We start from the raw sequence: 72,089 nt of genomic DNA, 5'->3' as shown, positions 1-72,089 counted from the left end.
GATTAAAGGAATACTTTTCACCCTTAAAATGACCATTTGTATATCAATTACTCAACCAGTGTTACCTTGAATTCTTGAAAATACCTTTGTTTTTCTCGTATGCCTCCACGGTGAACGGAGAATCAAAAAAACGGAGTGAATCCTTGAGGAATTGAAGAAAATAAAGGCTGCATTTAACATCATTTATTCAGTCATATACCTCGTTACTTCCCAAACACATGCATTTTCGCTAAAATCTTACTATTTAAAACCCTTGCGCCACCCCTATAGTCATAGAATTCAATCGAGAATTAAAGGTAACACGCGGGTAATGCGAGTAATTGATATACAAAAGGTCATTTTAAGGGTGAAGTATTCCTTTAAATGAATAGCTTGACATTTTGGCAAATGAGCTTATTCGCCGAGTGTTAGATTAGAACATCAACACCACTCTCATGTGGCGTTTATGAAGCGAGAGCCAGGTGGTCGTCTCTAGAAGGTAACCCACAAATTGCAAAAACGATCGCGAGACTCGCTACTCGACGACCTATCCTAAACTTAACCATTCGAGGTCTATGCCAACATGTTCTCATCCCAACTTGTCGTATACTGGCGCTTTGCCGGCCCCCTCGGCATCACTTTTTGGTCGCAGTAAACACGTACTTAATGTTGTGAATTAAACAAAAACACTTGGTTAGGTTCAGGCAACAAAACCGCTATAGTTAGGTTTAGGAAAAAAACAACATGGTTGGGCGGTATCTAACGCCAACTGCCGTGACAAAGCGTTGATATTTGACGCCTCTGGGAATGAGAACGGGCTGTCTATGCCTAATGTTAACCATCTTGCGAGAGTTTCGCAACTTTTGGGTTACTTTCTGGACCGAGCATATCTCATTGGTTTAATTGTTACTAAAACTGTGTCATCCCGGTGAGGTTGCCAGGCAACGACGGAGATGCAGCAGTACCAGACAGATGGGTAAACTCTTTTTCACAGAAGACATTTCGACATGTCGCAGTAGGAAAAGCTCAGGTTTGAATAATAATGTCGGCTGAATTCCATTTAGCTTCAGTTTCCTGATATTTTTTAAAACAAAGTTGTCCTGCAACGAATCGCTAATGTCTTAAAATGTTTTAAATTGTATTATTTACACCTATGTTTTCACTCAGTTATTCTGTCATTTATTCAGTTATTCTGTGAAGAAACATTAAGGATTAAAGACAGTAAATGAAAGTGAAATAAACCTCAACCCAGAAAACTGTGTTAAAGTTTAGGTCACTGTATTTCATCAGAGTCCACGGAGAAGTTGTGGTACATAAGCCACCTGACGTAACAGGTTTAAAAGTTAAGCCGCATGAGCAATATCATATCATATACGGCATGTGGTATATGAGCTTGATCCAAAAAGTGCATAGTTAAAAAAAAAACTGTTATAAATGAAAATAATATGGGACAAGCCTGCCCTGAAGTGGCCCAATCAGACCCACAAATAGGATGGTGTGAACTACAGTATATGTAACCAAACACCACAAGGTCAGACTCATTTAGTGTTACAGGTGACCTATTTCAACACAATTCAGCCACAATCCTATGGAAGCCCTAAACGGACATGATTCAAACATTATTTTGATAGCGTTATCTCAAGATCACAAGTAAATTATATTGTTAATTCGAGAAAACAAGCTTTGTTATCTTGAGAAAACAAGTTATTTATCTTGTTATAATTTAAATTGCAAAATTCATATAGTTGGGGATTTATATTATATTTATTTAAAAAAAAAAATATTTGTGTGTGCATCAGAAATATATTTGTGATTGTGTTATTTTTTTATATGTGGAATTAATTTGTTTTATTTTCTTTTACATTTATATACAACCATAACTATTTTTTAAGGCTGTCAATCAATTAAAATATTTAATCGGGATTAATTGCATGATTGTCCATAGTTATCAACGATTATTCGCAAATTAACCGCACATTTTTTATCTGTTCAAAATGTACCTTAAACAAAGTTTTGTCAAGTATTTATTACTTTTATAGACATGGGAGTATGAAAATATGCTTGCTTTATACAAATGTATGTATATATTTATTATTGGAAATCAATTACCAACACAAAACAATGACAAGTATTGTCCAGAAACCCTCACAGGTACTGCATTTAGCATAAAGAAATATGCTCAAATCATAACATGGCAAACTCAAGCCCAACAGTCAACAACAGCTGTGATTATCATAAAGTGGGCATGTCTGTAAAGGGGAGACTCGTGGGTACCCATAGAACCCATTTTCATTCACATATCTTGAGGTCAGAGGTCAAGGGACCCCTTTGAAAATGGCCCTGCCAGTTTTTCCTCGCCAAAATTTAGCGTAAGTTTGGAGCGTTATTTAGCCTCCTTCTTGACAAGCTAGTTGGTACCAATGGATTCTTTAGGTTTTTTAGTTTCATATGATACCAGTATCTTCACTATTTAAAACTGAGCAAGTTGCGTTAATGCGTTATTATCGCGTTAACAACCCTACTATTTTTGTGTGCATTGAAAAATATTTTTGTGGAGAGTCATTTATTCATAAATCACAAAATACATTTGTGAATCCTTCTGTGTGCATTCATTAATATTGAGACTGATCTGACTCCGTTGACAACAACATGATTAACTCGTGATCTCGAGATAACGGCATTAAAAAAAAAAAGTTTGAATCATGTCCGTTTTGGGCTTCCGTACCATTCGGTAGCTGCTCATTCAAACAAACAACCCCTATAATAAAGCATACAGTAGTCTTTTAATTTCTGATATGCAAAGATCATGTATGTTGTGTGTGTGTTGTTCAGCTGGAGTCCATCCAGAGTTCAGAATAGATGTTTTCAGTTGTCCATTTGCAGATAAAGGTAAAGGTACCAGGACCCCTGCCCGAAACATCCAAGTTCGTCTGCAGCCACGTGAGGACCACAACACACGGACCGCACGACCCCCACATGCACCCGCTGACTCACAATCACAAAATGCACACGCATGCATATATGCACACACATAACCAGAACACACAGATTGAGCAGATAGATGTGTGGACATGTGGAAAGCGAGACTGAGGGTGGAGAGATAGGAGGGTACGAGAGGTGAACACACGGAGAGAGAGACTGTTGGAGCTGCTGCTGAGGTGATTAGACTCGTCTGTAACAACAGTTGCTGTCTTCCCAGATTTGGCCGCCATTCGTTTGGCCGTTTGTTTGTTGTTTTTTCAGGACCAGAAAATGTATAGAGCAATGTGCCCGCTGCAGATAGCTCATAACAATAACTGTAAACATTTCAAAAAGTGGGTCAGCACAGCCAAAGTATAGTGCCAGCAGTGTCAAAGAGCAGAAAACAGACGTTTGGCCAATTTGATAGAAGACAGACAAACAAAACAACAAAATAAGGGAGGAGATGAGCAGAGAAGGAAGCATGAAAGATAGTCAGGTTCTTTGTTTACTTCATCATAAAGAACAATTCAGACATTAATTACATCGTGGGTTCCTTAACAGATTTACAAAAGAATTTCATTCGGGTTTTGGATGAATAAAGGAAATAAGACCCGTTGCAAAAGTCTTCCAATATTCAGAAATTTTGTGAATATCAAGACAATAACCTAAAAAAGTCACCATCCTTTTGATGATTTTTGAACCACGCAAATTAAAATAATGACATAGCTACATACAGCCTCAAAATAGGGGCTGCAATCAAAAATATTATACTTTATAATCATAACAATCTTGATTGATTGCTTGCTTGCTTGGTTGATTGATTGATTGATTGATGGATTGATTGATAAAATGGTGCTTGTCTTGTCCAACCCGACAAAACCCAAAGATATTCAATTTAAAATCACATAAGACAAATACAACTACAAATAAAAACTAATTCTACTTCAAAAATGCACATTTGATTGGGTGTACTTATTACTGTGAAACAAAATGTATAAACAAAATGTGAAACTCAGCATAAATAATAAGATTAAGCTTATTATTGTTCCAAAAATATTTGCTCAGCTCCGGGCTTTCAAATTACACACTGTAATACTATAATATTATGAGCTCTCATTCATATTTGGGATCAATATGGCAATATTTATTCCATATAATGTGGCCGAATTACACAAGAACGTCTTGTTACTGTAAAATGCATCTCTGACATGCAGAGCAAAACTGTACTCTATTTCCAAAGATATTAATTTCTTTGCAATTTTTATGTCCCAGAAATGAATCATCCTTCTGTGATTATGACATTTGTTTAATCCTAATTTGATTGCAAAACTTGAATATCTTATTCTTATAATTGTTAATATATGTACTGGAGAAGATCACCCAGGATAAAGCGCTCACAATAGCCAATATACGACTGTTTTCATATCGCATATAGAACCATATGTACGACAGAAAGACGAGAGACGACCCCCGACATCAGCGTGGCGTTTGACAACTTTTTCTTGAAGTGTAAATAGAAAACATGAAGGAATTAAATTGAAGCAGGTGTCGTGAGTTAAACAGGGTTTTTATAAGTAACCACACACACACACACCAACACACAGGGACATCCTCGCAGCCTTCTGGTGCTGAGTGTGTGGTCAGGTTTGTCACCAAGTTTCCTGACTTGCTGAGGCCAAGGCCTTTTCCCAGCAACACACACACACACATGTACACACTATCCAGACACATCCACTTAGACCTCACTTTGTCTACTTTCACATCAGCACTGTCTAGGTTTTTTTTCATCACACGCACAAAAAGAGAAACACAGAGAAAGATTGTTTTTCTAATACACTGTCAAAAGTCTGGGAATTTCTGTGTTTCTAGTGTGTGTGTGTTCGTATTTGTGTGTCTATTTGGGTTCAGGATCGAGGGGTGGGGGGTCATGTGGCTAACTTTTTGTCTTGAGAATTTGTGCTTACATACAGTCACTCACCCACACACACATTTACGCAGCAGAGAATGACATGTTTTCCCGCTCAGGCTTGGTCCAGCTTCCCTATTCACCTGGGTAAATAGAGCAGAAGGAAGGGCCTTTCAATGGAGCCCACCACACACACACACACACACACACACACACGCACACACACACACACATACTCAACATAACCCCACCCCTGCATTGCCATCACTGCAACTGCACACAAACACTTTTCAATTCTTCCTCAATCTAACATCCACTAACACACACACACATACTGTATATATCTGCCTCCTAAAACACTGTCCTTGTTTCCTCTCCTCCTGTCCTCTCCTCTCCTCCGTCCGTCCACTCCATTGTTGTCCCTAAGTGATCCTGACAAGTCGATTCACATGGCATGATCACGCCTGACCGCCTCGATTTAGGACACTTGTCACCGGGGTCCCCCGGCAGTCGATAAATCTGCCCTCGATCCGCCCTCCGCCCCTCCAAAAGCACACTCCCCCCCCCCTTCATATACACCCCCTCCCCTCCCCTACTGCCCTTGAACTCGTTTGGAGGGTGGGTGTGGTTGGAGGTAATGGGGTGAAAGTTGTGTGTGCATGTGAGCAAGCAGGGGTGGGCATAATTGCACCAATGAGATAACAATACCCAGACCTCAGGCTTGTTTGTGGTCTGCAGTCCAAAACACAGCCCGGCTGAAAAGGCAAACACACACACACACACACAAACACACACTCATGGATAGGCGCACACACGTTCTCTTTGTATGCGCGACACCTGTTATGAAATGAACTGGCGAACAGAGCGATGACTGTCACGTCCTGACATCATTAGTTCCAAGTTACACAGCTAAAGCTGGCAAATGTTCCTCTGTATAGTTTCTCTTTTCGTCTCTGTGTTTGTGTGTGTGTGTGTGTGTGTGTGTGTGTGTGATACAACTGTTGGAGAGGACATATGGGAGGAAAGACAAAACAAAAAAACAACAGTACAGCTGGCAGTGAATGCATCACAGCTTTATAGGACAGTATGGAAGTGTTCTGGGAAATGGACCAAATTGTCATTATGAATGACAAGCTGATATGGACGTACACTTTGTAACATGCATAGAAACACATACGTAAACACATTTTTTTAATTATACTTATATAGTATAATACTTAATACAAACTCTTAGGAGACTGTATTATCTCATGTATCCTGATACAAACGGTGACAGACAATAATTGCGGAGATCCAGACTACTAAATAATATAAACAAAAGCAAGCAGAAAATGTTGAAACATGCTAATCACTGTTCCCCAAATGTCGTGTTTTATCCAACTAGGCAGTCCAAATTGTATATTCAGGTCATATAATGTAAAACAAACAAAAAGAAAAGTATCAAAACTTCACATTTGACATGCTGGAGCCAGGAAATATTTGATGTTTTTGTTTCAGTCAAATCAAATAGTTGCCAATTAATATTCTGTCGATCCACTAAACTGATTAACTAGTTGTTTAAATTCTACTACAATCATGATAAAGCCTGAGGTCATGGTGTGAGTGATGAGTGGGAAAATTGCTAAGACGACAGAAAGAGAAAAGTGGGAAAAACCCGCTACCGATGTTAAATTTATCAATTTGTGCATGACAGTTAATTCTTGAGGTTAGAGACAATAGTTTGAGCTAAGTCATGTGATAACAAGTGGTTTTATAAAGCCTCTTTCACACATATAGTTCCCCTGAAATTACTCACTGATTTTCACTATTCACACTCATCTCCGCCTTACGCCTTTTCACACATGCCATGGCAATGCCGGAATAGAAGGGGCAAGGGACAGTCCAGCAGATGGAGGTATGCAACACCTATGGATGCCAACCGCCATAAAACTCAACAGAAGAAGAAGAAGAAGACTGGATGTCCGTGTACGCGGCGGAAGATGTCTCTTATTATTTTCAGGAACATGGCGGGTGAGGAGCTGTTTTTCCGGTGCCTATGGTCTTGAAACGTATTTTTATTTTATTTTTATTCAAAATACGTCATTAGCGTCCATCACGTGACGGACATAACCCTTTACGCGCTTGTCTCTGCAATGTTACTGCTTTCATTCTCAACACAGCCGTACATCATTGAGTTTCATACTTAGGTCACATTATGACAACTGAGCTATCTCCATGACAACTGAGCACACTCTATCTGAGGAAAGGTCTGAGGAAGACCATAAAATGCTGTTGAAAGCACTAGAAAAAGCTAGTAAGGGGACCTTGAGTTAGGATTTTTTTGTCAAGATGATTCATTGCTGTTTTCCTTTGCTTTTTCTACCGCTATAGGGATCCTAACATTTTTTGTATATTGACAACTTTGTTGCAGGGCACTTGTGGTATAGACGAATCCAGGGAAATACCGGAAGTTAACGAGTCGCCATTGCTGCGGTGGCATCTCCCTACAACACGCACACGTTTGAATGCAAGCTGTCCTAAGAAAAGTACAATTTTGTACTTCTACCTTTACTTTCTATGTAACGTTACTTTTGGTTTTACTAAACATCATTAATCGGTCGGCGTCACAAACAGAACACGTACAAAGTGTCTGCTAACCGTGTTAACTGCTGACTTTCAGCCGGAAGCGTCGTGGTTGCTCGTATTGACGGCAGCTGCGTCCTCGTAAAAGCCTTCAATTCGACATTAATCCATTTTAAATACATACTCATCTGAGTTTATTATCTACTCCAACCATTTATGTAAGTTCCCACAAGCAACCAGGACGCTTTTCGGCTGAAAGTCACCAGTTAACATAGGCAGTGAGTCATTACAACTCACCACCGCAGTAATGGCGGTGCCGCTAGATCATGGGTGACATAAAGCGGTCGCCAGATTCGTCTATAGAGCCCACACACAATACACATATAGCGGCAACCCCTGACTCACTTCACATCAATTCTCGTCATGAATACTCATGTAGTTTACTTCCTTTCTTTCATTTCTTCTGTGGAAGTTGACAGGAAGAGGAGAAAGTGCTGACAAAGACACCAACACGAAGGTCTCAGAGTATGCATGAGTATATGTGATGTGTTGTGTGCGTGGGTGTGTGAGTATGCAAGGCTTAGTGTGCACAAATGGTACGTAGCATTAATGCTCTTCTTTAGCAAATTAGTGTTAGCAAAAGTAAAAGGCCCGTGGGCTCAACAGTCACAGAAGAGGCACAAATGCAAACAAAAGAAGAAGAACAAGAAGAAGAGGGGGAGTTCTCAGAAAAGCAGAAAAGTCTTAAGAGGATGGTAAAAGAAAAAAAATAATAGTCACATGACTTATTGCAATATACTTTTTGTTTTTCAAATTAAAACCTTGCCTGAAATAGACATTATGATATCAAAATAACTACATCTTAAGCCTTGTTTGCTGAGGGGGTTCATGCATAGAAGTCTCCAGTGGCTGCAAAGAAATTATGTTATCAATGGCGGGAAATTCTGAGCAAACAGTTCAGTTCAGTGTGTGTGTGTTAGTGTGTGTTAGTGTGTGCGTGGGTGGGCGTGTGAGTGACAGATGTATACTAAGCGATGCGGACGGCAGGTTTTGAGACACCTGTCCCCCTAAAGATAAGAGCAGGAGATACCAGAGAGCTGATGAGGTGTGTTTCAGAGACCTTATCTGAGCTGATGTATCTTGAAAGTCAGATGGCATGGCAATATAGTGCTGACACACACGTATGTACACACACACGGCAAAAATATCATGCAAAAGGGGACTATCTATCTATTTATCTATGCAGCAGTGTTTTTATTTGTGCATTTATTTTATGCTATTATCATTATTTTAAAGGTCCCATGTTGTAAAAAGTGAGATTTTCATGTCTTCTTTATTATAAAGCAGGTTTAAGTGCTATATAAATACTGTGAAAGCATTGAAACTCTCAATCCATGGAGAAATAAACACCATATTCAGAAACTGTGCATTTGAAACAAGCTGTCAGGATTTCTGTAATTTTGTGATGTCACAAATATACAATATTTAGACCATTTCACAGTTTTAAACGTAATCATTCTAAATGTGTGTCCCAGTATATTTCCGGTTGCAGTGTACGTATGTGAATGACATCAGCTGACAGGAAGTAAATATGGATCCAAGCTGTTGCCTAGCAATGCAATTCCATTGAAATTTCTTTGAAATACGCAGAAACGGTTTCAGACACATAATAAATACAGGCATAATTCAGGCAGGCAGTAGGAAATAAAGTTGTTTTTTTATAACAGCATGTAAATATGTTCTAGCGGAAAAATAAAATACAAGTAGGAACCTGTAAATGAGCATAATATGGGACCTTTAAAAGATAGTTTCCAGTTCCCAAGATGCATTAGATGAGAAACACTCATCCATTATAGCAATGACTAAAACAATATGTGTTCAATTACTGTACCAGCACTATTCCTGTTAAAAGAGAAGTTGATGTCTAGCAGGTTCTGCTTTACAAAATAATAAAAATGTTGCGTCAAAGTGCTTTTAAACAAATGCGCAATGTCAGCATTAAGACTGATGAATCAGCAGTGTAAAATGTTTTTTTTTTTTTCTTTTATCACTCTCAAAAGCTTTCACATGTCAGCCGTGATGAAGAGAAGCAGGAAAAAACATACAGTTCATTGTTTTTCCACCTACTTTTTGGTCATTTCCTATTAATTATTAATTCATTGATAAACATACAGCAAGTGATTGTTGTGTCATCAGTCTGTTACTCGATTTATCTCCTGAAAAACAATGTAACTGTAAACAGAATGATTTACCTAACATTGGCAAATTAACTCCAATACACACTGTATGCCACTACAATATATATATTACCTTCATAATAAACTAATAGATCAAATATCCTGATATATGTTTTCCTGTTGCGTGGCATTGATGAAACCTACTTTCAGGGCTGTCAGAGTTAACGCAATAATAACGCGTTAACGCAAATTTGTTTTAACACCACTAATTTCTTTAACGCAACTTGTGTTTTGAAACTAGAAACTAGAAAAACCTAAGGAATCCATTGGTGTCAATCATGACATACTAGGTTGTCATGAAGGAGGCTAAATAATGCTCCAAACTTTCGCTAAATTTTGGCGAGGAAAAACTGGCATGGCCATTTTCAAAGGGGTCCCTTGACCTCTGACCTCAAGATATGTGAATGAAAATGGGTTCTATGGGTACCCACGAGTCTCCCCTTTACCTTGCCGTGAAGAATAATTCAGCTGAAGTAGATAAAGTGTATCTACATGTCAGCATGCTTATGTGATGTGTATTCTGCAGAGATTTATGACGTAAGCAGTAAAAAAACAAAAAAACAACAACAACAAAGTTTTGAAATTCAAATCTGTTTATTCATGTCTCACACTAACAGCATCGTGAGTGGAATTAGGAATATTATACACACCTTGAAAATGGGTTCACACACACACACACACACAAACACACAGAGAAAACCACAGGCTTCACAATGTAGTTATCTGGATGCAACATTGGGGTAATGTAACCAAGCAGAGGCGCCTTAGCTCATCAACAAAATGAAGAGGGTTGAGGTGTGTGTGTGTGTGTGTGTGTGTGTGTGTGTGTGTGTGTGTGTGTGTGTGTGTGTGTGTGTGTGCGTGTGCGTGAGGATGTGGAGAGTGTGAGAAAGAGGAGGGGGGTGGAGGGGATTGAGGGTGGTAGGAGCACAGCCGTGCAGAGAGATAAGAAGTTGTGGGATTGTCGAGTCGAGAGGGAGAAAAAAACAGCAGAGAAAACAAATGGATATAGAGACTCTTTATGTGAGTGGGAGTGTGTGTGTCTATACCACAACTTCACAGCAGTCGTGCCAATATTAGAGGTCACATTTTAAGCACTTCTGACTAATAACCAACATATTCCTTCCCATTAAAAACATTTATTACAGTTTGATATTTTATACAAGACTACAAGTGAACCGATTCTCGTGATACTATACATAATGTTCAAAGAGTTTTTACCAAGAATTTGTGCCACTTAATAAATGTTTTAAGCCTCTTTTATTCTGCACAACATGAGTTAGTAATGTACATCTGCCAGGTTCAGCCCTTATCCACTCACCACGTACCATCTGCTGGGTGCAGCTCTCTACCTTTCTTTTATCAAAGAAGCCGTTAAAGCAGGGGATTCCCGATTCCTCCCAGAGTCCAATTCCTGCCATTTGGGGATGAGAAGAAGTCCGGTAAAATAGAAAAAGAGAAAAGGTTGAAGGTGAAAGGTCAGCATTTGGATAATATTCCTCAAAGAAGAGACAGTGTTAGAGAGCGGGGGCACAGAGCCAGAATGCGGCTTCACATGACGCTGATATCCAAATAAGCGGCGAGGATGATTGTCCGGGTAGCGCATGCGTGTTCGCACTACAAATACATGGACACACGCATCACACGTGAGCGCCGTGTGGCCGTCCATCCGGTGTACGCACACGCAAGCGGGCAGAGCAGTCTCACACCTTCTTTTCATGTACATGTACAGTGGTGCTGTAAAATGAGAAACAATGCAGCAAAAAAACTGTTGCAGCGCTTTCACACACATTCTCTCGGAGCGGGCGTTCGCATGTTCTCACCACACACACACAGCTGAGGTAAGCAAATTATCTCTGTGTTGTTAAAGCCAGCTTTCTATCCATCCTCTCACAGTTGCTCACACCTCTAAACACACACACACACACACACACATAGTACCTTTCATTTCCTGTCTTGATTTTACCCCCTGATAGACGTCCACGCGCTTGTACAGTGGACATTACGGCAGTGGAAGCCGAGGGAAGCGCGATGAGAGGAAAAGAGAAACAGGAGTTATGCAAAAACAATCACGCGGTCAGCGCGTCACATGAGTGAAAAAATGAGAAACAATGCTGCCTGATGAATAGTTTGGGTTGTGATTTTTCTGGTATCTGTCGGTGGAGAAGCTCAACGTGAATGTGCATTTGTGCAATAAGAAGTAATAGTGCACATGTCTTTGTGCCTGTCTGTGTGTGTGTCTGTGTGTGTGTGTGTGCACACATCACAAGCAGTGAAAGTACATTCGGTTTAAATCATGTTCTGAGAATCCGCGGGCCCACATCAGATACATGTGCCGCATGTATTAGACACACACACACACACACACACACACACACTCTGTCATAAACAAAGGGTCCTGTGGGAGGAAGTGTGAGGGAGGGAAAGCACCTCATCAAGACAACAACAACAGCAGAGGTGCAGGGAGCGACAGCTGCTCACTGAGAGAGACATGAGGGATCACCTCTGTACCGTAACAACAAACACAAGCATGGCTGCCTCCACTCTCACATACACACACAGAACACACCAATGGACACACCTCGAGGTTCAAAAGAGGGCAAACCTGAAGTTGGTAAAAAGGAAAAACCTATGAGTTATGAATATTTGCTCTGTCTCCCATTCACTTCAAGTACATTATTTGTGTATTTGTGCAATTTCCAACAAGCTCCAGAGTTCTTCAACTGTGTTCGGCCGGCAGAAACACTCACACGCACTGTGTTTGGAAATGGAGAAGTTATTGAACACTGTTTAGTACAATATTCCTCTACCGGATGACAAACTGCACCATCTGTCTCAGCAACAATGTGTCCCACACAATTATGTTCCCATACAACTAAACTGCATGTTTTGAGGGAAACATATTTTCTCCCGGATTGCGGTCTCAGTTTTAAACAGTTTTAAACACGTGGTTAACGTTGTAAATTGAAACAAAACAAAAACCGCACCAACATTACTTACTATGGTTTAGGCAAAAAAAAATACTGGGTTAAGTTTAGGAAGAAAACATCATGCTTTGGCTAAAAATTGCTACATTTCAAACGGGACACAAACAGCTGTCTCCTGGGGGAAAGTCTGATGTTTGTTTGACCCATCCACCACGTCTTCCACCCATCCGTAGTGGACTTTCTCACTTGTTATACTCTTTATTATACCACGTAACTTAACATGGCTGGTCTCACAGACCGTTTACAGTTTGTGATTGCTATGCTTAATATTTTTTATTACCCAAATCCCAATTGTGACATCACATCCTTTTTTGGGGGCCGAATGAGGGCCAATTTAGTTGAACAGACGACTAATATTAGCGTACCTTTTGTCAGCAAAATCCAAAAATATCTATTTTGGCTGGAAGTACTGTTTGCCTGGTTACAAGGTAGTATTTATGAGCCACGATCAAATCACTATTTGATGTTCTTTCAGTTGTTTGGCAGCAGAAACAGAAAAAAAGGAGTGCAAGAGAACAACCAAAATAGTGAGTTTTGACAGAGGATTTACTGTAGCCATTGCGCCGAAAACACACCAGGTAGCGGCGAAGTGGGGCCACAATAATTACATTCTTCTGCTGGAGGAAGGCGGGTTCATGTGCTTCAGGTGGGAAGAAAATCTTTGTAACATAGGTCAACATGTCACGGGAGTCACAGGACACTGTTAACTGGCTGCGGGTATATACTCTGGCTGCAATTCGCCATCAAAAGTCAAACTATTCCATACTTTTAGCTTGGTCGCACTTCACCGCAGCATTCCACGGACATTGCCTTGCAGCTTGCTGCAGGCCGCACTTCGCCGCTGCTCTGGTGTGTTTTTGGCGTTAGTCTATTGATAGGTGAGATCTTTATGACGCCCCTCAATCAACACATAAAGGTTGTGTCTAGAAGATAAACCATGAGTTGGGAAAATCTCGCTAGATTGTTATGGTTAGGCATTGATCTTGAATAGTTGAGGTTAGGATAGGTTGTCCGGCAGCGAGTCTCACAAGAGTTTTTGCAAGTTTTTGCCAGATTTCGCAATTTTCGGGTTACCTTCCTGACACAACCACACATACACTGCATTTTCAAAAGTAGCCAGCTAGTATGACATCTATGAGGGCTACAGTGTAAACGCCTATGGCTTGTTTAAAGCTTCTTCCCTCTGTATTATGTAAATTATGTCAACATGTGTGTGTATGCAGAAAGTCAATCAGCACCAAATAATGAAAGGGTGCTCTCTATTAACAAAGGCTGTGCTGCTGAAATATTGTATTTGCTGAAACTAATGTTTTCTTGGTACTTCTTTACTTTCTTGTTAGTATCACTGACACAAACACCTGAGGCCTTCACACACAGAAATTATCCCCGGCTGCAACATATCCATCGCTCTATCTATCTATCCTGAGTCCCCTCTGTGTCATTCTGCTTTCACTCTACAGACAATGCATATGGCTAAGCATGTTGCTGCTTTGACCTTTATCACTTGAACTTCACAGTAAAAGAGGCCCCCATTCTTTTGTGGGTATGATAGGAGCAAAAAGCCCAGCCCAACTCCACCCATCCTGAGTACAACCACACACACACACACACACACACACACACACACACACACACACACACACACACACACACACACACACATATACAGTATCTGACCACAGTAGGTGTCTCTCTTGACCCCAATTGACTCCAATCAAGCCTATCCCCAGCACATAGCCATGGCCACGCCGAGAGGCCCGGTGCTGGTCCAGCCCCGCCATTACGTCATGCTAACTTATGCTAACACTCATTTCACACTGAGGGTATAGTGTTTGTTGTTAAACTGGGAATCCCTGACTTGCTGTACGACTGCATGAAGAATATGAATCTTACATTTAGTCATTTAGTCATCCATCAATGTGTCGTATTGATAAGTGAGAGTTGTCCCTCAGGGGGAACTCCCGGCTGCAGAGTCACTCTCACACACTCACACATAACGCAAACAGATGCACACCTGCCTCCAGGGGAAACCACCCCATTGGGCACGGCCTTAGATAAATTGATTATTCATCAGAATACATAAAATGGCAGTAATAAATACGGACAGGAAACCCCCACCGCTGCATGTAACAGTAGCAGTCCGTAGAGGTATTTGGCCTGACTCAGTTGTCGTAAGTGTTTTTGTTGGCACGTTTCTTCGTCGGGTGAGTTGTAAAGTGCAGGTGCACAGCCCTCTGGACAGATTGTTGCAGGGCGAGGAGTTTTTCCTATGCAAACACACACACACACACACACACACACACACACACACACACACACACACACACACACACATGCACAGGTGCATCCAGGTAGATAACCTGGTTTCGTGCAATTTTATCACCCATAGATGATGTTACAACTTCTTTGAAGGGGCATCTCTCACCTGCAGTATAAAGATAACCACTCACACCCACGCTGCGTCCAACTCTTGAAATGTTATTTGCATTTCTGACGATTTACAGCGTACGATAGGGAGACTGTCCACAACGTCAGCAGCTCCCGTCCTGCTCTTTGTTGGATTTGGGGAAGTTTACACTCCAGCAATGTTAACCGAGATAGCGTTGAATAGTGATAGTGAAAACATAGGTTTGAAAATGTGAAAAAAGTATGTAAGCTAAAGAGCCAACAAATGGTTATATTAGAACGAAAAAACAGTCTGATCTTGCATTTTACAATACCAGCCTAACACAAGAACTATGCTGTTTCCGTCGTTTATGACTGGGACATGTAGTTTTAGCCTCAAGCGTGATTTATGCTTGCACATCCGCGAGGGTTGCGAGTGTATGCACGGCCAAAGTATCATCAGGCAGGTTTTCACCCGTCCGTGCACATCCAAATTTTTCTGGCAACGCGCTCACGCATGGGCGGCGAAAATGGAGAACTTCGATGAGCTTTTAGAATGAGGAGAAACCCTCATCAAGATCCAAACGTTTCCTCGTCATGATTCCACGTCAGCTCATGTTCGTGTGGCCGTCCTTGCAGAAAGCATAATCATCATAATCATGTAGTCTATATAGCCATCATGTGCATATTTAAGACCCATTTTTAAGGGTTCTCGTTAAACACCAATCAGCTGGAAACATTAAAAAGCCGACTGGACTCATGGAGCTCACGTTGGCTCGATTAGTTGGCTAGCTACAGCTGATAAACTTGGCCAGAATCTTCGCCAAGCCCCTCCCTAGAACGACCACTGTCCAATCCTACATTAGCAACCGTAACTAGGTGCAGGAGGCCTGTCAAGATTTCAGCCTGCAAGTCTGACAGCGGATATCCTCAAAGTTTAGAGGGGAGTGTCGTATTTTTCCACTTTTCCGAAGTCTAGAACGCAAGAGGAGCGATATCGGATATGGTGCGTGGAAGACCTCACTCACAGCTGAATCCATCGAAGATCAACAAAAACTCCTTCGTTGGCTCCATGGTAACTCCGCCGACAAATTAGCCTATACTGTGAATGTAGCTCTCAAATGCATAATTGTAATCCTTCCTGTCTACTTCTCTCTGATATTTCAGAACGATCAATCCAGAAATCTGCAATTACTACCTTTGGAATATCTCTCAGTGACATCGTTGAAAGCGCCACATACAGTATGCCACATGCAAAAGCTTGAGAGGCCTGGCAACAGCAAATTCAGCCAGCAAAAATCAAAGGTTGCCGGTTAGAAATGAGAAGCCTGTTTTTGTTTACCTCTGTCTGAAATCAAGGACCCATTCCTTCAAAAATTAATACCAATTTCAAGTGGTAAACCAGCCGCCGTTGTGCCGTATGAGAACAGGATGGTGCTCTGTGGACGGTGAATTTGCGCCGCATCTAAAATTTGCTTCTCTTTCTGTCTTAAAATGGCTTTTTGAGCTCAACTTTGGTATTTATTGCAACCCTAAATTCAATTTCTACTTGATAATTTGAACGGATTTGGATCTCAATAACCCTGTTTGTTGCCAGAAGAAAGGCACAGTCACCTAAAACCATTTCATGATTCCTTTATAATATTTAAAATGTTTAAATGGACAATATTTATGCCAAGCTTCTCTTAAGAGGCTGCTGAATGCCCTCTCTTGGAGGGGGGGGGTAAAGAGAAAACCGGCTGTTCCTGAATCAGCCAGAGGCAGACGTTTTCTGGGAGGGCATGGTGAGGATTGCAAAACAGGAAACACAGGGCCTTGATAAGTCATGCACACACACACACACACACACACACACACACACACACACATACAGGGCAATTGCACATACAAAAAGTGTGTGGGCATGTTGCGCAGGGCACTTGAAAATGGGTACGAGTGAAAAAGAGAGTGTGAGCATGTGTCACAGCAACAGGGGCCCCTTCTGATGCTCTTCTCTGTAAGTACAGGATGTGTGTGTGTGCAAGTTGTGAAGTTGAAGAGATGGGTGTAGGGCTTACGGTACGTGCCAAGATGATCACAAGGTGTGATTGATGGCACTGTTAGCGAGTTGGCCCTCAGTCGCTCTGCAGGACTAACAGGTACCAAAAGGAGGGAGGCCTGGGTGACAAAAAAAAGAAACATAAAGGCAAAACATGATAAACGAAAGGAACAGTAACATGAGTTAAGTGCTCATAAAGATGGATGAGTACCTCCTTCTCTTCATCTCTCTCTGTATCTGTTTCCCTGTATTACACACACAAACACATTCAACACGGTGTTGTCTTTCCTGTGAATGCTGGACAAGTTTGAACATGCACGCCGCCCCGTGATGACTTTAAACACACATACGGCGCATACATGTCGAACCAGCACTTAGCGTGGTGTAACACTTGTAACACAGAAATATGATAGGTGTAGTTTCACAAGGGACTTATTGGTGAATGGTACAGTTATGTGGCTATCACTCTGTTAACATTAAAATATCTGTCTTTAACATACTTTAAAAGTTTCTTACCTCGATCATCCTCAAACTGCATGAAACACCTGCACCTTTTTCTTTGCCCTTTACAGTCACGTTTTCTTCTTTTGCTGCTATTCAGAAATGGACGTAGTTTTCGTGACGTCACCCATAGGTTTCTGAAAAGCCGTTGTGTCGCCATCTTGGCAGTGACGACGCAGCCTAAATCCTGGCTAATCCAAAAACGGGCAAAGAGGTGGATAATCGGTGGAGCTGAGGCCCGGGTGGCAATATTACGAATCGTACTATAGCAAAGGCATGACTCGCCCAATATGCTTCTGATTGGCTTACCATATTCTTAGCCTAACCCTAAGTACTTCCGGTTTCCTCGTCTGGAAGTCAGTGGGTTTTTAGTTAGATGCTTACAATAAGGTCTGTGGTTAACACAAGCTGAAGAGATTTTAACGTTTTGTTCTGCGACATAAAATACATCATTAAATAACTCGGGAATTTTTAAGCTTTTACGTGTCTTTAAAAAGGCGGTTGGTAACAAGTGGCTAAATGAGACTACAATACGTCATCACGCCGACTTGTCTGCCTTTACAGCCTTGTTGTGTATGGGGATTGACTTGCTTTTAGAGCCAGCCTCAAGTGGCCATTCAAAAAACTGCAGTTTAGGGCTTTATTTTTAGCTATTCATCTTACATACAGGAGTCCCAATGTTTTCCAATCTTCTCTTTGCTGTGCTTCACAGGAGCTTAAAACTTAAAAACAGCTCCGTTTAGAGGTGTCCTGATGGTTTAAAAAAGCTCAACAAAATGCTAAAAAAAATGCCTACAACTTTGATTGGACACTCTTTGCCTCTGTAGATAGAGAAGTCAATACTTGCTGCAGTCAAAAGTTCTTTTCAGACATGGAATATATAACTTTGCTGGCTTCATCTATCTGTTAAAGCACTTGGCTTTATACATATGTGTCTATCATATAAATGTTTGTCACAGCTTTATTCAGACATAACACTACCATTGCAGCCACAACCTGGTATATAAAGGGGAATTGTGGCATTGCTGGACAACAGTGGGGAGTTCAAAAGTAATGATATCAAAGAGGAAGAGTGTTTTTCTGTTCTCTCAAAAGTCAATTTTCCATCCAAATTTAGTGCAAATTTCAACCAAATTTCCATATTGGCAAAAAAAGGTGTGAATTACTGTAATGCGTGTCTTTATCCATCACTGTTGTGCAAATATTAGGAGTTGGGCACATTGAGAAAAACAGCTGGTGGTGCTAATTCTCCGAACCACTGCAGAAGAAGAGGGCGCAACAAGATTATGTAATCAAAAGAGCGCCAGTCGAACCTCAAACAAACAAAAACAAAGTGGAGAACCTGATGGAAACATGGCTCTTAGGTTTGTTTCATGTATTAATTTGAGGAAGGTTTCAGTCTCCTCAGCGCTCAACAGATCTGATGTTTTCGCCTGCCGCCATTTTTCGTCTCTTCAGTGGAGCAGAAGCCGCATTTCACAATTTCACGTAAAAACAGGTGGATGAATTGTTTTATGGCTGAAGCCTTAATTAATAATGATCATCATAAGCACGAGAGGTGCTCGCCAACACAAACTTTTCTCGTCAGTTTCACCATTTATAAGAGAATTTGGCTGCCATCCATGCAAATGTTTCATTGCTATATATGCAGATGAGTGCATGGTATACATTTTATACAGTTATAAAGCAAGCCATCCCTGCTGGATGAGTGTTACTGTGAAGCAGCATTTGTATTAACTACTTTTGTAATATGATGATAGTACAGCAGTTTGACCAGAGTAGAATCTAACGGAGATATGTTACATTTATTTGCTGTGGCGGGTCAGAGGTCAAAATTGTACATTGAACAAATAGACTCCTAGTGTTCATACCGAGCACAGACTGCATTTACTAAATGCAGTTATTCAAATTATATTGGTTTCTTCATCCCTAAGTAAAACATACAAACCGCTACAGTACAAATCTTTTTTGTTTGTTTTTCCAGTAACTCAAAAGGTAAAGTTAAGAAGCCCCCTGCAGGAGCTGGACCCCGAGGCAACATCTATCTGGCCCCTGATGCTAAACAGAAACACTATGCAAATGTCTGGGTTGTCCTTATGGGGAGTTTACTGTACATGCTGTGGTAGTGGTGTATGTGTGTGTGTGTGGGGGGGGATTCTCTGGAACAGGATGTAGCTGTGCAAACGCCTAAAAGCTTCTTTTGCTTGTGTTTGCACAAGAGATGAAGCAGCAAAAAAAAAAAGAAAAAGATCCTTTACTCTAAGCCTCAGGTCCGCATTGTACCCATGCTGGGGACTTTACCACAACCTGTCAGTCCGAGGGAGGAGAAGGTGATAAACCACCTGATAAAAATCTCAGTTTGAGATTTACTTTATATCATAATGTAATGTAGACCTTCAGGTACATGAAAAGCACTATGTTTTATATTTAAACAGCTGAATGGATAACTTGGCAAGTAACACAGTAGAATGCAAAGTTATGCAAATAAGATGCAAAGAGAGCGTCAGCACTGTGATGGAAAATTTCTACTTGGCTCAGAGACACATTTTCACTAGTGAGTACGCAAATAAAAATGTGACTTCAATCATGATTATATAACAATACGGTGGTGACAGTAACTAAGTACATTTACCTGAGTACTGTACTTAAGTACAGTTATGAGGTACTTGTATTTTACCTGAGTATTTCCATTTTGTGCTCACTTTATAATTCTACTCCAGTTTTAGGAGGAAAATGTTGTACTTTTTACTCCATTACAAATATTTGACAGCTTTAGTTACAAGTTAAATTTAAGCTAGTCAAGTTATTAAGTTTGTCAAATTTAAAGTTTCATCCAAAATATAAGAGCAGCTTCTAAAATATGATGCATTGTTACAGATAAAAGTACCCAGAATTAAATAAAGTAGATAAAAGACTCTGTGCTTTTACCTTAATGGATCAGTAATATTTCAATAATGATAAATATAATACAAATATATAGTGTTTGAGTACTAACTAGTGTACTTTTGTACTTTTACTTAAGCAAATCCTTAATTGCGAGACCTTTACTTGTAACGAAATATTTTTATATTGTACTATTTTGTAAAAGATCTCAATACTCCTTCCACCAGTTACTTTTATTACCTCAAGTAGAGTTTGCTGATAAATACTTATGTACTTATACTTAAAGGGACAGTGTGTAGGATTTGGCAACATCTAGTGGTGCGGTTGCAGTTTGCAACCGAGTACCTCTCTGTTCACTCCTCCCTTACCTAGACTGCGGTAACGTGAGCCGCCGAGTGCAAAACCATGGTAACGCAGTTTCACAAGCGTGTCAGAGAACTACGGTGGCCTTCAGGTAACGGAAAAAACGCGAAAGACTCTCTCTAGAGCCAGTGTTTGGTTTGTCCATTCTGGGCTACTGTAGAAACATGACGAAGCAACTTGGCGGACTCCGTGAAGAGGACCCGCTCCCTATGTAGATATGAAGGGCTCATTCTAAGCGAATGAAAACACAATGATTCTTAGTTTCAGGTGATTATACACTAATGAAAACATAATTATGAATATTATGTTCCATTTCTGCTAATAGATCCCCCAAAATGCTACACACTGGCCCTTTAAGTAGGATTTTGAATGCAGAACTTTAAGAAAAATTAAGAGTAGTTCTTGTTTCAGTTTCTTCTTCCACAGGGAGGTCAAAGGTCGGGGTCAGGCACAGTTAGTAACCTGGTTTGAGGGTATCTCAGCTGAGCAGGTGCTTGTCAACCCCAGCTTGAACTCCCCCTTAGTAGTACGTACACAAATGATGTGGGATGCGCAATATAAACAGGGATTAAAGGTATAATAAATGACTTACAGGTCCTCACTCGTAATAATTCCCCTGTATGTTCCTTAAAGGAGCAGGAAGAAGAGGTGAAGGAAAGAGATCCCTCCAGATCCAGCTGGTAAATGAAGCCAAAGAACAGGTTTGGCAGCTATGACTTCATCCTCCCAACAAAGACGGCGCTGGATGGATGGAGGCGTTAGGAGGAAGAAGGGAAGAAGTGAGCAGACATTAAAAGAAAAAGTCACATCACCGGCAATTCCAGGTACATTAGTGGGTCACATGAGATGCCATTGGCAGGAGAATGAACCACACCCTGGCATTTGGTACAAAAGTACAAATGAGTCTAAGTTTATCCACATGGTAAACAGCTATTGTATTTAACCACTCTTCGTTGACACTCTTGGCTTCTAGCCCTGACGTCTTGATAAAACTGCTGGGCATTAAGTGTCTCCAAGCTGAACACAACTTACTAGACAGTTATGGAAACCTTATGGACCAATGATGGCCAGCAGATGCCTATCTGGTGGTTTTTCTCATGAAGCTTAATCCCTGAGTGTCTGTCTACTGTCAGACCCTCACCCCACCCGCTCCTGTAATACCCCTAGTCTTCCCATGCTGCTCCATTTAGTTTCTATCTATATATCTGTCCTTTTTGTCTTGCCTCTACCTGGACCGAAAAACGCCGGAGGTTTTTCTCGTGGGAAACTCTTGGGAGAGGTATGTTGCCCCGTGAGCAGGGAGTGAGAGTGGAATCCCGTTTTTCTGGGTCTGGCTTCACTCCCTGTTCCGCGATCCCATCCCAGACTCGGTGTCACGATCAGGCATCGTGTCAGGACTCGCAGCGATGTTCTCGCCTGTTCTCGCTCAGCCGGATTTTGGGGTTTTGGTTGTACACACAGCACCTGTGCTCTACTTCACCCTTACCCTAACTTTCTTCTCTGCTCCTGTGTTACATCACAGTGTTTCTAATTGTGCTTCCTTTACAGCAGAATTTCACTCCCACATTTTCCATGCAAGGAACACATTCACACTGAAACTCAAAATACCTGATTTCCTTAAAGAACATTTTGCCTGAGAGTGCAGTGTGTTTACCATATTATATTTTTTGATTAAAATAGAGGCACCTTGCAATGACCTTTATCATAATTAAAGCAGTATTGCCAAAATGTGTGTCTCTAGAGTACATCTGCTGCCAGAGCTTCCTTGTCAAACTCCCCAGTCAAGTCAAGTGAAGGACTTTTACTGAAGTCACATGATTTTCAGTAAGTGGTATCTTTTTCTAAACAGTGCATCAATGATTGCAGATGTCTGTGTCACAATAGTTTAACAGAATTTTTTTTTTATAAATAAAAAGTTACTAATTATTACACAATATGTGGGAGTAATGGCTGAAATGGAAAAAAAAAACCTGTATAACATAGTGATTCACATCATAGTGACTATTACTATGACCAGGTCCAGAGGATAATTTCTCAACAACTCCTGATAGTCATTAATTCAGATATGAGTGTTAAAGGAAGGTTAATATTAAGGGTTTTGGTCATCCTGACCCTTAGTCTAGTGCTATCTGACGAGTGATTGCTGGGTTTCCTTCATACAAGCTGTGGATGTTAAAGGCCGGAGTATGCCCTGAAATGAACTCATTTAAACTAGCTTGTACTATGTGTCATCCAAACACGTTTGAAAGTATAAGTGGGTTTTTAAAGTGGCATTAGACAACTTTTCAACTCCCTCCCCAAGCATTCCTAAGTGGTATTATTGTTGGTGCCTACTACCTACAAATTTATCGACTATATTCAGACCACCTCTCTCCCTGCTATGTCTCTGACCTCTTAGTACCATACACACCGGTACGTACTTTGAGATCCTCTGAAGTCTTCTGTCTGTTCCACAGAACTGGCTGAAAACTATTTGCAGTCAGGAGCTTAAGGCTCTGGAACGATCTGCCCGAGGAAATCAAGTCAGCTGAGTCGGGAAACTCCTTTAAATCCTTTCGTAAAACATACTGTTATCGGACAGCCATTCCTGATTTGGGGTTTTAATTTCCTTAAACTGTCTTTTATTTCTTTTATTTTATGACATGTCTTTATTTTGCTGCCCCTTGTGAAGCACCTTATAGCATGGGTTTTGAAAGTGCTCTATAAATGAAGATTATTGTTATTATTGTTATCAGGGAAAAGGCAAGACATACAGTATATTCAAATATATTATATTGTAAATCATTCCCAATGCTGCTCAGAGTAATCGCAGTCCAAGGCTTTTCTCTCTTGTCCAGTGCGCAGGCAGTCTCTCCCTCGCTGCAACGGACACAACCACTAAGCTTTATGCAAATTAGTGTGTGATGATGTCATCAATATGCAGATGAGCGTATGGCGTCATCTGGCGACTTTGAAGCTAGTGCCAGCTACTTTAATTGGAAAAGAGTTGGCAACACTACACTGCATTTTGTTTTCCACAGTTACTTCGGGTGTTCCACCGACCGCCATTTCACTACTGGGGATAGTGACTGCAAAGAACTTATATTACTTTTTCGTAACTGGGGATAGCTACCAATAGCTACATAAAATAAAAGCGCTATCCTCTTCTTGTTTTAGTTGCGCAAAGGTTGACGCACTTCCTTTGTGATGTATATTGAGCCTTCGCTTTCCCGGTAGAGATCGTACCCGGTGGCAAACAGAATTGCATAGTGAAAGCGACACTTCTGTACTGTTCTGTACATACTGTCTCTCTGTCCTATTATCAGTTTCGTATTATCTGATTATTTTTGCAAATTGAAAGTTGCTGACTTCTGTTAAAAAAGAGATGGAAATGTACTCTTGATTAAAGCAGACATTTGTGTGTCTGAAAGGTTCTTAAACATGACTTTGGCACATCTTGATATATCAACAGAAATATGCAAAACGAAAAAAAAGGAGATAGCGTCTCTCCTGTTAACTTCCTCATTCCTCTTCTCCTCTCCCCATTTCCCAGAAAGAGAAACACGATGAGCTTGAAAACAAGGAAGAAGCCCGCTGTGAACTTCTTTTTGAAATACAGATCTCTGAGTCAGCCTTACAAACTATGAGCAAAACCGTGGGTGACATTATCCCCAGACTTTTATGTCCATGTTTCTCTGTAGTCATTGTTAAATTGAACACATAAACCACAAGCATTAGCCGTCAACAGATTGCTATTTTGAGATGTTTTCAAATCGAAATGTCAATGCACAGTATATCTCTGAGAAGCAGAACAGCCTCACATCCCCATCCTACTTTCAGAGTCACATCACAAAAACAAAGAAAAGAAATAGTTCTTGTTCAGCATCAAACTGTATCAGCCGTGATAACACGGGGACACACAGCCGATCGGAGAAAACCACAAAGACGGGTAGACAGGCAAGCAAGCTGTGTCCAAGCTCCTGGACCTGTGCGAGGTGGGACAAGGAGGTCAAGAATGAATGAAGCGAACAAAAGACAGTCACAGACTTACGCTGCGATGACAAAACAGCTGATGTCCTCACGCCTCGTCCCGTGGAGATGAAAAACACACTGGACTTGAGTCTGAGCGAAACGGACGCCGAGAGAGTGGACGGCAGGAAGTGAGTGATATCAGCTGGGGGAAGAGTTTGAGAGAGACGCTTCCTGGGTCACACACACACACGTGTGCACACAGTACATGTGCGTTTGAAGACTAACACGCATGGTGATGCAAGTGACAAAATGTGTGACATAACCGCGGTTAGATATCTAACACATATGTTAGGAAGTGTTTTCTGTTTCCACTATGATTTCACACATTTTACTACATTTTCACTTACTTTTTTGTAAACTGCAGCACATATTTTTCTCTTCACTACTTGGGGGAGGTCAGAAAAGGTCAGATTAAGAGTTTGGGAGTGTGTGTGTGGTTGGGAAGTAAAAAGTAAAACTATATGTTTTACTGGGAGGCAGTTTGGTAAAAGAAAAAAAGGGGAAACCATCTTTATTTCATGGTATAAACACCTCATGGAGAACTTAATTGGAGGAAGTTTGATGCAGGAGGAACAACAACAAAAGCAATATCCAGTTATATCACATCAGTAGTGGAGCATTGGGTGTATCCCTCTTTCTGCAATACACACACAGCAAATGCACGGAAGAGAAAAGGGGAAACTCTATCTCAATGAGGTGAACAATACTTGACATATCTTGACATATTTTTACTACACACTTCCCCTCTTTGTGACAACTTCCTCACAGTTTTCACTACCAGCGCTGCGTACTATTAGAGGCTGCATATGAATGAAGAAAGATGCGCACACACACACACACATGCAGGAGAGGGGAGAGAACGAGAAGAGAGTTATTTTGCAACTAGAAAGAGGAAGGTACATGTGTCACTCATTGTTTTGTGACGCAACACGGACCACTCAATGAACACACACTCTCTCTCACACACACACAGGGCTCATGTTATTACCGTCTCTTATCCAATCTTTTATGCAAAATATTCTGTATCGCCTGGGTATATTTTTATTACAACAACAAAAAAACCTCTTGTTAACCCTGGAACAACGAGGGACCTGAGGGGGGCAAGATGGAGCATGCAAGTACACTCAGTTCACCCACCTCTCCCTGTGTCCAACTCACTGGCCCAGTAGATTTGCATAGATATTTGCAAGTCAAATGAGATGCATGCAAGAGAAGGGGTGTAACTCTGGAGAGCAAACTATCCCAGAATTCCCCTTCCTTCTGGGAGACTCCCAAATTTCTTCCAAGAAAAAAAAGAGGATGTCTCATACAGTTTGCTTATAATTGTTCCATCGTAGGTCATTGGGATTGGTCAAAAGCATTGCACCTGCACACCTGCATGCAGAAAACATCCAGAAAGGCACATTACACAGTAAGCTTCTCATGCACACATCTGTGTTTAAAATTAGTTCGGAGCAAAAACACTGTATTGATATTCTCAATGTACCTGATCACCCAAATCAGCCTCAGGGCCTGAAATAAAAGTGTTATCACTGTCATTTGTTTTGCCTGCATTTACATTGTTGATAGAGATGGAAATGTTGTCTTTGTTTTCTGCTAATTGATGCTTGAGGGGTCAAGACCTTGCTGCCCTTCACAGGCTTTGATTTCAAATGACCATGACCCTTAAAGGTCCTATATTGGAAAAATATAGATTTGAATGTCTTTCTTTTTTTATTATTATAAAGCAGGTCAAGGTGCTATATAAATACTGTGAAAGTATTGAAACACTCAATCCATGGAGAAACACACGCAGCCCGTATTCAGAAACTGAGCCTTTGAGACAAGCTGTCAGGATTTCTGTAACTTTGTGATGTCACAACTATACAACATATAGACCATTTCACAGTTTTATACATAAAGATTCTAAATGTGTCCCAATTTTTTTTTAGTGTATGTGAATGACATCACCTGACAGGAAGTAAACATGGACCCAAGCAGTTACCTAGCAACGCAATTATGTATAAATGCACTAAAACGGAGCGTTTCCGACACAGGGTAAATAAATAAATAAATATATATATATATACATATATACAGTGTGTGTGTGTGTGTGTGTGTGTGTGTATGCATTTCCTTTTTTAATCAGCCGAGCTACTCCACAATCTTTCTACTTACCCCCAGGGGTACAAGTATCCCCAGTAGGAAATCACTGCAATACTTAAATGACATGTGCTACCTCTGGTATTTATGACTTGGTATTTATTTAGAAATCTAATGAAAAACAACTGCTATACTGAAATTTTAAAATGAACGTATCTAGAGACTATCTTGCGATGTGACCAGCCGCGACGCCAAATGGTGCCAAGGCCACACTCATCTTCGAACTCGGCCTTCATTTTGATCTCAACTACACACCTGTTAAGTTACATGACTACATTGTTGTGACACTATTGGGTTGACCACAGCACAGACAACACAAACACCTGACAAAGTACTCAAAACCACTTGTGTGGTGGTTCCCGCAGTAGGTATCTCCAGGTCCACATTTTGCCATGATGACTCACATACAGACTCACCAGGTGTAAACACAGCCGAACGCTGTCGCCGCTGGTAATTACCATCAAACGTATATAAGAATAGAGCCACTTTTCATAGTAGGCATTTCAAAGAAGTATATTTTTGCAATATAAAATCTGCAGAGCCCAGAGTTGGAACCAAACAAAAGTTATATGGAAACACAGTCACTCTAAAAGCTCACTGCTCTGATGTGAATCGAGCCTCTTTGAATTGAGTGGGACATTTTGAATATGCAAATGAGAGGGTCTGCCCTCTGGCCAATTGGTCCTCGAGTTAGAATACTATTAAAGCAAATTTTACTCTATTTTGGGTACTTAAGGATTCTATAGGATCTTCCACAGTCTCATGTTTAAGCCGTCTGCCTCGGCTGCTCATCTACCTTCAGTTCAAAGATGATGTCCTTTAGTACACAGGAGAAAAACACTAGTACTCTAGTAGTAATACTAGTAGTATTACACTTCCCTTGCCAAAAAGAAGTTTATTCAATTGTGCTATTATTATACTTCTTTTAAACTTAAAATAAGAGAGTATGCTTTCAGTTTACTTTTTATGTACTTATCAGAGATATACTTAACAAACGTATACCTAAGTATACTTGCTTATACTGACAAGTATACAGAAAAGTCTAAATATATTTGGCTTATGCTGAGCATTTGTAAACATATGTTTTGATATTAATTTACTTTAAAACTTCAAGAATTCAATAAAGAATAAAGTCTCTTTATGTAATGCATAAATCATTGGCTAAGTACTATAAGTTAATGAAAACTTATAACTATACTTGCAGTAAAAACTAATAAAATAGCAGTTTGCTGAGAGTATGTATGTGCGGGATGTACTTTCATAAACTAAAAAGTGGACTACAAGTACATAACTAGTAAACTAACAGCATACCTATAAGTTCACTTAGATGTAAACTAGTCTTGTACTCAAAGTTTACTATTCTTACACTTAAAAGTATATTATAAGAACTAAAAAGTGGGCCAATTTAGTCCCAAAAGTATTGAAGTAGTACACTCAAAAGTATATTACCAGTACACTGATATTAGTATACTTACTACATAAAGTATACTTGGGAAAATATACTTGAACTTCATTCTACTTCATAAAATAAACTTGAAGTATACTACTTTTTTGTCAGGGTTTGCTTTTGCTGTAGTTTAGGGTGCTCACAACTCTCTGCAAAAGCAAGAAACTTTTTTAATCTAGTGTAAATTGCAAAATAAAGTTGTATTTGGAAATTTTCTGGATTTAAATGTGCATTTCCCTGTTTAAAAATACCAACACTACCACAAAACTTGGCCGTGCAAACCACAAACAGATCACATACACGCACACATCCCCAAAATCTAGACTAAATAAACACTGGCACGCATGGTTTACTCCAACACTAAACGCCTTGTTTACAGCAGCAACAATATTACTGCCCGTGCAGTTGTGTCTTTGATAGCAATATGATTTGACTAATGATGCCGAGCCAAAGGAACAGGCCCAACTGGTTGGACTGTACTTACAAAAACAAGAGGAGACGTGACTTACAGGAAACTGCTCAGCGGGCCTGAAGAGGAATTGCACAGACCAGTGGAGGTTTTGCTCCATGTATAAAGTGAATATATGCAGAAAAACGACTTTGAGGGCAACCAGCAACATTGAAGAATTAATAAATCTAGAAAAAATAATGCCTTCTTAAGTATTTTGTTTTTTTATTCAATGAATCCTGAAAAAAAAAAAGAGAGGGAATAATATGTATCTCACAACTTGTTTTATAATAAATACTCACTAATGGCTTTTTAAAGGGGCACTACACCAATTTTACACATGATCAGTTTACTTGTAATGAGGAGTACTACTCATCCTGTGAATACAGTTAAATAATATCTTGGAGGGAGCTTTCCAAATTATGAAAAAAATACCATATAAATAACCCTCATAACAGAATTCACTATTCAGTTGCATCATGGGAATTGTAGGAGCTGACATTTTTGGAGCGGTGGTCTCGAACCGTTTCCAAGTGAACCAACATGCAGGCTACCTGTGTGGGCATTTGTTGAGATGGACACAGGTAAACGGCAGGTTTACATGAGTGGGAGAGGACTGGCATGGACTTCTGCAGAAGTCCGATGTTTGCTTTACATCTAGGCTGAAGAGAACACACAGAATATGGTAAATAAAGCAAAAACAGTGACATTTATGAAGTCATAAACTGGAGGGATTAGTGCGCAGTGCCGAGCCAAAAATGAAAGAACTTTGACAACATCATAGTCCGCGATTCCCTGCATAGAAGTGGCAGCTCTCGGGATGAAAAAGATAAATTTGCTCCTTTGTACAACCCCCTCAATTTATTTTTTTCATTTGGTCCGCTTTGACTTGTGCACTCTGAAACCGAACCAGACAGAAAACAAACAAAAGTAGCATTTTAACTCCGATTCGGACTAACCAAAACGGACTATGGCTTATGACACGCCCCTTGTATTTCATCAGTACAAGCAAAGTTCTCAAACCATGCATAGATTTGTTTTTATCAACATAAAGTGTGTGGGTTGTACCGCAAAGGTCAAAGGTTACTACCAGGGTATAGATTTGAATAACATAAACAGCAGGAAAAGACAGGAAACCATACATACCGCTACTATGTTTTGGTGACACATTGCAAAAACACGTGTCATTGTGTGCAATTAATGAGCAAGTCGCTGCAGGTTGCTGCACCTTTTCTTTGGACATGAACATCAAGCCAGGCCCTCGATACGATCGGGCTGCAGCCACTTAATAATCGGTTTTGCTGAGACTTGTGTCAAGTGGTCAGAAAAAACACCGAGGAAAAAACCCAATGTACATCGTGTACTTTTCGTATGCTAAAATCTCTCTCATCTGCCCACACGTTCTTACACATATTTGCAGTATGTAAATTGCCGAAGCGGGCAACAAATCTGTGCGCACATGCACGCATTAATCCTCCAAAAACACTAAATCACCACACAGTGAAAATATGAACGCAAGTGTGCTGACATGTACAGTACTCGCTGTTTATCGTTCGCACCCACACACACACACACACACACACACACACACGCACACAAAAGTGGAGCAGGTGAAATGTGGCAGGTGTGTTTCTACAGTACCTGAGGGTTGTGTATCATTTAAGTCAGAGCTACAGCAGAGGGATAGGGGTTAAGAAAGTAAGATAAGATCTTCACGCACACACTCAGAAGTACAGCACAAACAGGTTTTGCTCCTGGATATTGATCATGTACATATTTGTTTGCAGCGTGTTTGTGAATGTGTGGGCGTTGCATGTCAGAGATCTCAATACTGCATGACAAATTAACCCTTTATTTCCCCTAAGCGTACGCTTTAGTCATTCCACGACACAGAGTGCCGCTCGGAAACCACCTGCTGTGCAGAGACACTCAAACACAGGGATGTAGTGGAGTGTAAACCCGACAAAGTACTTTTTACAATAAATTTTAGTTTGAGTCTCATACAGATGTGCATGCTTTTATCATAAAAAATGAAGTAATTATTTGGGATTTAATAATAGAAGATGAATGGGATTTGAAAAGTCTTGACTGTTTGTGGTTACCCTTTGATGTTGGAGGTCAGAGGTCACGTTTATATTCTTCTCTCACCACTCATTTCTTTATTCGCCTTAAATTTTCCCTTACGTATAGCTTCAAAGTTTGGTATAGTATATGGACAAACTGGCAATTAGATCATTTAGCTTGAGGGAGTTTGCAGTTGAAGGTGCACACTACCCGGAGCTACTCCGACCAAGATTTGGGCATACTGTTCTGCTCTGCATCTTTGCAACCAGTGTGATTTTGAGTTGAATTTAAAATACAACTCTTTTGTTTGGGCATTGGTTGTAACATTAGTTTATGGAGATAAAGAAGTGCACAGACTCTCTAAGGCAGTGGTTCTCAACCTTTTCGAGTCGCAACCACCCCAATATCACTGGGACATTTAACTCAAAACGCCTCGTTGCAAACTCATTGATCACTCATGAACTGTCATCATATCAAAATCCCCACATATAGCTGTAGATTCCCTATATGCTGGCAAGACGTTTAATGCTTTTACGGTGTCTAAACATATGACTAATGTAAGCCCCACAGCTAAGCAAGTGGGCGTTTGTGCTGCGAAAAATGAGCATGGCTAAATTAGGGGATGCTTGTGTAGGCGTAGCGCTCTCCAAAGTATAGTGAAACGGAGCAGATGAGATCAAGATCTGCTGATTTTGAGTGACTATTGTGAATGCTCTGATTAATAAATGTTAATAAATAATGCTTTAGATTAGTTTTGTTTAGTTTGAACAGCTATTACCTAGGCGTCACTGTCCAATGTGGTCCAGATACTGTGGATTTTTTTGATTTTTGCCTTCCGGGACTTTTTCTCTCCCCCTGACCCGCCGGAAATCCCCAGTCAGAACGTCATGTGCAAGCACACTTTGACTCAAACAAATACACTCAATAAAATCTATACTGAGGTAAATTATATCACTGGTACAGGCCATGAAATGTAGTAAAAAACATTCCCCAGTCAAAAATATGTTATTTTATTTATAATATTCTATTTTATTTTTTTCTCCACAACCATCTGGCGACCCTCAGAAATGATCTCGCGACCCCCTTGGAGGTCCCCGACCCCCAGGTTGAGAACCACTGCTCTTTTTTTAACTTTTTTTTTTTTTTATATATATATATATCATCTGTCACTGTCAATATAAATCCTACTCACTGTACATGTAGATATACGTACATACTGTACATAATCATCCAGCCTATGTATATCTATTCAGTATTTAATTCTTTGCACCATTTGTATTGTCTACAACTTACAGAACACTTTACTCGTATATAGACGTTTTATTTTATTTATCATTTTATTGTTGGTCATTGGTTCTCTTTATATATATTTACATAATATTAATATATACACCTATTTTATCACCCCTTGTGTACATGACAGTTCTGTCTATTCCTCTCCTTTATTTGTCCAGCCTTGTTGCCCTTGTCCCTAGCTGTTATTTTTTCTATTTCTGTGTAAGTACGTTTAGAGAATCACTGATTTGGTGGTCTATATCAGTCTTTCCCAACCTTTTTCCTTAAGGGACCCCTTTTCTATCATTGAGTAAACCGACAACCCCTTACTAAGTGACATATTTTATGGATATTTCATATTATATTCAATGCATAACAACAACAGTACATAACACCTGATAAACAGTACAATTATACCAAATAGCGAACGCAATAACTGCAGGAAGTTTGTGTAAAAGGAGTGATTTGGATGAATTGTGAGCAGATTATTTTCTGTGAATATTGTGTCCGAATTTTTTTTTTATTTTTTAGGAACTTTTAATACAATTCTTTGTCTATATTATGTATTTTTAAATGTTTTTAACAACAATAATATATCCTTAATAGGCTTCTTTTTTGACAGATTCAGTGTTTTCTTCTCCGTGACGCTTGGCCATTGTTCTATTAGCTCTTTGGTTGTTTTAACTGCGTACTTTTTTTAATACAGGACGAGGCTGTTCAGCAGAGAGGGAAGACTCAATGAATGTAGCTTGTGTTCAGGTCTTCACCGTTCCTGTGAATATCTTAAATAATAATCCAAACTTTAAAAATAACAATTTAGTTTTCTTCACAGAAATGAATGAAAAAATAAATTCTCTTACACCCCTTAAAATCAAGAAGGTCTTGCGACCCCCCGTGAAGCTTAGTGGGGGTCGGGAACCCCCCGGTTGGAAACCACTGGTCTATGGTGACATGTACATTATGTACTGTATGTAAGTGTCAGTGCGAGTTAAGAGTGGGAGAGTGAGAAATGCATCTCATAATTATGTCTCACATGCTCTATTTAATTCTGCTAAAGTACAGGGGGTGGACAGAATAACAGAAACACATGAAAAGTAGTAGCTATTGCGGTGCTATTGGTAATAGATTGAATTAAACTCACAAATTCAGATAATGCAAAGAAAGGGAGCATGTACACAGTACATATACTGCAGCGGGGATACTGACTAACAACCAGAGATTAACCCTTTCACAGTAGCCAGACAGACAAGGTGAGACAGACACAGCACATGTTCACCACAAGTTTCATTTTTCAAGTTTCACTCTTCATCTCACAGCAGTGGACGTCTCACAGTTCACTTTTCAGCTAAAATGTGATTACCTCCTCTTTCTTTAAAAAAAAAAAATAGATACAAATAAAATAAAAGGTGTATTCCGTGTAATGCAGCTAATGGTGAAAAATGCCAAATACCTTTTTCCAGTTTTGCACTTTGAGGTAGATGGTTATCGGCACGATGGGGTGCATGTTTTTACAGAGGGAGTGGTTGGCTGACTATCATTTAAGGGGCAAAAGAGGGGGCTCTGTTTGCACTGTCAATATTTACAGTGACACATGCTGGATGAGCACTGACTGACTGATGGGAATTGAGTGTGTGTGTGTGTGTGTTTGTGTGTGTGAGCGGGAGACAGTAAGACGGAAAGACAGAATTATCAGCATGAGTGGATGTCAGATGTCATGCCCTGATGAACAGATTTAAGTCTTCTTTATTGTTTTGGAGTGTGCAGTGCTAAGAAAGTCCCACAGCAGTGGGGAAAGTTGAGAAGTAGCGTTCGAAACGGGCCTCCGTCGCACGACAAGATAAAGTTTAGAAAAGTCAAGCAGCACGGTGTAATGTGATTTAAAAGGTGGCCAATCACGAGCGGATTCTGTCACAATCTACGAAGCCTCTTTTGCATTGCAAATCAGACATATGCAAATGAGGGAGGGAAACACAGGGTGTCTGTACCGCTTCTCTCTCTCTCTCTCTCTCGCTGTATCACTATCTCTGGTGCTTTCCCTCTCTTTCAAACCTTGTATTTACTTTAGCTTAACTTGTCTTCATTCGTCTCTTTCGAATACTAAATCCACATTAATCCTTCTTGACATTCATTTTTCTTTGTATTACTTTTTTTTGGGCTTTATATTTCTTGCTTCATATGCCTTTCTGTGAGAGTTTTCCTCTACAGGTGAGAAAAACCTCCTTGCGATATCCCAGCATGCATTGCGGGTTTCATGAGTCAACATAGTGACTCATTCAGCTTCATGTTCTCTGTTGTTTGCCCTGCAAACTACAACTACGCTCGACTTTACGCTGTTTGATTTCAGCCTGTCTTTCTTCTTTCTTTTAAAGTTTTCTGTTTACACATGAGCTCTTGGCCCCCAGCTACGCTTACATCTCATAAATCGTCATGTTGATTCGCAGGTTGACTATTGTATTTATACTGTAAACAAAGCAGCAGGGAGAGGCAATGTGCCCCCCTACCATGAGGAGCTTTTCCCTCACAGCACAGAGCCAACTGAAATGATGTCACTGCCCTCTAGTGGTCAAACAGTTCTCTTTGGAAATTCAAAATGCTTGCATCTAACTAAAATCAGTCAATTTGAACACACAAATACACGAGAGATATTTAATGTGTTACATGTTAATTTGAAAAACATTGATTTTATTGCTCACAGTGCTCAGAGGTTGGCTGGCAGGACAGAAATGTACAGTCAAAAAAGTCAGATGGCAAACATCTCAAGTATTCATTTTGGACATCATTTGAAGGGTTTCATTTAAAAACATTTCTATGATAATTATTAAGCGTATAAGATTAGTTTACCTTAAGACATTAAGGTATAGCTAGCTGTAGCTATTTGCTGCTTTCAGTAGCTATCTGTACACCTTCAACCTTCAAATTCATGTGCTGATGAAGAAGAGCATGTGATATGACTGAAAGCGCCAAAAACAGATATTAAATGGACCTTGTTTTGACATATATTTCTAAACTGTTGCTCACGAATGTTTTTTTTTTAAAGCAAACATGGACAAGAAGTGCTTAAAGTATTCAGAGAAAAATGGAAACATGAACATCTACAACTCCATGTGATACGATCGAAACCAGAGACACTACATAACGGACCTTGTGGTGTGATTGTTTTCGCCACAGTGGGCATGTTTAGTTTTTCACACGGTGCGTCAGTCTCAATGCCGCTCACAGTTAAACAAATGAACAAAATACAGAAAGAAAAACAGCATTTAAACGAGTAACAGCGGCACTAGATTGACTTGAACCCACTTAAGAGGCCGAAAAAGAAAAGCATATTTTCTACTTACTTCGGAGTATTGGGCGCTGGGATAACAGTCTTTCAAACCATCAGGTGACTATGTGAAGAAGGAGATTATACTATTGTAGTTGTGGTACCACAGGATTATTTAGTTGAAAACAGTGGTTACTTATGAACATGTATGACCATTTAACCCTCATCCCACCAACATATTTAACATACAACGACAACCGACTGGGGGTTCCCAAGAATAAACTACTGTAAGAAACAACCATCATAGCAAAATGCTAATTTGATTCTTCTGAAAACATTATTAATTAATGTCATCGACGTATTATTTTAGGAAAGTTACAGTTAATTTACATATTGTAAAATGAAAATAGACAGAGCACATGAAGAAATCTGTGTCCCTATACCCCCCCTGATAGTGTGTGACACGTTAAATTAGAACCCATGGCAAACATTTATCTATCTATTCTATGTTATCTATTTAAACTGCACAGGCTGCAATTGGGGGCTTTTGACAGGGGTCCCCCAAGAACCCAATACATTGGTCTTTTTTAAAAAAAGCACTAATTAAAACGTAAAACAATGATATGAGGTCATTAGGAACAAACTGATTGACCTAGTCTTGAAAAATTGGAATGATCGAATAAAGCACCTGTGAGATATGACAAAGAGTATATCTCTGTAGCCGGTTGGTAGGATGAGGTTCACTTCAATGCATAAACATGTTCATAGTTTACAGACATGTAGGTGTTTCTTTTCAATTTTGTCCTTTCTGTGTCCGATCTTATGACAGAAGCTACTGTATACCAGGTAGGCCTAAACTAACCTCTTCTCACCATCACTGTAAATTCACAGATTTTATGAGCCTGTTTTTAATAAGATGATAATTATAGTAAATCTGGAATAATAAACACCTTTATTAAAACATATACAGTACATATTTGTACTTGTTAGTGAAACCAGTATGGCTCAGTGAGCCTGTATCAGTGCTGATTCTGAGAGGTATTGAAATACAAGGCCGCTGAGGCCACCTGTCTCGACTAGTAGGTCTACACTACGGCAGTATGTAAATATTAAAACACTGCCGTGTTCGGTAGAAGTGATGTTCTGAGTTCATTCTTAGTAACCGCTGGTACTGTGACATAGTCTGTGATTCCCCATCACAGTAGATATGTTCAAAACAGTGAAACCAGTAGTGGATTACATATAGTGGGAGTTGTAGCAAAGCCAATAGAGTGCTATAGTGAAGACATTAATACTTTATAGTTACCAGATCTAAAGATAGATATGAATATGGCCACTTTCTTACAACCTGGCCAGAGGCTTAACTTTATTGCACTGCACCTCATAGAAAAGGCTTAAAAACTGTTAAAGAAATTCATTGTTGTATAATTGTTTTTACACTTTTTATGAATATAACTTGTCAATATAAGGGTGATAATCTGATAGAATATATTGTATGTAGAATATATTGTGCGTTGGCTCTTTCCTCTATAGCTCAGCGAAGACGTGGAGCTTCTGCTGGCACCGTGTAAAGTACACAGCCTCGACCATGCCAGACGTGAGAACCTCAACTATATATATCTAGAGCAGAAAAAAATGCTTTTTATATCGGTACATCTTACACTTGGACCAACTAGTATTTACAAATTTGTTATATGCTGTTTTAGGTTATAACAGCCTCAGTTCATCATTGAGATTAAAGATATAAAAGCGCCATTTTAGAGCATGAATTGTAGCCTACGTATTTTTTTATAGACGATGAATGACGGTATAGTTTTCTAAAAGGGACAGTGTGTAGGATTTGGCGGCATCTGGTGATGTGGCTGCAGATTGCGGCTCACGTTACCGCAGTTTCACAAAAGTGTTGGAGAACTACGGTGGCCTTCAGGTGACGTAAAAGGTCTCTCTATAGACTCTTGTCCGTTCTGGGCTACCGTAGAAAGGAAACACAACAATTCCTAGTTTCAGGTGATCATACATTAATGAAAATATAGTTATGAATATTATATTCCATTTTGGTAACACTTCATTTTACAGGTCTGCAAATTTCATGGTAATTAGGTGATAATTAGCAAGTAACCTATTTGAAATTTCTTTGGAATTACTTCCAAATTACCCCAATATTTACTTTAAAATTGATAGAAAATTACTTTATTAGAAACATGATTTAATAATTATATGCTAAAATAACATGTAACGGTTGAAATAGGGCCCTTAGGCTTGAGAAGCGGTTGTGCGCTGCTTTTCATCGGAGGTAGAAAACCAAAACTAATAGAAGACACATCTGATCAGGCAGTTTTTTAAGAAATTTCAAATAAGTTATTCGCTAATTATCGTCTATTTACCAGCATACATGGAAATAAAGCATATCAATTAACTTTGTATTCTTTTCCTGGTAATGTATTAAATAAATTACCAGCTATTGGGCAATAGCAGAATATAGTTATTAAATAATTTTTATAATAAAGTAATTTTCGATACATTTTGAAGTAAATTGGGGTAATTTGGCAGTAATTCCAAAGAAATTTCAAATAGGTTACTTATCAACCGGCTAATTATCCCTTAATTACCATGAAATTTGCAGACCTGTAAAATGAAGTGTTTCTGCTAATAGATCCCCCAAAATGCTACACACTGTTCCTTTAACTGTCTTGATACTCAATATTCTACCAAATATTAGAATTAGAAGTATTTGCAATTACTAATTGACCCAAGTCTGTACGTGACATCGGATGCAGTGCATACAGTGCCTGCAGTAAGTGTAAAAAGAAAGTGCTATAAAAGCCGTAGAGAGGTAACAGAGCAGTGAGTCGATGTGTCAGAACAGTACATTGGCACGTTGGCAATGCTCACCCAATCTGACCCTGATACTGGGTGAAAAACAGGAAGCCAGCTGCTATACAGTACCGTGAGCGTGTTTCAGTATGCTGGTATGGCTGAAGAAAGAACAGGCAGAAACTGTAAGAAAGCTAGTCCAGAAAATGGTAAAACACCATTACAAAGTGTGTTTCACAGACAGACCAAGTTGCTGTTAAGGCTTTGTTGTATATGAGCGAGGTTGTCAGATAAATAAATAAATGCACAAAAGTGTTGTTACAAAAGTAACGCCAGTGTAAGAGTTATATTTCCCAAATATCTTTACCCGGTAAAAAGGTTAATACATTGCTGAGATTTTGGCATGTGAAGTGCTGAGGTTCGTACATCACAGTATGTACAGATTATACCGTTTATAACATTACACGAAACACAAACACTTTAGAAAATGGCTCCGGTTTGTGTTCTCCGCAATCGGTGAGTTCAAAAAAACATCCAGCTGACGGTTGATGTCAGCGTTCCAAGGTTGTATCGGTCAGTTCAGTTCAGTCAGTCTTACAGGTTACACAGTTAAAATACATTGTACAGTTTACAGTACCGTGACATTATACCAACTTAGTGAGTTAAAAACGCACTTCAGTGAAAAGTAGACAAGTGAGACACTTGTACGAAAGAGCATCCAATAGAAGTGCAAGCTGTACAAAAAGAGAAAAAAGTGAAAAGAGCTTAATACAGTGTGTATTGTCTAAAAGTTTAAAAAGCATAGTATAGTGGATATATTCATATATTCCTCTTTTATCTTTCATATATTGTTATGTCATCTCTTCCAGCACAGTCCAGCTGACTTGTATGTAAATTTGGCTTTTTCATTTCTTTAGCAGCATTGTGCAAAACACTTTAATTCTTCGTCTTCGTTGATCCCTCGTCCGTCATCTGATAGAACCTCTCAATTCCTGCTTTTCTCAGATATCACTGGAGGAAAGAGCACTTTGTCAAATTGGCATGTATTTACTAAGATTGTCCATCCATTCGCGCCCCACCATAAATCGTCTTCTTTTTTTCCCCCTGCAGGGCTACAATACTCCGCACCAGCAGAGGGAGCCATTTCTCATGAATCGAAGCCCGACTCTCCGCTCTCAGAGCCTGTGAACAACCAGCAGTGGGAGAAAATATGCTGGAGGACACTCCTGGAGGACTCTCCTCTCCTCCGTTTACAAAGGAAGATCAAACACCTCAAGAAACAAGAAGATTAAGGGATGTCTTCACCCTCTCCTCCTCCTCCTCCTCCTCCTCCTCCTCCTCCTCCTCCTCCTCCTCCTCCTCCTCCTCCCAGTTCTTCAGGCTCCTCGACGTGCGATTGTGTTTGCGTGTCTGAAGCTGTGTGTGCGTGTCGTAGGCGGGTCCAGCGGGCCTTGTTCTTGTGCAGGTGACCCATCATGGTCTGGCTGAGCGGGCTGGGCTCGGTGAAGCGGTGCCACTCGTCAAACAGAGGCTCCACGATGTAGGAGATGAACCCTGAGAAAAAAAACACAACAACGGTGGGTCATCTCCCAATACGTTGAGGGTAGAGCTGTCAATCGATTCAAATATTTAATCGCGATTAATCGCATGATTGTCCATAGTTAATTGTGATTAATTGCAAATTAATCACACATTTTTTTATCTGTTCAAAATGTACCTTAAAGGGAGATTTGTCGAGTATTTAATACTCTTATCAACGTGGGAGTGGGCAAATATGCTTGATTTATGCAAATGTATGTATATATTTATTATTGGAAATCAATTAACAACACAAAACAATTTACAAATATTGTTCAGAAACCCTCACAGGTACTGCATTTAGCATAAAAAAATATGCTCAAATCATAACATGGCAAACTCAAGCCCAACAAGCTGTCAGTGTGTCAGTGTGATGACTTGACTATGACTTGCTCCAAACTGCATGTGATTATCATAAAGTGGGCATGTCTGTAAAGGGGAGACTCGTGGGTACCCATAGAACCCATTTTCATTCACATATCTTGAGGTCAGAGGTCAAGGGACCTCTTTGAAAATGGCCATGACAGTTTTTCCTTGCCAAAATGAAGCGTTATTTAATCTCCTTTGCAACGAGCTAGTATGACATGATTGGTACCAATTGATTTCTTAGGTTTTCTAGTTTCATATAATGCCAGTATCTTCTCTCTAGCTTTAAAACTGAGCTTGTTACAACTTAGAAATTGCAAGTTGCGAGAAATTTGTGGCGTTAAAATTAATTTGCGTTTACACGTTATTATCGCGTTAACTTTGACAGCCCTAGTTGAGTGACATCTTGATGATGATACAGTTTACAGTTGTAGTACTCACCTATCTGAATGGCTGGAACAGAGTCAGCCTGCTGGTTACACAGAGGACTGATCTCCAGGTTGAACTTCCTCTCCAGGTCACCTGTCAGGTTAAAAGCCAAAAGTTCAGAAAACAGTATCCACATAAATAAATAAAAGAGAAGACACAACAAAATATAATACTGATGCAGACCATCATAACATATGTAGGGTAATATCTTAACACTTTGATGAATGCCAAAAAAAGGTAGGGGACACAAGAATGTTTTAAGCTGTTCAAACATCAATATTAATCATAATTATTTTCAGCAGAGATGCACCGATTGCAATTTTCTTGGCTGACCCGAAGTCGGACCATTTTCTTTTTTTCTACAAACTATGATTGACAGCATACACAAACATTTTTATAACTTTTCTTTCATGGAAAATTGCAATTCAATTGTATGTTTATAATAAATACATGGACTATTATATAACTTACATTTAACTTACACGTCTTGTTTTGGGCTTGCAGGTGTTACAAATTGTGAGCTTTATGTCTTCTTCGCTCGCGCTTTACAGTCTGCGCCGCTGTATGCACGGCGTAAAATCATCATGCGGCATCATGTGTGTAAATTTGACCGGCAAAAAAATGCAAGATATGACCGATCAGCTGACAACCGTCCGGTTTTGACCGGTGGCCGATCAATCGGTGCATCTTTGTGATCAGAGACCATCTCTGAGAAGAGTTGCATTCAAGTCTTAATTACAACCTGGAAGCTCAGATTTTTCTGATATGATTTTCCAGATTTAATGGATATAGTGCTATGTTGTTGACAGTGTTTTTAACCCTCACACAGCCTCTGCAATCATACAACCATCTTGAGTTGTAAGTTTCCATCAATCATCTTTTAATATGAAGCAAGGGGGTTTGTGGGAAATGTGGTCTTATTGTCTCTCAATATAATTCTGACATGAAATTGAGACTATAAATCATTCCCTCTGTGGTAAAATACATGTTAATGGTATCTAGGTATTTATTTGAAAACCACTACAGCATAAAAGTGCTACATGTATGCAGTTCCTTTCATAAGACACAAGGTATTTTTTCTCTTTGTATTGTTTAAATCAAACTTTACTCACCCTGCCTGTAGAACTCCTCACACACCCTCTCACTCCACTGTCTGCTCAGCTCCCAAACCCGACATGGATTACAGACATCTGCACACTTCAGAGCAATCTGAAGGCAAAGAAATGAAGAAAAGATTAGGAAGTATACATTATAGTTTGATTTTTCTTTTCGTGAAACATGCATGGACATACTGTACTGTGAGCTGTGGGTGAGCAGCATACCTGCAGTATGAAGTGCCTGTGTGAGGCGAGCTGAAGGTCAAGGTCCTGGTTGTCCAGATGTTCTCTGAAGGTCGTCAGGAACTCGTTCTGCCTGCTGATGTCTGTGGCCAGGATGAGAGAGCCCAGCTGCTGTTCCATGTCCTGCCTGCAGAGCACAGAGGGGGGCGCCACTGAGCCAAAACAACACAACCACTAATACCTGTGATCATTTTGATTCTACCTGCACCAACAGCTATATTTTTGTTGCAACATACTGTATATTTGTTAGTAAGATATCATAGACTGTACTCCGTTGTTCTCCATACCTTTTCTACTCCTTTTCACAGCTAAAAGAAGAGCTCCTATGTTGGTGTTCTTTAACTGACCCTGACCTCTGACCTTACTGTGGAGGCTGGTGGATGAAAGGAGATTATGATGCCGAATGCATCATGAATATTTAACCATATCAAACATGCGGATGTGTGTGGTTCTGTGTGTGTTTAAATTCTTTGCAGGTGCTAGGTTTTTGAATTTCTGGATGTATGTTCACTGATAAGTTACAAGAAATTGCAATACAGAAATGTCAAACATATGTTTGTGGTAAGTAAGACACAGTAGTACATAGTTTGTCTACTACAGAGCACTAACTAAGGTTATGATAGTTCTGAATTTTTAATTAGTTTTTATTTTATTTTTTAGTTTTAGCTTTGTAATTTAATTTTAGTTTAGTTTTTCAAATTGTTTTAGTTTTTATACATTTAGTTTTACAGTCGGCCTAGTCTGTTTGTTTTTTTTAGGGCCAGGTATAATGTCTCAGAAGTATGTAGCTACATATATTGTATGCATACAAAATACATGGTTGGAGAACTATGTAGGAATGGCCATGATGTTTAGTCTTCACGCTACTTTAGTGAAGCAATTGTGGAGTTTTCTCCTGGAATGTCAAGTTCTTTCAATTTCTGTGGTTCAATGTCACGAGTGTTGGCGGAAATTCATGTCTCCTTTTATTTGGTAGTGATTTATCATAGCTAAAAAACTAAAACTGAAATTAGTTTACGTTCGTTTTTATTTTATTTGTTTTTTACCAAGGCAACATCGTTTCAGTTTAGTTTTTCTTAAAGGATATATATTGTTTTCATTTAGTTTCAGTTTACTAAAAATAATTTTCACTGCTTATTTTTGTTTTAGTTTACTATAATAAACCAAGCACTGACACACATATACATGTATGTATCTTGGTCACAAGTCTTCAATGACCAAAAGAGTAAGGAATCCTGATGAAATATTTGTTTATATTATAATAAAAGTTCTTACGACATGTCAGCTGGCAGGTGGGACAGCAGTCCTGACTCTCGCAGCATTCCCACAGTGGATCTCCAGTGGTGACTCTCCAGCACGGACGTGTTCTGTAAATGTGTTTTACAAACAGACTCCGTTACACGCTGGACACTAAACCTACCGCACATGTTAACCCCCGCACTGACGCACATCAGCACACCCGTGTGTACCTGGTAGAGGGATGCCAGGTGGTGTCTGGTCTTGATGAGGAAGGGCTGGTTGACTCCAGGATGGTCCACGTCGTGGGCGGCTGCTGCCATCAGACCCAGGAACACGTCCAGGGGACTCAGCTGCTCTGCCAGCTACAACACACATCATGGTCCACAGGGTAACAGTTGTTCCTTACGTTCAGTAGGTACTCATTTCAAATGAAACTTGATTGCTAAGCAGCCCTTGAAAGATTCAGGAGAGGCGTCATGAAGAGCTGATTTTATAGTGTTTATCCCGACTAGTAGCCGGTTTCCTCAATATTGTCAGCTCGTTTTTTCATTATTGTGGCTCATCCATAGTGGTGAACTTTGTAGGACTTGAGCTCTTTTAATCCTTGGGGGATATATTAGATCACTAGAATTACCGCTTTGCGGTTGTATGCCTCCGCCGACCAGTCAAGTTGCAGTTTACATCTATGTCTGTCCTCAAATGTCCTCACTTCATCATTTTATCCTGTTAGACATTTGTAAATTTGTTTTGTGACAGTGACCCTTGACCACCAAATCCTAATCAGTTCATTCTTGAGTCCAAGTGGACGTTGACTGTTTTTTCTTTAAAAAATGTCTTCTTTTTTTTTTATCAATTATCAAAATAGTCGGCGATTAATTTAATAGTTGACAACTAATCAATTGATCTTTACAGCTCTAACTAGACTGTGTGTCACACGGTGACGATACATGCTTAATGGTCAGTAAAAGACAAAATGGCATATTGATCGGAGAAGCGGCAGCAGGCTTGACATCTTATATTGTGAGTGTGTGCTTGTTATGTCGAACACACCGGCGTGCGAGCTGCGCTCAATTCAATTTATTTATGCGAGTGCTTTTAACAAAATCGGTGCATCACAAAGTGCTTTACAGAGCAACAGAGGACACAAAAGCAATTACTGTATGAAGGGAAAGATGCTGAGACTCTTAATCTGGTCAGAGGGCTTCGGGGATTTCTCGAGGCTGACGATGGATGTGTTGTCGAGTCTAAGTGAGCAGGAATTATCCCCCAGGAAGAGAAGCTAATAGAATATGTCAAGGAGAAGCTCAGGCCTAGTCAATTCAATTCAATTTATTTTTTATTTAGCGTCAAATCATAACAGAATTTATCTCAAGACGCTTTTAGAGTGAAGCCTTATAATGTGTGTGTGTGTGTGTGTGTGTGTGTGTGAATACAGTATTATTGATTACCTTGGGCTGCTTCAGGTAGCAGTACATGGCTTGGGTGACATCAGCAGCATGAACAGCATTGTGATAGGGATTCTGGGAGTGGTAGTCCTCTTGCACCATGCCTGACAAGACAGAACAAGGTTAAACCCCATTAAATTATCTCACCTTCCACTTTTTCTAATCTGATTGCAATGCCAGTTTAGCAATACAGCTGAAACTGTTATGTAATTGCTTTAACCCTTTGAACTCTGCTATAGAAATGGTCTGCCATTGCCTACATGGTATTTTTGCTTGTCGTTATGTCATTTCTTGAAATATCTTCAAATGAATCATATCCCTGAACTCTGTACAACCTAAGCTACAAGGTTATATCAGTCAATAAACCATAATAATTGATGAAAGTATTGACATTGTGTCATAAATAAATAAAAAATACCAAATGCGGACATGTTTTTCCATAAAATGTTACTAAATAAACACACAAAACATATTGATCCAAAAATATAAATGTAGAAACATGAACAAAATATTTCTTAACACTACATAAGTTATTTAATGTGCAATTTTTAGTTTTTTGAGATATGCTCGTTTTAATGAGCAGAACAACTGCAAAGGCATTTTGATAGTTTTGTAACGCTCAGCACGTAACGTAATATAATGACGTCATCACGAGTGTACAAGGTGATGACGAGAAAGACAAAAGCCTTAGCTCTCTGCTGCAAAAAGAATGAATGCTCTAGCTATTATGTTTTTGTTTTTTTACATCAATTTAAACAGGATCATGCAGACAGCGATCTCCCACGGCCGCCCACGGGAGGTCCATTTTTAAAGGGTTAATTTGTTTATCAGAGCAGAGTCTTATGTGTGATTCAGCTTGATATTTAGATTTACTGGGGCATGTAAACATTTTGACCAACATAACAGTATTAAATATCATTAGCTGATTAGCTAAATCATGTTACTGCAGGTTATTTTCATACATTACATTTTGTGTGTGGAAAAAACAGAAGGACAAAAAAATGCTGATCACACACTTTGTTTCCATAACAACACGCAGCTAATTGCTGCTTTGCTGCATCTGATAGCAGCATTTACCGTGCTACTGATACTGGATTAATATTCCCTTACAACTACCCATATCTGTTTTTATTGTAGGGAACATAAACCCAGTGACTCTTTGGTAATGACTGAGTGGCAGACAAAAGAACCAGTTGACGTCAGTCTGGGCTTTCCTGAAATGTGAAACCCTTCTCAGCTTTCGAGAGTATTCTACCCCGCCAAAAAGGCCGCCGGGTGCACTTTTTACAGTAAGTAAATGCTTTATATGAGGGACCTGACCTGACCTGTAGTGCTATTTATCAGTCTAGATATCAGTCTCGGTTGCCGAGTGTTGGAGATGTCTGCCTTCTCTCCAATATAATGGAACTACGTGGCACTTGGCTTGTGATGCTCAAAGTGCCCAAAAAATACATTTGAAATACTCATCAGAAATAATACTCTTTCCAGAAATCATGACCCATCAACTGAATCACCGCACAGAAGGAAGCGTGCATATACTCATGGACGAGAGGCTCGAGCTTCTGTGGTCTGTGGATCATCTTGAGTAACCGGGTCATGATTTGAAATGTATTTTTTTTTGGGCACTTTGAGCACCACAAGCTGAGTGCCATCTAGTTCCATCGAGAGAAGGCAGACATCTCTATAATCGATATCTCCAACACTCGGCAACTCACACCACAACAGTCTAGATTGATAAATAGCACTACAGGTAAGAGGAAAAATATGTATTTTTGATTTGGGAACTGTACTATACTCAACGTTTTTATATTATTTTTTTGTTGAGTCGAGCAAATTCCTTAAGTCAACAGACTAAAATATTAGAATGTACTTTTACACCTCTTCCTCCTGGAGAACAAAGCGAGACAAGAGGGTGGATGGGTGTTATCAATGACAGCTTACCAAGAAACCTGTGCAGTTTGACCATGTCCAGCTGGAAGTGGTGAACGAGACCGTAGACGTTGAAGAGATGGCACATCAGAGTCACCAGGCTGTTACCTACAGCACACACATTCATTCAAGATGTGTTTTAGTGCAGTTACTCTGACAATTACACTACACAATGTGCGTAATAACGGTATTGTGAAAGAGAGAAAAAAAAACTTGTAACGAAAAGAAAACAATGCTAACATAAAATAGTTAAATTGGTGAAAGAATATGGGAGGTGAGGGACATCTGTTAAACTTTAAGTCATACAAAAAAGCCATCTTACCATTTGTAAGACGATCGAAGAGGAAAATGTCAAAGTTCCATGTGCCTACTTTTGATAGCATGTGCTGTAAAGAAAGAGAGATTGTGATTCACAAGTGATGCATAACACAATACAGAGAGCTGGAGATATAGGGTACCTGCACCTCAAATGTGTCGGGCTGTGTGTGTTCTTACCGCAGCTTGTCCCAGGTAGTCGTCGTCCAGTAGGTGTAGTGACCCGGGGGTGTGGGGTACCAACCCCCTGAGCAGCCTGGAAGCGTGGCAGTATCTCTGGAAGCTCAGCAGACGCTTCACCTTTCTCCTGGTGCCGGCCTCTACCTCCCCCTGCTGGGCACTGGCTGGAATTACAAATGATCTACATTAACACACCATGCAGAGTGCCTGACAAAGTAGTGCATCAGTAGATAAAGGATCTTAAAAAACAGTTTTACGATTTCCTGAATTATATGTGGGTTTCTCCTAGGATCAAGATTTTTTTGTCTTGCGCAATTAAGTGCAAGTTCAACATCAGGATCACATTACCCGAATGTAATGCACAATTACCCTGATTCTGCCTCACAGCTGTATTCAGAGTGCATCCCATGATCCATTAAGGTCTACCACTGGCAGCTGAAGTGATCAAGTTCATGACATGTTGGATTCAGCGTAAATACAAATGCTGATTTTATCTAAATCACACATTATCAGCTACAAAATTATCTAATGTGCGATAAATATTATACTTGTGGGTAATTACGAGTAAATGGGTTATCATGTAAGTTTGCTTTCTATTTTTTTCAGTGATTTAATGTGCGTTCCAACACCCATACCAGTATGCCAAAAATACCAGGATGTCCTACTACATTCGGTCGCATTTTCAGTATGCAAGCCAGCATGCTTTTCTGGCTATTCTGTCCCACAATCCTCTGCGAGCAAGTCAAAGCTCAAGGTACAAGGTTATGACGGAGTAGTATGTCCCAATTGTAAGCATAGTGCATGCAACAGTATGTACTTTGTAAGGGCAGCTGCAGTAAGTAAACAGAAAAGTATATGCAATTTGGAACATAGACAACCTAAGATTAAAAAAAGGAAAATAATATCAGGTTATGTCTCTTAATTTATGTACCGAACTACTTAATGGAACAGCTTTATTTCTTGCAGCCTCCCTTCATGTTAAAATATGTTAAAATTAGAAAAAGCATGTGTTATTTATTTATTTACCCCCAGTTGCCAGTTTATTAGGTACACTTAGCTAAAACTAATGCACTCTAATACAACAGTCCTGCAATAAATCCTCCCTTCATGAAGGTTATAATGTTCAGTTCAGTATTATTTAGAGAGGCGTTGATTCAACTGTGTGCAGGGTAGGCTGCATTTTGACACTTAAAATACAAAAACAAGTGTTAAAAACAACTTACACATGCATTTACTTTTAAAATGCAAAAATAAGATGCATTGAATGCACGCATTTTAGTTGACAAAATAGTTTATTTCTAAGAAAACAAATAGATGAGAGTTGTGTTAGTGGACTGAAAACTGCTGACAAGACCAATGAATGTGTGGTGATTTGCATTTAAATGGGTCAGGAGACTTACTTCTGAGGATTCGCAGGTCAATCAGCGGGTAGGAGCCTCGTCTCTCAACCAGCAACACACCAGCATGACCAGTGTTCAGTCTGCCATCAGCTGCACACAGACGGAGAGAAAGAGGAGAGGAGAAAGAAAATGTTTATCACTGATGTTCTGTTGCTGACATAATGCATGATGAATCAGCTGAGGAAATAAGAGGAACAAAGCAAGCAAAAGGTTGATGGCTCAACGATAAGTCGAGCAGCCGGCGGGGTGACGAAAGGACAAACTGTTCCCTGGTGGAGATGCTCATAAAAGCAGATTTAGAGTCTCTCTTAAAACCCGCCTCTCTGAAACAAGAGGATCTTTGACATCGCCGAATCACCAGGACATCATGCATCTGGTCCGAGTTTGCCTGAGGAGAATGGATTTCACGCCACTGTGCAGCTGTTACGGTGCAACGATTGGAGCTGCAGTGACTCGAGTATGTTCTGCTCAAACAATAATCCTTCTTGTTTTTACTGTAGTTTCAGGCTGATACCGATAGGTTGAAGTGGTTCGTTTTGAAGCACTGGTATGAAGGCTCAAAGTTCTGTGTGTGTTGAAACCACGTACCAAACTACAAAACAATCTATTTGAAGAGTTTGATTCCAAAACATGATACAAAAAAAAGGAAATGCGTATTACTCATAAGTTTAAAGTGCCCATGTATTTTCTCCGAAGCGTTTTTGTTTACTGAATGATTTTTTTTTTCCACAGGAAATGTCTGCAGAGTCCCAGAAGGAACCTTTTTTGGGGGTTTTAATCCTTGCCGCGTGAGCACCTATCAGACGGAGAAGGGAACACAAACAGCCCGATGAGTCCTTGAATGCTGCCTCTGTTTTAAAAATGCTCAATTCACACACCCTGAGGCCAGTGACAACAAGACATAACAGAACTCAAGGTCCCAAGTCACAGTGCACATGCACACACATGAATTTTTCACTTGAATAAACCAAAAACTATGAAAAACACTGAATAATTCACGGATCAGATGTGAGGAACTGGAGCGCGTTATGTCCCCGAGGTCGCCAGGTTCACATCACCTCTGTGACTTACGAGAGCAGCTAAACTACCTGTTAATGGGGACGGAGTCACTGTGGTAACTCCCTCGGGTTGCCAGATCTTGCCTTTGCAAGTGTAGGGGGGTTGCCAACGTGGCAACCAATAGTTTGGTGTGCTGTACGTGTGTGAGTGTGTGGTGGCTATACATAAAACATACGGTGGAAAAGTGGCGTCATTCCCTATTTATGCATCTTATAGTCCGACAAACACATATAAACCGCTTGGGGGAAGTGACTCAGCCTGTTAAAGCGAGGCAGAAGAGTCCTGCTGGCCTAGTTTGAGGAAGAAAAGGAGAACAGGGGGAAAGCCTCTTTGCTTTTATATCCTGTCCGCTGGTGGGCAAGGAGAGGGGGAAATGCATCATCTGGAAAACCCCCCTCCAACACAGACAAATAGACACACACACACACCACCCTCTGGCTCTCTTCCTTCACTCGAGCTCTCTCTCCATCCTTCATTCCTCCCCTACCTCTGGCTCCTGTCTCCACATCCTTCTCTCTCTCTCTTTCTCTCCGCTACAACCCCCTCAACCTTCCCATCATCCTTCATTCCTTCCTGTTCAACAACAACACCCCCTCTCCCCATCTGATCCATCCTTTCGTCTCGCCCCCCACCCCCCCACCCCCTCCTCTTTCCCCTTTCTCTTCCTTTAACTCTCTGTGTGGTAAATAGGTCATTGTCTCTGCGCGGCGCAGAACTGGGTCATTTAAGATGACAACGTGAATCAGCCGCAAAGGGTGTTTGTAGATGGCGACGCACACGTGTCACATCATACTGCACATATATATATATATATATATATATATATACACACACACACACTTGCGAATGAGGTTAAATCCCTGATTCCAAATGCGAAAACAAGATCGCACACTTGGCACACACACCCACACACTCACATATGGGACACCGATACAAATATGTTTGTTTGGGCTTCGCTGAATCTGTAGGTGTTTACGGCACATATGGTGCTTTGGGGCTGCGTTCCTTCTCAGAAAGAGAAAGTCAGACACATCGCTGCCATATGCTGCGGCAACAACTCGAATACAAACAGTTTTAAAACAACACAAAGTGGCAGGTGATGTGTCCTGCTGCCTGCAGCTGCTGCTTCTTCATGTGGATACATAGATGCATCCACGCAGCTGGCTGGAGTCTCCGGATACAGTTAACTCACTGGCAGTGCGAACACTTTTTCTTCTTCTGCGTGTTTGTACTAAAATGATGACTTGACAGTGACAGCAGCCAGATGCGTCCCTGTTTTGAATGTGAAGGTACACTCTTTTACTGATTTATTTTTTGCACATCCCACACTTTTCTATCGAAACACAAACAGACAGAATTATCACATTTTTATAGAACACCGGAAACTTATTTTTTAGTTCATAAAAATGTCAGAAAATAGTTTTTTAAAAAAAGGGCCGTGGCAAAGCCCATGATGATATATCCAAATGTCATCTTTTGTTCAGTGAACAAAAACAGCTAATGGTCACAATTGAGGGACTGGAATCAGTGAAATTTGGATATTTTTGTTTAAAAAAAGTAAAGGATGATTAACAGATTAGCAAAACAGTTCTCCTACAGATCAACTATTCGACTTCATCATTTCAGCTCTATTCTAATGATTTATTTTTGATGGTTATCTATCTAAACACAAAAGGCTGAAAGGCTTGAACCTGAAAGAAAATGTGCCTATGTATATTCTTTTTAATAGCCTATGACCTGTAGGTGAATTATTTTTATCAAATGTATTTTACACATTGTCTTTTAATCCGGGTAGCTCCTCTAATTCAATGTTTTGCTATTGCAAATGTCTCAAAAGATCAGTGTGTAGCATTAAGGGGGATCTATTGGCGGAAATGGAATATATTATTAATAAGTATGTTTTCTTTAGTGTATAATCACCTGAAAATAAGAATCGTCGTGTTTTTGTTACCTTAGAATGAACCGTTTATATCTACATAGGGCCATTCACATCGGCCACCGTAGTTCTCCATACACACTTAGCACATTGGAGAAGTTTCAGTTGGTTGCAATCTTCAACCTCACCGCTAGATGCCGCCAGATCCTACACACTGCACTTTTAATATCAAAAAAGGAGAATTTTTAATACATTTTAATAAATGTTTTGAAGATTGAATAAACTGTTTTGCCTGTTGGCTTGGGGTAAAATGCTGAACTCTTAAACTGTACTTTTTCTACCTACATGTACCTATAAATACTGGTCTTTTCGGGCCCTTTACATCCTTGGAAATGGCAGAATGACTCACTATCATCGCTGACGTTATCTCGCAGTGTCTCGACACATGTTGTAAGTGGTGAAATCATCAAGCAGATAGCCTCTCACTCTCTGTAAGGAGTCATTACATGAATGAGGTCATCACGATGCAAAGGGAAAGTCACAGGCAGTGATGAGCGTACATTTGCCCGTTTTCCACCTTATGAGTCAGTGGTTGCAAACAGGTAATTCCCCACAGTGTGAATCATCACTTCATCATAACTCTTCTAAAAGCACATTAAAGATTTATATGTACATTGTTCCATTAGTGTTATCTGATTACTCATTAAAGTCTTATTCATAATGCCAGTTAGTATTCATTAATCTTGTTTATATGCTAATATCACAGTCAACATCAGATTGTACATTATCATCATTAAATATACGATTTACCTTATTTCCTGTCGTCACTGCTGACATTAAACATCGGCTTAAGATCACATCATCCCTCCTCTATAAGTAATCCACATCGAACTGTCAACAATGTCACTTTGTATCACCAGTGTTTCACTCCGGACAGACGGGAATCGGCTTGATTGATGGAGTTACGTCAGTGTCATCGGGACAACTCAGCAGATGGTAACACACTCTGGCTTTACAGCGCAAATCCCTGATTTCACTGTTTACTCCGCCTGGGCGTCTGAACTGCTCTGAAATTCGTCTCGACCCACGCCACTTACAAAACACACGCGCGTAAACATGCGGCCGGAGGCTCGTTGGTCAAATTTAATCTGTCACACACACACAGGCACTTGTCAAAAATGAAAACGTGCACCCAGGCGTGAAGTCAAGTCGAATATTGAAATGCAGAAATTTACCGTTATTCATAAAAGCCACTATTTTGAAGAAACAAATAAACAATGAATTATAAATCATTACATATCGTGAAGGAATGTGCCACACACACTATCTGTTTTGTACCATGGATGTGTTTTCATGTAGCATTCACAGCTACTGGGTCAAACAAAAAAGAAAACATACATTATACATTAAACATTGATGAGAACTCCCATGAGCTTTACTGTACATGCAACATGTATTATGTGCAAGTTACCTTCCTGATGAGCACTCCTGTCCTCTATGTCAAGCTTCACCTCCTCTACCTCTTCCTTCTCTGATTCCACCCAAGTGCTCGCCTGACTTCTCTCGGGCCCCCGGGGGCCTCCCCTGCGAGCTCTCCAGGCCGCCCTGAGCTGCCGTATGAGAGCCGGAAGCTCCAGGGACAACGACAGCCCTCCACAGGTAATTGGAGGAGTCCTGAGAGACCCCCAAACCGGCGAGTGGGGAGCCTCATCGGGACAGACCCCGACGCCAAGACCGGAGTCCCGCATCCTGCTGAGATCTGGGCCCCAGAGCCCCTCCAGCACTGGCATCCTCGCACCAAAAGACAACAGATAGGTGATAGACAGGTGCAAGGGAAGGAAGGATCAAAGTAAAGACGGGGGGTGAAACAGAGGAAGGGGAGAGAAAGAAGGAAGAGTGGGAGAGGAAGAGAGACGGCGGAAGGGAGAAGCTCACCCGTCAGGTAGCCATAGGTGAGGAAGAGGAGGACAGACAGATAGTGAGCAAGTCAGAATGTAGGACAGAGAGATAAAGACTGCAGAGAGACAGAGTCAGTAGAAGGAAAGAAAGAGGGACAAAGAGAGCAAATGGGTGAGGAGTGATAAAGACAAAACAAGCGCAGGGAAAAGCCAGAGAAAAAAAAAAGTGAGGATCCGTCTCTATGTCCTTTCTCTCAGAGTCGGCCACTGACGGTCCGCTCCCTCCTTCTGCCGCATTCTCTCTCCTCTCTACTGTCTCACTCGCGCCGGTGTTGTTGTGGAGTCTAAAAGCCCCTCCTCTCCCCGCTCGGAGCTGGCTCGCACACTCTCTCCCTCTGCTACATATGCTGCTACACCGACGGCAGACCAATAGGATCTGTGTGAACGACTGTGGGACTTTGGGTTCACGGACATGGCCTCATGGTCAGGTCAGTGGGGACACGCAGAGTCCTACCTTTCCCACATGAATCTCTATAACAAATATACTTTTTTTTAAAAATCCAATATTAAGTCCATCTGTAAAGACTTTGCATTTAAAAGCAGATCGGAACATCAGAATTGTGTGCCAAAAAAACTAATCAACTAATTGTTTGATCTATAAAATGCCAGTAAATAATGAACTACTAGAATAACCACCTCGTGGTTTTATGCTTCCGCAAACCAGTCAAGTTGCAGTTACTTCCATGTTTGTCCAAAATGTCATCACTTCTTCAATTTATTCTATCACGCACTTGTGTGAAATTGTCATAATTAGCATATGAATTATTGAGTTATGAGAAAACGTGTTTTCTGAGATCACAGTGACCTTGACCTTTGACCACCATACACACTTGCCAACCCTCCTGATTTTCCCAGGAGACTCACGGTTTTCATTGCCCTCCGCCAGCTTCCTCCCGGGGTTTTCACACCTATTTTTCTTTTTCGTTTGTTTCTGGCACTGTACAGCGTGCGTAACCCCTACTGTTTCCACCCGCACGACAATAGAGCTACACCAAAATGTATTTTCCCGGCACGCTCGCCGCACATCACAACATCACAGCAAAGCCGTCATGGCGTGGCGCAAGCCATTGGAAATAACAGGTTTCAGAGCTAACAGCAACAGTTGTCGGGTTGTGTCTGAAAGGGCGTTCAGTGAGTGAGAGAAGGAGAGAGAAATGGAGTACTAAGAGATAGAAATAAAGGGTAAAAAGTGAAGGAATGAATGAAAACTGATGAATATTAGCCTAGTTTATATCAGAGATTCACACATGTTCACGTCAGAGGGGCGAATTATTCAGTTGTCTTTCCTGAGAATTAAAAGTAAAATTAAAAGTAGGCCTATTTCTCTGAAACTCACATTTTTATTGGGGGAGGACCCCCCACTTTGGTTTTGAAATCCTCCATAGTTTTGAGGTCTCAAGGTTGGTAAGTATGATGCCAAAATCTAATCCGTTCATCCTTGAGTCCAAGTGGATGTTTGTGCCAAATTTGAAAAAGTTCCCTCAAGGCGTTCCTGAGATATCGCATTTAGGAGAATGAGACGGACGGACGGATAACCAGAAAACATAATGCCTCCAGCCACGGCTGTCGACATGGTGCTTGTTTGTCAAAAACTTAAAACGTTGCTAACAATATAAAACAGAGAGAAAAGCAGGAAACACTTTCCTTTGAGAGGCTGGAACCCGCAACTTTTTGGCATTTTTTAAGAATTCCATAGATTATTAATTGATAAACTAATCAATTAATTGTCTAATTGTTTCAATACTAATTGTGTGCATAGTTTATTTAACCTTTAACGCTCTTTTCCACAAACATCTTCATTCCACATACACTGAATGAGTAACATAATGGCACACAGGAGCAGACTCCAACAGAACAGCATAATAAACTTATTCTGCTTGAAGGTAAAACGAGGTACATGCTGCGAGTCATTAAGGCTTCGCCAGTATAGAAACACTTCAGCGGGTTTGTTTTGATTTATCTGTTCTGAATGCTGCTGTCCAGGTGACTAACCAGCCTTGGGCTTGAATACAACTAGGACTTCTGATGGAAGCAGAAGAACAAGATTGAAGTTCTTGGAAGATGTTTGAAGAAATGTCGAATGAAAACAGAGAAATGGTTAAATTTATGATGATTAATGCAAAGACCACTGTATGAAACTGTACAAGATTCCAACTTTCTACCGATTTCCAACTTAAGCTTCAAATTCATACTTGCCTTATTCTCTACACTTGTGCTCTGGTGAGTCTCAGAAAATGAACCGCTTTTAATAACTCAGATGAACTGAACGTTTTGTTTGGGACTGAAAAAACTCTCATCCTGTTGTCCTTAAATGTCACACACATACACCCGAAAGGCTTTCCGGTGGCTGTCGAAAACCAGATATCAATAAAAATGCGGAACACAATTAGGTGAATGTAAGTTAATAAGACCCGCGTGTTCCTTTTTGCTTCATGAAGGATGCAGTGTTACAACCATTACATTTTTCCACGGAAATGTTCCCCGGAGAGACAGTCACATGCAGACAAAAGTACTGAGACACACACACAGACACACACACACACAGGCGCAGACAGACACAGCCTTGAACATCACATAACAGACGTAAGAAGTCGACTGCAAGAAATCATGAGACAAAGAGCGTTAAGATAAAAGATACAGGCCGTGAGAAACTGTGAGAAGCAGTGGGACATAATGTACAGAATGGTTATTCAGAGAAAATGCACCATGTCTATTGGTCAATGTACTGTTGTTTTATTGTAGCTGTGATCAGCAGATGACATTGTGGGGTAAAAAAATTGTCTTTTCTTGTTAGGAGCAGGCAGTAACCTCCGGGTCTGAGAAGTGAAGCCAATGCTGAAATGCCTGAAACTTGCATTCTTTCTAATATCCAGCAGGGGGCGAATCCTCTGGTTGCATAAAGAAGTCTGATTGTATAGAAGTCTATGAGAAAATGAGCCTACTTCTCACTTGATTTATTACCTCAGTAAACATTGTAAACATGAGTTTATGGGCTCAATCGCTAGTTTCAAGTCTTCTTCAATAGAGTATGATGTTTGTTTAGTAAATTATGGTCCTATTTAAAGTCAAATAGACCATAAACAGGGTATGCTTTAGCGCGTGGGTACCTTGTGATTGACAGGTCGCCACCACAGCATTGTCCGGTCTGGGAGTTGTCCATGTTTTCGTCTTACAACATACAAAAAGTGAAATATTCCTGCTACATGACGTCGGATGTGCCACTTCCCATTGTAAAAAACTAAGATGTTTTAAGAGAATAACAGGCAGCGACAAGATCACAAGACAAAATGAATAGAGTCTTTGAACACCACACGCTGTATGATTTTTATCCCAAGCTGTTGGAACCAACTGGGCCAGACTATAGAGAGACGACGTCCCGCCCCTTCCGGTGGACCACCATGGGACCTTATTTCGGAAAAAATATGAACGGTAGTGAACGGCGAGAGACAATTTTTTTTTTCATCCTGTTTGAATTGCGCCACGAATCACACATATGATGTTTGTCAATTCAAAGAAAATTGTTCAAGTCAAGAATATATGTCACTCACTGTTAACTACAGTACATATTGTTTCCGAAATAAGGTGCCATGGGGTCCACCGGAAGGGGAGCGACTCTTCCTCTCTATAATGGACTCAGTTCAACTTAGTATGTTGAGCCATGATGCCAAATCGTAATTCTAATCAGCCCTATAATCATAAAGAGTGTAAAACAGCCTTTACCAGTATGATTAAGGAGTGCAACAATGCCGCCGCAGACGACAGGGAAACTATCCTTCTTCATGTTGCCACTGGCAAAAAATATCATACTGTGCGACTTCAATAGATGAGAACATTTGAGCAAAGCTGCGATTAAACAAACGGAGCAAAGATTCGCAACAGTGTGAATGTGTGAAAAGAAATGATGTGACAAAAAGAAAGAAACAGTGATAATAATGGCACAGAATGAGAGAAAGATATCAGAGAGGCGACGAGGTCAGTGGGGAGTTTTGAAGTGTAAACTTGGGAGTCAGCCAGAGGACTGCTGGCTCCAAAAGATCCTACCCTTCCTCTCTCACACATACATACACAATGCACAGTGTACATTAGAAACTCTTATTTTTTGATTCTCTTTAATGACGCTACTGGTCACGTTTTTCTGGCAGGTCGCTGCAGAGAAGTAGGGCAGCCGGTGAATAAAATGGCCTGTCTAAAGAAAACAGCGGCAAGCGTTTGTATCTACATTTCTGCTTGCTCATTCGCGTGCAAGTACGTGAACACATGTGTGCAGATTGTTTTGGCACTGCTAATTTACACCCTACCTTACCGTACATTTTTCATCATATGTTTAAGGTTGCCTCACACTTGCACGCAGCTAAGCACTTCCTCAGGCAACTTTTAAACAACCTTGACATGAGTATGGGGAAAAAAAATACCCACATTTCAAGGTCTGAATTTTCAAGGTCTGAGAGTGCGGTAATGATAAACAGCTACATTTTACCGTCTCCAGTCCAGACACTACTTCAAAAAAACATGCCTGGAGTAAAACGTTCTGTATTAGCACCACCGTTATTCAACAAAACCCATTCAACTGGACAGTGCAGAGCATATAGAGAGATAGCAGAAATATGCCTCAGTGTTTGACAGAGATTATACTGGGCCAAAGGTTAGTGACGGCCTAAAGCGCTGTTACCAAATATTTGGACAAATTTTTTGCACCATCAATTCGCAGCTGGCTACATGCAATATATTCACAACCTTTTGCACTGCGGTATTCAGGTCAGTTAGTGTTCTTACCCAGCATGCGAACTTGTATGGCATTCTGCTCCGACCTTTTCAGTGCGACTGCTCCACACCGCTGTGGCAGAGAGAAAGGGGGGGGAAAGAGAGGCTGAGATTAATATTACAACACCCCAAAATACACACACTGCTATCTAAGAGCATCAATGAACCACATTAAGAAATAGGAACTGTGCGAAAAGTCACGGTGGCCCTCTGCAAAAACAGAGAACCTCTTTCAGACTGATGTGCCATTCTGCACTGTTTTCACACAAGCCCCTCAAAATCCAACTTGATGTTTAGTTTTCTATTCTTTCACATGCAACTACTAATTCTGATTGTGGTGAAAGAATTCAAATACTGAAAGTTTGTTATCCACTCACTATGGTGGTGTTTCTCACCTTCATCTGTTTGGTTCTAAATCACAAACTGAATCATGATTTTGTGAGTGGATAAAAGGCATCTGTGTAAAGACCACCCTTCGTCTCGGTGAGTAAGAAGCATACAAGCGACGTCTGTGTGTTGGCGGACTACACTGAAAAAAGTGGGTCAGGCCGCCTACTGGCATAGACTGGCAACCATTTGCACATTAATCACATGCTTCCTCATGGTTGGTCCTCACGGTAGGAGGTCTTAAGGCATCTTTTTTTAGCCAGTTCCTTATCAAAAGGTGTGTTTGTGTCAAGTTCAAGTCATGTGTTTTTTGTTTTTTAGAGAATACTGGTAACGGAAAGACTTACTAAAATAAAATTCCCTTGTACATCCCATTAAGTTAATAATAATAAGGCTGGTCATAGTGAAACATTCACCCTCACCACTGAAAGTTGGTGAAAACTGGTTAAAGACCACAATAACCATTAATTCAAATCATGGCTGCGACTAACAATTATTTTACATTGTAGTTTTTTTAATTAAATGTTCAAAAAAATAGTGAAATTTGCTCAGAACAATTTCTCAGAGTCCAAGATGACAATGTTAACCTGAGGGGCGACCGGAGGGTGGGTGTTTCGCTTCCGCGACGATGCCATTGGTCGGGACGGCGTTATCAGCTGTAACCGCCGTATGAGAGCAATGCAGAGCGGCAGCCGTGAGCTAGCCAGTGGGGCATGTTCACATGCACTAACATGCACTATAAGTTCAGGCAGACATTACTCCATTATAACTTTAAATAGCACATAGTTGTTTGCTGCTATATTAATGCTCTGGATATCGAATTTAGCACCTTTAAATATGCTTATTTGTTGTTAAAACCCCCCCAAAAAATAAACAGTTAATCATCACATAACAGATTACAAAAGATTGCTATTATATTATTATTATTATTATTGGATTTAATTTTTTTTATTCTTTTTTTTTATTATTTGTTATTTAATTTATTTATTATATTTTTTATTTTAAGGTATTTATCTATTAATTCTATTTCATTTAGAATTATATAATCTAATTTATCTATTTACCTACTGTGTTTTTGTTTTTTTCTTTCTTTGTCATCCTTAAATTCCCTTGGTGTGGTGTACCTTTTTTTAATATAAATGTTGGTGCCCTTTTTACATTATACACGCATCACTAAAATTTTTTGAAACTAATCATCATATAACAAAGAACAGCAGTAAATCCTTACATTTAAGCAGCCGAAACCAACAACTGTTTGGCATTTGAGCTTGAAAAATGACTGCAACAATTATCAAAATTGTTACCGATCAATTTTCTGTTGCTTGACAAAATGATTAATCCACTCGTCGTTTCACCTCTGATTCACATCAAGCCTCTATTTGTGAGTCCTGACTGATCAAGACTTGTGTTGTCTCACTCCAAGCCGCCCCCCCCCCCCTGCAAAGTAATGTGAGTGTTGACAGACAAATATTTTCCATCAACAGCCCTGCCCTGTTTTTAGATTTACACCAGCGCTACCTAAAATTGATAAAGTACATCAGTAGTGTGGCAATCTGCCATTGCACGCTGATCTGAGGTCAGTTCCAAAACATAATTACAACCCAAAGACTTGCTCTGCAGTTCAGGCAGCTCAGTACATTTCCCAATTGGGGTCATCTATTTATAATAGCTAGTAATGGCTATAATGGTTATAAAGGCTAAACATCTGTGCGCATAGCAGACAAGAGTGAGAGTGGACTGAGTGCACTATAAGCAGTGTCAGTTTAGAGAAACACTACGACAAAGACACGTACACATTTGATGGAAACCAGAACTGACCTTATATTTCTTATTACTGTACATAGCGTTCAATGTTACCCCCTCTGCAGGAAGACAGTCATAATGGTGTACCTCGAGTAGGAGGATTTACATCGAAATTAGACACACTGTTGTTTAGCAGCATGCAGGAAACGGGCGGATGGAGACAAACCAGAGGCGATGACGGTTCACTCATCCAGCCCACGTGGTTATTGCATGTTTACAGGACGCCCTCTGTCAAATGTGTTTCCATGATCTCTAGCTCTACGCTCACATCATTATTCACCTCAACCTGAAAGCTCTCCAGGCAAACTCTGTCTTTGCTTATAGCGAGCTGCTGTCAAACTGTTTACATTGTGGGCAGGTCTGTTCACTGTCTCCTGTATGTTCACCAGAGCTGGCAAAAATGTTTTTTTACAAACTTTGTTTTTTTTTTTACATATAAAATGCAGCAAGGGAGAGCGGGAAACAAGCTCTCTCTGACAATCAACAAGTAATGGTACATGTCCACAGGGGTGTTTCTTATCGCAATGGATCGTCTCGCTTCCCAGTATTGGACGCTTGATGGGCTGCCACTTGACACAAGGCACTCAGTCAGCACCTGATTGGACGAATGCTTTCCCTCATGGGCTGCTGCTTCCAGCTTTCAAACCAGAACTAACAGGGCAGCTTGTTTGGAAACTTTATTCTCTTATATCATGAAAATAATTCACTGAAATGTGTTTCTGAAAACATTTTATGCGAGAAATAAGCCACGCAGTTGCTGAATCCGTCTTTGTTTTGGATCAACAACGCTTAGTTTAAAAGTTTCTCGGGAGTTTCCAGAGGCAGCGAGTTGCGTCGGACGCCCCGTGATTTGAATAAAGTAGCCTAGACCTCAACTTTATGCAAATGAGGAGCGGACAACGTGACGCCCCGTCTCTCGAATCGCGCCGCCACGCTACCAGAATGCATTGCATGGCTGCTTACATAGACAATGAATGGGAAGCGTGGAAAGGACGGTGGCTGTGGACATGTACCATAAGAAGTGCTTATTTAAAATATCAAATAGTAGACAAAAGTGGTCAATATGCAAGTCATGACAACTGAGCCATCTCCATGACAACCAAGCAAACTCCGTCTGCTAAGGGAAACACTGAGATGTGTTAGAAAGCTCTGAAAAAGCCTAGTAAGTGGCCAATGAGTAAAATTGTTTTTTGTCAAACTTGTTTTCAAGTTCAAGAATGAATCTTATGTTTGAAAGCTATGAAGTGGACCTTGAGTAGGGCTGTCCCGAATACCATTTTTTGGGCTTCGAAGCTTCGGTGAGAAATATTCAAAGGTAATCGAATCTTCGCTGCGTCGTGGTGCAGCAGGCTGACATGTTCTTCTATCTGTCTGTCTCCATCTCCCCTGTTTCAGTACTGCTGCCACACTACTGTACACACACGTGTCTCTACACACAACAAACAGTGATATCTGTCTGAGAATAACTAATAATAATATTTAATGTTGAATATGAATAATGAAAAATGTGGGATTATTCCTTATTTTATGGACTATTTGGGGATTTATACTATATAATTACATACTTATATATGTTAAAAAACATTTGAATACTGAGTTGGAGGTCGATTTGGAGGACGATTCAAAGCATTCTGGTCAGCCCTAACCTTGAGTTAAGATTTTTCTTAAAAACTACTGTTACTAAGATAAAAAATTAACTCTCATGCTCAAATATGCAAATTTGTTTCACATGAGACACTCACTCTACATGTAATGTAACTGTTCTATACTCAAGTTCTTGCACAACCACTTTACGTTTTACTTCCTGTACATATCGTGTATAAGAAGACATCTTATGATGCATTCAGATCTGTTTTAACACATATACTAGAGCATATAACCAACACAAACACCCAAAACATTCCCTCTAATGCATCCTAGCTGAACACATGACCCTTCTCTACATGTGGTCTGCAGTGTCCAGGCTGCAGGTTCACTGCTGTAAAGCTGTCAATAAACTGACACATTGCAACAATACACCAGGAACTGCTGTAGCCCATCACTGCAGCTTATAGAGGTTATATATATATGAAGAAGAAGAAGTCTGCACCAAAAACTATTCCTAAACCAAGGTCACTATAAACTCACTACCTATAGAATCAAAACATTTTAGCCCCTATGACAGTACTATCACAAACATATAGCATACACAAAGTAGACAACAATATGGTCATTATAAACTCTCTTTTGAGCACTAAAAGAGACTTTATAGGTCCTTAAATGAACATTATAAGGCAACACTGTTTTTCATTATGTTGCACCAGGCCTATACCAAAACAACTCTGTCTACAAGCCACTGTGTGTGTGTGTTTTTATAGCTGTAAAGTCTACATACCTCGACCATTAAACAGGACATTTAACCATCGTGGACGCTCGTGGAAAGCAAAGTGACGGAATCAGGCGCGTGCGGTGAATGTTTTCATGTCACCTGAAGCGCACGAGGGAACCTGCAGGAGGAAAAGGTGACTGTCTGACTGGCTGTGACAGTGACACCTGTTTAAAAAGCGACCTGTTTCATCCTCTGACCTTCCTCCTCGCACTGTATAGGGGACAGTTTCGGAGACAAGGTGTCTTGTGAGACTAAAGGTGAAGTTGCTGTTCCTCCGCGTGCCGTTTTGTGTGACTGTATGGTTGAGAGCCGCAGAGAGCGGAGAGGGGCGGGGCTGGCTGCAGCAGCGTCATCACAGGGGGCGGGACTTGTTTTGGGGATTGGGCCAATCAGAGACGGATACAATCACTGATTGGAGTACAATTGGTGGTCCTCAATTAAATAATAGCTTTATAATAATAATAATAATTGTATTTGTTGTGCTGCCTTTGAAGTTAATTTTGTAATTTAAATAAGTTAAAAATTGAGCTAAAAAAGGTTAAAACATTAAAAAGAATTGTGATTCATTTGTGGTAGTTCATATTGTGTGCTGCCACCTACTGGTCAGAGAGCATGCCTGCAGTCAGGCACCCTCTTCAATTAAGCACATGCTTCAGTTTTGCACAGAGTACAATTGAATTTATTGAAAGGATAGGATAGCCCCTTGAGATGTAGCATCTCATTTTCGAGGGGGTCCTATAGACACAAATACAAAAAACACATACAGACAAAACAGCATTACATAACAAACATACACTGCAACTACACAGATATAGACAGCCTGCTCACCATCTCCCACCCAGACCCTTCATCAGTCCTCTGCTGTTATACAAGAAACATTTGATACAATGACCATATTGAAATCAATTACATCAGCATAAAGAACAATTGCAACAGTTTGTCTTCAGTTTGTATGTAGCACAAATAAACTGAGGTACACACAAATTAAAAACATGAACAGGTTGTTTTAAGATGAGAAAATAAAGATGTCCTGAAGCAACAGAAAGAGGTAATAGATCTCAGAAAAAGAGGAAGATTATTCCAGTCTGATGGAGCTTTGTATTAGAATGACCTGCGTCCAACTTCTTTGAAAATTCTTGGGACAAAGACAAAGGGATGTTGCATATGTCTGAGTGAATATGAAGATCTACATGGAACCAAAAACTGTTTCAAATAAGAAGGATAATTAAAATAAACACATTTGAACAATTGGTGGTCCTCAATTAAATAAAAGCCTTATAATAATAATAATTTTATTTGTAGAGCACTTTTCAAGCCCAAAGCACAAAGTGCTTTCCAAGGAAATTCACATCATAGACAGCAGAATACAATGAAACATAAATAATTTTTAAAAAAAACAATAGAATGGGAAAATAAAGAAACAAGCATATATATATTCATACAATTGCATTTGCACATACATACACATCAGAACACAAGTACACAAAAGACTAAAATTAAAGTAATTTAATTTAATTAATTTAATTTGTAAATTAATTTTTGGATATTTTAATTTAAGAGTGTGAGGGAGGGACATGTTTGCAAAAGGATGTTTCCCAAAAAAAAGGAAATGAAAGCAGGGCCCAGACAGTTAAGCTTGAGAAACTGAGGAACAGTTTTTTTCCCATAGGCCGTCAGACTTTTAAACAGATAATTCATACGACACCTTCTCACACAAAAAGTACCTCAATCATATATCTTATACTGTATATACTGTATATATATATATATATATATATATATATGTTCTTACTGTATATGTTCTTAATATGTCTGTATATGTTCTTAATATGCCTTGTACAAAGTATTTCTTATATATGTACATCCATACTTCCTGATATGTATATGTTGTTAACATGCCTTGTACAAAGTATTTCCTTTTATAATTGTAATATAACTTATTATTTTTAATGGAGCTTCCCAGCAAAAAGCATTTCACAAGATTGTACTTGTATAACCGGCGTGACAATAAACATCTTAAATCTTGTCGTTTGTGTTGAAAACAGGAACTTTCTTCTCAATATTGTGTTGTTACTGGGGAAGTTTTATATATATATATAAAACTTCCCCAGTAACAATATATATATATATATATAATATATATATATATATATATAGCCTAGATTAGTGTGTGTAATGCTGCTCACAACAAAATACACTTAATTTAATTTATGTGTCCAATCCAACTGAACACTGAAAGATATCTCTGAATAGTTTCCATGTTTGTACCTTTTTGGAATTCACTGAAAATGAAATACAGGGAGACTTGACTGTAACACTGCAGCAAGCTCTAATAAGCTCAGGGTTGGTTTAAACACAATAAAACAACTTACTTACTTTTGCATTGTCTGAAAACAAAAAAACACTTAGCCACCACATATGCCTAGTTTGCACATATGAAACCCCAGAACTGTGGTAAACATGAGGAACAAATATCTTCTCACACACATTTTGGCTACATATGAAAGTCCAGACCCTGAGAAAAAGCCACTTGACTGAAATGATCATTATTATTATCTTTTTTAAAGCATTCATTTGTGAAATAGCTGAAAAAAAATGTCAATTGAAACAATGTCAACGCATGGTCTTAATACGCAATACTGACACCTGCTGGAAAAGAATTTAAGTGAGTGAACAGGCTGCACTATAGAAGCACTTGTGAGTGAATAAAGAAAAAGGTCAAACTGTGATCCATTTCCTTTTCTTCATTTCCTCTATTACAATTATGCACACGTTTCACTTTTTCAATTCTTCATTATGCTGCACCATTAAGCTAACGCAATACATCACATGGTAATATTTATGTTTAATATTGTACATGGTCCCTTACAAATACAATCAAATATGAGCAGTTATAATAATAATAAATATGAAACTTATTAAGTGTTTCTTTTGTGGGTAGAATTTTTGAGAACTGTCCAGTTCCTGTCATGTGTTGAGTCCCGTATGTCAGATGTGCCTTCACAGGGTTTATATTTAATGCATTTAAGCCATCCATCCATCTCATGACAACAGGCTAAAAATGGTGAAGAAAAAAAATGTGGATTGTAGTGTGATTGATATTATGAGGGTTTTCTTGTTTAACTGTAACATTTCAATGTTTGTATGTATTGTGCGTTCTTTATATTTTGATAGGTCACAGTGACATACAGTAGCAGGATGTGCAGTGACAACTTGTGGTGATGATTTTATGTTGTTGCATCCTGTTATGTAGAAATTCTAAGAAAGGCTGTAGGAGTTGCTGAGAAGAGCAAAGTGTCTGCAGATATATTTAATATTTTATAGGAAATATGAAAACTATTATGATTGGATAAATCTTGCAGGAAGGTTTCAGTCAATATTACTGAGATGTCTTGTGTTTGTTTTTTTAATTGGGGGGCCACAGAGAGCCCAAAATGTTTGACAAGACACTGCAGGAGCACTGCAGGAAGTCCTGCAGCACTAGTGCTTTCAAATCACAATAGCTTAACCAAACTTTAGTCTGATGTCATTTATCAGCAGTCATTCTTAACAGACAGATATCTATTTGACGAGTGATGTATGCTGCAGAAATTATTAATCCCTTTGAGGCAAATTTGTGATTTTGGGCTGCAGTATTAAAATAAAAATGACATGACTTTTCGTTACTTGTTATAACACCACTTTTGAATGCCATTATTATATTTGAAAATTATAGATTCATGTCAAGTATGCTACTAATGTTATAATATCAGGTAAACTGGTCCATCCTTCTATAGAAAACTAATTACATTCACTTAGAAGTTGACTTTTCTCTGAAAGAAAGAAACATAATCAATCAATTATTGTTTTTATGTAGAAACAATTTATGTGTGATTATGTTTGGTACAAACTTACTACAAATAGAAACCTGCTGTTACAGGTTTGCTTGCTTTGATCTGATATGATATGAAGGACTATTTCATTAGCCTATATGGTTGCCTTAAATTCATACTGAGTCATTATTACAAACATGGATTAAGCTTTGTATGAATAAAGCATTTCCAATTTTGATCATTTTCAAAAACTCACAAGGGAAAATTATGCTTATACACAGCTGTCCTTAATTACAGAAGTGGTAATTTTGCTGATATACTTCAGAACTACTACACAACTACTCCTTCCGCGTAATGTCAGTTTGTGGGAGGCTGCACCTCCTTTCCTTTGTGAACTGAAACAGCTACATCTGAGGTTTGCAAAGGGGAAACTTAGTCAGTCTTTCATTTTTGTTCATAACCATAGACAAGAAGCCCTCTTCTTGGGCTGTAAAATGATCTTAGATGGTATAATACAGAAGACATCTCTAAAAAATGTCTAATAGACATAGATATCTCTGATCCAACCAACCAAGGATGGATATCTGTTTTTTTTCTTCTCTTAGCTGAGATGTTGAACCAACGTGAACAGAGGAAAGGTCAGTAACCCACGTTCTGTACAAGGATCTCAAGAAAAAGGTATGATTCTTCTTTAGGTGTTTGGGGGTGATGAAGAACAATGTTATGTACTTTGTCTGGGAACACATGTTAAATCATGTGTCATCAGCGTATAGGGAATACCGATTTGAAAAAGTGCTTTGAAGTTATCAGGCAGAGAGATACTTTTATATTTTTCACAGTGACTTATTTTAAAACGTAACAATGTTTTAGTTCGTAAGATAAATTGATGAGATTCTTCCTTCTGTAATAAAAAAAGTCTGACACAAATGAAAAACAGTTATCAGAAATAACCCAACAAGGAAAAGGTTTCATGTAATTATTTAAACAGCATTTTGACAGTCTCAACATTGCTGTACATTAATTAATACAATAGGTTACAATTGCATTCACGTGGTCTAAACCACACCTACCGCCTACCGCCTACCACCTTTCAACGGAAGACAGGCAAAATACAATGGCGGCCTTTGATGAAATAAAAACAAGGGTAAGTAACATTTTAGGCTGAAATGAACATACCTGTGCAAGCATTAGGTAAAGTACGTGGAAGTACTGCGGTTTGGGAAGTTACTGGTTGCATTTGGATGTGGATTGACTTTGTGAATTACTTGAAATTAGAGTAGTTCGTTTGAAACATTAGCATTGCTAGCACTAACATGGCAAAAACATGCCTGTTCAGAACGGGTCGAATGTTTGGCCTGTGGTGTTGCTGCTTGCCGCTTTCTCGAGAACTGCTCATACAAACAACTTCACGCTCAACACTGCGCTTTCTTGAGTCCTGAGCAATACACCCGCCACGACATAGTCACACACCCAAGTCGCGGCTACTCGTGGTCAGAAACACCGGGGAATGGGAAAAAACACCCGGGGCAGACTTTACCGTTTAATTGGGACCCAACTAAAAGGGCCCCAAACAGATATTGATTTATTATGCTGTTTAGATATGAAAAATATTGAATTATGTTACAATTTTAACTCACTGTATCCTGAAATAACATACAAAAGGCCCCCAAAGCACTTCAAAAATATGTAACGCAACTGTAGGCTACTTACTGTGTGCCTCTACTTCAGAATAGAAGCTTCCATTAGCTGTTAAAGTGGTAGTTTGGTATCACAATATGGACATTATACGATACATTTCATGATCGTAATACATTTTTTGAATTACAGATTTCTATCGAGTGTGAGGACAATTGTGATGGATTTCCTGGTGAGGTCGTCTATGGCAATACATCCTACCCCATTCCGTCTCAACATGTAAGATTTATACCATTTAATTAGAAATGCAGGGTTGAAATCTATTTAAATGTATGATCTCAAATAAAACATTTGAATGTAGTGCATGTTATGCATTTTGTTTGTTTTTCTCTTGCATGGCCAGGATACCATAGAGCGGACTGCTTCTGGTAATGGACAAAGCCCTTACAGGTTAGACAAAGCATAACATAGACATGGAGGCATTAAGACAAGATAAAAGCAACACTATAGGCATTATGAAAATACAATATAAAAGATACACATAAATAGGATTTAAAAGCTACAGCTGTCCGGTTCACATTTTTCTTTTGAGCCTACTGAAGAACTCAAGTTTCTCTAAATCCTGCTGAGACATAAGTCCCTTAATTCATGACACATTTTTAAGGTGGTAGTAGGCTCATTTTGTAATTCACTTCATGCAGATGTTAAAATGTAGGTCTGAGTGAGTGACTGCGCCAAGATTTCTGGCTTGGTTTGTGGTCTTTAGCAACTGAATCTGATTGTTTTAGTAATATTCTCATCAATATCTGTTAATACTAAAGGCTAAACTTATCTATTTGACCTATCTTTCCATTCAACTGCTGTACTGTAGCTCTGTGAGACCTTTCCAATTGGCCCATCATGAGAATGAGGACTCCGCCACACTGGATATCTATCCTCCAGAGAATGCCAGGTAAAAAAAAGATCTTCTTTCAATCTACAGTTGCATGAGGCTGATAATCAAATGGCTTGCATTGTACCGCTTTCATTAAATTCCAGCTGTTATTTCTGCTTTGCTTTTTCTTGCAAACAAATTGCCAAAAAGCTAAATTAAGTCTCAGTACAGTTTTTTTGTATAGCATTTGACGCCAGTCCAAAAGGAGTTGTGGACATAGTGTAAAAGTCATTTTTTATAAGTATTATTTTATAATTTTTTTAGCCAGTCCCTTTTCATTTTTTAACATTTACTAGGCCTTTTTTTCCCCATGTATTTCTTAATGAACGATTGATCCACATTTGTTTGTTTTCATAAGGCTACATATTACTGGATGTGATGTTTGTTTGAATACCTGTGATTATAAGATCAATGATAGTCACTCTAAACTTCTCTGCTGCAATTCCCACAGTCTCCAGGAGGAGGAGGAGGAGGAGGAAGAGGAGGAGGAGGAAGAGGATGAATGAAGGCATCTACAGTCATCAGTCACAGTTCTTGTATTGGGAGCCATGTGATCATCCAAGAACATTTGTTGCTGGTCCAAACTGAGAAATACTAAATTTTATTTATTTTGAAACATAACCTTTTTGAAAGATGAAGATTTTGTTTCCCCGTTTCCAGTCTTTATGCTATGCTAAACTAGCTACGCCCAGCTTTACAATTAACATACAGACACAAGTTGCATTAGTCTTTTAATCTAATTTGAGACATTGCTTTAAGATTTATCCTGAACACTAAATCTTTGATAAATTAGATGAGAAGTTACCACAGATTCACCTCGCATAATGTTTAATTATCCAACATAAACACTATGTACAGCTCCATTGTTTTAGATTTGAGTAAATGTGGACCATGAACAGTCAAACTGCTTTGTCAGCAAAGTTTCCTGCTCATGTTCATGGTATGTGAAGCTGTGGCAGAACTTCAAACATTAAATGTGATATTTGCACAAATATCTGTGAGATTAAAATAAATTTAAGTGTCAATTCTGTTTGTTCTGTTCGTCATTCTTGTCATACCAATAAAGAGCCTTTATTTTACAGAGGACACTCAAATTAATACTGTGTAAAAATATTTGCAGGGAAGTACATGTCATTGTTGTGGAATTTAGATGGTATGAATCATAACCAGCAAGCACAGATGTTACTTATCTGTACTTCTCTCAGTTGAGAGAGCGGATCAAAGCAGACCAACATGAATGGAGGGAAAGTCTGATCGACGTTTTGTACAAGGAGCTCAAGAAATGAGGTATGATATTTTTTGGGCAAAAGTCATTTACAGACAAAGAAATATATAGTATGTTGTCCTACATGGTGATGTTAACTATATTTGGGGTAAATTAGACCCCAGAGAGGTCTAACTCCCTGTCAGAAGAATCTGTTAGAAAACTTCAATGAGAGAAATCCAAATAGACTGATTTTGGATTTGTGAAGAGTATGCTGCGTAAAAAGTGCTGACAACACCAAGCAGTTTTTTGATATTTTTATGGAGGGAGGTGGGTACTTTTATTTTTGTCACAGGAGGAGTTGTTTTAAAAATAAATAATGAAATAATAATATAATATCATTTAATATAATATTTGATTAAGGATCCCCAATTGTTGTACATTAATTAATACAATATTGCATAAAATACGTAAAACTAACGTGATCTGACGCCACCATGCTGGTACGACGCACCATGTGTTTGAGTGGAAGAAGAAGAAAACACAATGGCTTCCTTCAATGAAACAAACCATTTAAACATTTCAGGCTGAAATAGAAATTTCCTATGGATTAATTATGAAAATGCATGTTCTGGTTTGTCTAAATCAGGGTGTGATGGGTAACAATAACACTAGATTCGGCTGACCTTTAAAGCTGCAGTTGGTAACTTTGAGCAAATATGATAAAAAGGTTTTTATAAAACGGTCACTATATCCTGACAGTAGTGCATGAGACAGATAATATGAGAAAAAAATCATTTGAGGCGACAAATAGGCATTACAGTAACAGAATATTGATTCATATTTGATCAGCTCTGCCTACATCAGTTTGACAGTTTGATCAGAGTTCACGAATCTTGTGAAATCCTCCATCCCACATAGCTTAATGGCAGTCTTCCAACTTTTAGATTCAGTTAGAACCAGAGAGCACAATGAGTAATCTGCAAGCAGCTGCCTTGTGACACACGTTGGGGACAGTCATCTGATCATCATATTTGTCTGACTCTTCATCTTAAAGGTCCAGTGTGTAGAATTCAGGCAGATTTATGGGCATAAATGGAATATAATACTCATAACTATGTTTTCATTAGTGTATAATCACGAAACTAAGAATCGTTGTTTTTGTTAGCTTAGAATGAGGCCTTCATATCTACAGTATATAGGGAGCGGATCCTCTTCATGGAGTCTGCCCAAGCCCCCAGGAAGAGCGCCGGTCGTTAATCCCAATTTAAACAGTGGCCAAACGGTGGTACTACAACTTCCGTGTCCGTCACGTGATGCCATTGGGCGCAAAAAGACATTTTCCCATAAACTTACATTGGGAAAGAGACGTCTGTAACTCAGCGGATCTTTTTTTTTTAGGTGAATCAATTTCCCAGTATTAACATGCATCCTCAGTGATCCGATCACAAGTGAACAGCTTTAAGTACGTCTGTTCACACCTTGCATTAAAATGTGTCTCCACATGCGTCTTCAGTAGCCACTGAAGATGTGATCCGATCTCACTTCCCCGCCCCATATGCAAATAAACACAAAGTAAACACACGGCTAATACAGCAGCCGTTGTGACGTAATATTACATGAATGTCAGTAGTAATATCCTACATATTCGTTAATTCTGGTACATTGTATTAACATCAAAATAAAAGGTTATTGTACCGGTGGTGCCTGGGGACCTCCGCGCCGCCGGTGCCGGCACCGCTGCTTTTGCCAGACAATAGCAGGGTACAGCGCTCCAGAGAGCCGGGGAGGACAGAGAACAGGCGGGCG

General features: G+C 39.7%; 1 protein-coding gene across 4 annotated transcripts; it reads right to left on the bottom strand.

The window, feature by feature from the left end:
• Positions 1-38,575: 38,575 nt before the first annotated feature.
• LOC141755752 (3',5'-cyclic-AMP phosphodiesterase 7B-like) lies at positions 38,576-63,008 on the bottom strand. 4 transcript variants are annotated; one of them, XM_074614914.1, is made up of 13 exons: positions 62,702-63,008; positions 58,150-58,210; positions 48,484-48,573; positions 47,084-47,247; positions 46,911-46,974; positions 46,601-46,696; positions 44,663-44,763; positions 43,445-43,576; positions 43,251-43,342; positions 41,958-42,102; positions 41,748-41,844; positions 40,648-40,728; positions 38,576-39,816 (listed from the first exon to the last, which is right to left on the bottom strand). In XM_074614914.1, exons 1-13 carry the CDS (start codon positions 62,720-62,722, stop codon positions 39,551-39,553), a joined length of 1,410 nt encoding a protein of 469 aa, XP_074471015.1. In that variant the 5' UTR covers positions 62,723-63,008; the 3' UTR covers positions 38,576-39,550. The 4 variants fall into 4 exon arrangements, with proteins under 4 accessions (XP_074471015.1, XP_074471016.1, XP_074471014.1 ...); XM_074614915.1 differs by lacking the exon at positions 62,702-63,008 and adding an exon at positions 58,533-58,644; XM_074614913.1 differs by lacking the exons at positions 58,150-58,210; positions 62,702-63,008 and adding an exon at positions 52,890-58,130.
• Between the last annotated feature and the right edge of the window lie 9,081 nt (positions 63,009-72,089).

This window comes from Sebastes fasciatus, chromosome 18 (assembly GCF_043250625.1).
Source record: "Sebastes fasciatus isolate fSebFas1 chromosome 18, fSebFas1.pri, whole genome shotgun sequence".
Taxonomy (NCBI): Eukaryota; Metazoa; Chordata; class Actinopteri; order Perciformes; family Sebastidae; genus Sebastes; species Sebastes fasciatus.
The sequence above is the reverse complement of the archived record's forward strand: the minus strand, read 5'-3'. Positions and strand labels throughout refer to the sequence as shown.

Coding starts and splice junctions, on each gene's coding strand:
- LOC141755752 (XM_074614913.1), bottom strand. CDS start 53,208: ATGCCAGTGCTGGAGGGGCTCTGGGGCCCAGATCTCAGCAGGATGCGG. Junction 43,343..43,444: donor ACCTGGCATCCCTCTACCAG/GTACACACGGGT, acceptor ACACATTTACAG/AACACGTCCGTGCTGGAGAG. Junction 41,845..41,957: donor ACAGGCACTTCATACTGCAG/GTATGCTGCTCA, acceptor CTTTGCCTTCAG/ATTGCTCTGAAGTGTGCAGA.